We start from the raw sequence: 70,943 nt of genomic DNA, 5'->3' as shown, positions 1-70,943 counted from the left end.
TAAGATGCTTAGTGTCTTCCTCAGGGGTTTATTGCCAGCCTTCCTACTGACTACAGACACTCAAGTCGCTTCCTCTCTGTGCTTTATTGTCGAACTGAATTTTTTTTCTGTCTGGGGAAAGGCTCTCTCTCCCTGCTCCTGCTGCTTCCTTGCACAGAGCTCCAGGGGGCAGTGCACAACTGGCTGCCTTGCTCGTGCTGTTGGAACAAATTCCAGTTCACAGTCTGTTAGGGCCAGCACTTGGCAGCATTTGCAACAACACAAAATACATCTGTTAAGCTTTGTATGTTAATTTGCAAAGACTGATTGCTGGTGGCGTGGGAGGGGCAGGAAACCATTCACTTTTTTATGTTAACACAGATCAATCTGTTGGAATGTCTGCCTTGGACCACTGCCTCGCTCCCTATGCAATGCATGTCAGATACTTCATAAATACAATATTAAGGTAATCCATTATTTCCTAGCAGACAATCTCATTCCTGAGATTACTACTTACTCTGACTGGCTTGTGCTTCATTCCTCCAAGCAGAGCTGTGAAAAAATTGAGAAAACAGTATCAATAGTGCTTTGAGGAAAAAAAAAAAAAAAAAAAAAAAGAGGTAAGCATTTAGCATGGCTTATCCCTGACAGAAAGGGCAGCAGCAGTAAACAGGAGACAGAGACTGCCTGTGCTACTGAGTGCCATGGAAAGGCTGGGACTGGTTGGTAATGGCAGGCAAACTGGTGACCAGCTATGGGTTCTTCTGGAAGGACAGCTCGTTTAAAGCCCACACCTTCCTCCCTAGTTTTATCAAAGCAATGGGCTCCAAGCACTGAGATGTGCAAGCAGAACTGCCCTCCTCTGCCACCACCTCATGTATGCTCTATCACACACAGTGCTGCTTCACCTGAGCCATGGTGACAAGTGGATGGATATCCGGATACTAGCCAGACCTTCTAGAGCTGAAATCCAGCTTTCTAAGTTTTATCATCAACAGTAGCATTTTTTCACCACACAGCTGTTAAAATAAAAGGGGCTTTGCATCGGGAATGTGGCCCACATCCATTTCAGAAGTCATGAGAAAACTCTGTGTGCCCATGGCTGTGTTTCCTTGGCCATTTAAAGAAACAAGACTCATGTTGTCAACTATTCACATATCAAACCACGTACACAGGCTTTAAATCTTCAGCTGAAAGCAAATGGCAGGTGGATAGCACTTACATATTCTCCAAGATTATCTTGGTCAGGAGGTTTTTCAGATTTTGGTGGAAGTTTTCTGGGAAGAGACAGAGGATGTCTTCTGCGCTGGTCAAGCCGCGGTACACCACGTGCCTGGTGAGCTTGTGCAAAGCAGACACCAGCTGTCAGGAGGCAAGAGAAGGGGCTGGGTTGAAAAGGATCACATACAGTATAGGACGGGCCTTCTTAGCCAGGAGACAAAGGTTATGCTGCGAGACTCACACTGGACAGCCTTAGCAGGACGGGGCTGAGCTCCCCAGCGCGCCCCGGTTCGCAGCCTCAGCCCGTTCCTTTCTGCCGCGGGCTCGGGTCCTTGAAGCAGCGGCCGCGGAGCCCCGCACCCTCCCGAGGCTGCCACCCCCGTGCCGGCCCGGCCCGGCCCCGCTCGTTCCCGGCCCGGCCCGGCCCCGCTCGTTCCCGGCCCGGCCCGGCCCCGCTCGTTCCCGGCCCGGCCCCGCTCGCTCCCGGCCCGGCCCGGCCCCGCTCGCTCCCGGCCCGGCCCGGCCCCGCTCGCTCCCGGCCCGGCCCCGCTCGTTCCCGGCCCGGCCCCGCTCGTTCCCGGCCCGGCCCCGCTCGTTCCCGGCCCGGCCCGGCCCCGCTCGTTCCCGGCCCGGCCCTGCTCGCTCCCGGCCCGGCCCGGCCCCGCTCGCTCCCGGCCCGGCCCGGCCCCGCTCGTGCCCGGCCCGGCCCGGCCCCGCTCGTTCCCGGCCCGGCCCGGCCCCGCTCGTTCCCGGCCCGGCCCTGCTCGCTCCCGGCCCGGCCCGGCCCCGCTCGCTCCCGGCCCGGCCCGGCCCCGCTCGTTCCCGGCCCGGCACGGCCCCGCTCGTTCCCGGCCCGGCCCCGCTCGTTCCCTGCTCGTTCCCCGCCCGGCCCTACCTGCTCCGCTTCCTCGGCGCTGACGGCGAGCCCGGGGCAGGCGCGCTGCGCCAGCGGGCCGAGCGCGGCGGGCGCGCTGGAGAAGCACTCCTGGCACAGCTGCCGCACGGCGTCCTTGGACGGCGCCTGGCGGGAGCAAAGCGGGGCGCTCAGCCCGGCCCGGCAGCGGCGGCCCCGCGCCCCGCGGCCCGGCCCCGCTCACCTTCAGCAGGATCTGCAGCGCCGCGAAGTCGCCGTCCCGCAGCGCCGCCATCTTGGCGCCACAGCGCCGCCGCGCCCCGCCCGCCGCCATCACGGGCCCGTCAGCGGGGCGGGGCGCGGACCGGGACCGGGACAGGGACCGGCACTGGCACAGGGAAGCCCTCTGTGTGTGGTGCTGCCCCTGCCTCTCCACCCGGGGCGTTTTCTGCTCTCAGTGCAAAACTGCTTCGGAAATTTGCTGTAAACGCGCTGCTTTCAGCCTGCGGGAACGGGAAGTGAAGGATCTAGCGTGGCACTACCGCAGCGATACGGACCGTTGCCTTTGCAAGCTGTCTTTCACTTTTAAAGGGATTTAAATAAGTCCTCTTTCTAAGAGAGAACGTCTTCTCTTTGCCTTGTGTGGCTGCCAGCACATCTGGATCCGGGGCATCACTAATCTATGGTCTTTCCCCATCACTGCCTCTGTCACACCCCATCCTTATTTCCATCTCCCTTGGTTTGTAAGCAGGATATTGCACAGTGAAAAATGCCAACATTTAAAAGCTTCTTCCACTGGGCTTCAGAAGCCTGACAGGGAACAGGGTTTACTTTTGTAGAGGAACAGATTCCATGCTACATACTAGGATAGAACAGAAACTGAAGGGAAGGATAGTAATTTTTGGTTTCTGGAATGAAAGGTTTGCAGCTAGTGGGTGCAATAGCACCCCACTGGGGAAAAAGCATGGGGTAGTGGTTAGAGGTGGGGTTTAAGAGCTAGGAAACCAGAATCACATTCTCTTGACCCTGCTTCAGTCTTTAGATGAATCAAGGTAGGTCAGTTTTGTCATGAGTGCCAATAAGGTAATGGAACTCTGTATAATATATAACATCCTGCAGTAGTAAGTATGGGCATTTATTAACATCAGTAGTAAGTGTGGAGGTTGTGAAAGGATAAACAGAATGAAGGCACTGTGAAAAAAACAGCACTGTGTTCCAATCCGAGGAAGTATGCCTGAAGGAAACAGGTATTGTTCACAGGATATACTTGTCCTTGCGTCATTGACCTCTTATAATCTGCCTGCTTGTCTTGCTTCCAAACCAATAAGGCTAACTTTTTCTAAGAGGTAAGCAGAATTTTTCTAAGCAGCAACACTTCTGAAATGCCATATCTAACTGGGGAGAGGGACACATTTTTTCAAAGTCTTTCTGAAGCAAAGACTTTACAAGACTTCAATAAAATCAGCTTGATCCATGCCTAGTGTATTAGGTTTCTGTGGCAAGGTTCTTGCAGTGGGAGGCTACAGGGGTGGCTTCTTTGGCAAGTTGTTCGAAACTTCCCCCATCTCCAACAGAGCCTGAGCCAACTGGCTCCAAGATGGACCTGCCACTGGCCAAGCCTATCAGTGATGGTGGGCTAAGAAGCAAAAAAAAATATTTATTGTACAGAAGTAATTGTGAATAAAGAATGGAGTTAAGTCCAGGTAGCAGGGAGGGGTGGGGGGAAGGTGTTTTAGGATTTTTTTTTCCTTATCCAGCTCTGATTTCAACTGGTAATAAGTTCAGTTAAATTCTCTGAATCAAGGCTGTTCTGCCCACGATGGTAATGTGAGTGATCTGTCCCTGTCTTTAATTCATGAGCCTTTTGTTACATTTTCTCTTCCCTCTCTAGTTGAGGAAGGGGGTCATAGAGTGGCTTTGGTGGGCACTGGGCATCCTGCCGAGGTCAAACCACCACACCTGTGCTAAGGACTGAATAACTGAGTAACTTTGTCAGCCAGGTAGGTGGAGAGATGCAAAGGATGGGAGGGTGTAGGGTGGGGAGAGTCGATAACTGTCACTGCCAGATCCCACGGGATTGTGTGGCAAGAGAACATTTACCTGTGAGTCACATAATCAGAGCAAAGATGCAGCAAGAACAGCTGGCATTCTACTGAATTTGTTGTCCAGCCCACCTCCTATTGCTGCCATTTCCTCACTCTGGGAGCCTTATAATTATGGGGAAATAATGACAGGTTTGATTTAATATCAAAATTGAAATGCTCTTTGTTTAATATCAAATTTGAAACAGCTGAAGCCAACAGAAATGCTTAGTAAAATGCTTTATTTGGTTTGATATTTTCTTTCTTTTATTTTCTTCTTCCCTCCCTTCCTTCCCCTCCTCCTTCCTTCCCTTCTTCTTTCCCTCTTTCCTTCCTCTTTCTTCAAGGTCAAGGCCTCCAAAATGAAATTATCAGGGATGAAGTGAGAGACTGCATCCTGTAAAGAAGGCTGGCCCTGTGATCAGTGTGATTATCAGGAAGGTTTGAGAAACACCAGTTCAATAATCTGCTGTGCCAGAGGCTGAGTTTGAAAAAAGAAACCCACTTAGGGGAGTGAGATGGTTTGGATGACCTCCAGATGTGTTTTCTCACAGCCCTTTTTTTACCATGATTTCATGTCTGTATCACCCAAGGGGACTCAGCTGTGAGTCTGAGCCTGCAGATGAGTCACAGCACCATGTGCAAGAATTGGGTTGGATCTCATGAACCAAATTGTCTAGTCGTTGAGACTGAAAATTAAATTCTGCCTCTCAGCTGGCAAGTTTGCCTGCACCCAGGCCTGGGTAATACAGCTGGAGTACTGACTGATGTGACTCTCCCTTGGTTGAGCCAGCCTAGGGTATCTGCAAATGGTTCTCCCTAAAGGAGTGTAAGTATTTTTTTTCCTCCTTGAGAAGTGAAAACAAGAAATACCAAATTAACTTGCCTACAATTCTTACCTGGAGAACTGTAATTTTTTTACACTCCAGGGAAAGAACCAAACAGTTCTAGCTTACTTTATCCATTCAAGGGTCCCTAGGAGAGAAGTCCTTGGGATATTAAGGATTTGATGAGAAGAAGTATTAGTTTTTTCCCCACAGCATAGCCTGTATTCACTGGAGCATGTGTAGCAGAGGAGTGGTCTCTTCTTTAAGGGCTTCCAGCTGCAAGGCAAGGCTCTGCTCTGTAACTGCTCCCTGCTGGGTGGGTGCAATTTTAGTAAGAAAGTTGCCTATCCTTTTCCAAATTAAAAATGCAGGATTTAGCTCCAAGAAAATGCATTAGAGAGATGAAGTCAAGTGTGTTCATGGGCCTGGATGTAGACTGTGTGAGAGAGGAAAGCTCTGTGTCCCAGCCAGTCTGTAGCTAAGCCCTGCAGCGCTTCGGAGAACAGGATTTCCAAACAGTCACCCATAATTAGTATTTTGACATGTTACTTTTTGCTGGAATTCAGAAAGACTGATTGGTCTGTGTAATTGGAGAAAGTTTCTGAATTGATCACTGCACTTGACAGGTAATCCTTGCTTTAACAGACTTAGGCAAGTCAGGTTCTTTTCATCTTACAGTTTCCTACATTTATTTATGTTGGTGAAACCCATTAACTATGTGATAGTGAGGATAGGCTAGAAGCACTGGGGATACACTATGGGCATGATGAGCAGTGCTGGCCTGGCTCTGCATGGCTGTGCACCCTGTTCATTGCCACTCTGTTGCCTCTTGCAGTGGCCCAACAAAGTTAATGTAATATAGAATGATCACCCTTCCTATTTGGCCCCATCTTTACTCACTAAGGACTCAGCATCTTGACAGGCTTTTATTGTTAGGGTTTTTTAAGAAATGGAGCCAAACCACATTGTTAACATTCGGGTTTGTACTCTTCCGTGTCAGTTTTCAATCACCTTTCAGATGACAGTATTCCTTCCTCCCTGGCCTCTCAGCTGAAACAGCTGAGCTGCCTTTTCAGTTTGGATTGCTGATACTTGATACTCTTCAAATGGGACTGCAAATTGGAGGGTAAGACCACTGCTGACAGATGTGATCCATAAGGCTCGTGCCAACAGATACTCTGTGTGCTCTGGAAGTCTGTGGACAGTTGCCTGCATTACAGCTGGAAAGTGAGCAGCCTCACACTGCTGTAAATCTGTATTAAAACTGGAAAGTGAGCAGCCTAACACTTGTAAAGAACATATTGCACATTAACAGCTAATCTAAGGTAATTTTCTTTGTCCCCTGCTGCAAGACAATCTCTATAAAATTTGATGGGCAGCTCAGACTGTTCATGAGATTATGAAAATCTGTTCAAACTGCAAAGCATCACTGGGACAAAAAGAAGCTTTCTGAGTGTTTTCCAGCTGAGTGTATTTGTCCTAAGCATCATACCAAGCTTTTACCATTGTCTTTATTCAAGGTCTCATTCAGATTTAACAACCATTCATTGATGCTTACAAAACTCCTGGGAAAAAATTCTGTAGAAGAATCAATGGAACTGCATCTGGTTTTGTTAAGCAAATTAAAGCATGCAACAAAACATTTTCCATGAGGTATTTGCAGCCCCAGTGGCATAAAAGAGTCAGCTCTGACAAGACAGGAGGAGTAAGCCATCACAAACAAAAGCAAGACATTTAATAGCTCTTATAAAAGCAAAAAAGTAAACAAGCTTTTCCTCCCCACTCTCCTTTTGAATGTCAGTGTCCCTCAGCATGACGTGGTCATGCTGAAGCTGAACAAGTAGGCAGAGGCCAGCACCAGCATGGGCTCCCAGCTCTCCCTTTTGGCTGCTGGAGGTGATCACCTCTCTGTGCAAGCAACTCTGCAAATACGGAGAGGAAGGCAGCAAGGGAAAGTTCAAACATGCTGGAGCTCACTGGTAAACTGGTCGACAGCAGCTGCCAGAAATGTGTCCTGTGAGACAAGGTACATAAGACAGCACGCCTCAAATGTGCCTGCTTGAGTTGCACGGCTTCTTTCTTCCAGCAGAGGCAGTTACCTTCCGTAGCAAGTCGATGAGATCTGTTAGTGGGAAGCATTGCTGGCAGGAGAGCAGTTCCTGCACATCTGTGGGGCCTCAGGCCACCTTGATGACTGGTGGCAGTTTAGCCTTTAGAGTGAGACACCGAGGACAGCTCTGGAGCTGAAGTGATGCTAAGTATCAACAAACCAGCTGTAGGCTAATTTCACCACTTTAATGTTCTGTACTCATTACAAAGTCTCACTAGACCCCAGTCTGCCATGTTGCTGTGACACAACCTATAAACTCTGCCTAACCATTCTCAGTCTGCTACTTTGTCTTGCTTCCCTTCCACTTTTCCACAGCCTAATCCTACTCAGTCCTCTGCACTGCCTGCTTTCAACCACTGGGTGCCAGGTTCCCAGCAGGGAGGCCGCTCACACACTGGCTCGTTCTCCTGCACCAGGAGGAGAAGCAGCAGCCTTGAACCACTTCACCCAGCTGTGCATGTGCTCAGTTTGCATTTGTGGTCAGGGCAGGTGTGTGAAACTGCCAGTGGCAGATCAAGGCAGCCTCGGTCACCTAGGGACTTCAAGGAATTGCATTTTCTCTGCTCCTGCAGCTCAGGCTGCCTGCAGAGAGGGAGGTAAGGAGAGCTGCAAGATCGTGGCTGTTACCTAAAAGTGCAACAAGAGCCCCATCAGTTCATTTCATATGAGAATAGCTCACAGAGAGAGAAAAGTCACCATTAGTTTAACTCGCATCTCAGTAAGGCAAAAGGATTCATATCCCATTATCAAGGAAATACTGGAGTCATTCAGGCCCCTTTTGTTGTGATTGCTGCCTTTTATTGGTTTGAAATTACACTTTTGGAGGGCTTATTTCTGCCTTACTAGCTATGATTGCCTTTTCATTCTGTGTTAATCTGTGTTAATATACTGGCTAGCTCAAAGAGCTCCAGATTAAAGTGCTAAGAATAGCAATAAAATCATAAAGTCAAAGTTTATTTAAACAATGCCTTGATCACACATATAATTGCAACGGTAAATGGTTTCAATAGCAGTTTTCAACAAAAAGCAGTTTCTTTCTCTATTTTATATGGCTTAAAACTCAGAAAAGAGGAGGTATAACACAAACACTCAGAAAAGCCTCTGTTAATGCCTCAAAACAGAAGAGCAGAATTTTAAAAACTAAATAACTGGAATATAAATTTCTCTTTCTCTAGAAAGCTAAAGCTCTACCTCTCCACAACGACATGCTTAAATTACCAAGTCATCATAAGGGTAAATGTCAAGATAAATACTTTGAAAATGTCCTTCCCTATATTATTAACATCACTGTGGACTCTTAAAATTAAAAGGCTCTTTAAAGCGTAATTGACTTTTTCATTATTTATCTGCTGCTGCCACTGTTCTCTTCCATGTGTGTAAGCAGTAAATCCCCAGAGGGATGTTTCATGTCTGTATAAATGTATATTAAATGCTTTGCCTCTGGCATTTTAGAAATAGCACAAATGCAGCTGCGTTTGTGCATCTATAATTTCAGGACATGAGCCAGTCTCTCAAAGAAGTTCCACTTGGCAGCTTATATTGTCTTCTCTGGAGTTTCATAAAATATCCAGTATTAGTAAAAGGGTGTGTGAGACGACGTCAGAACAGTAGAATTTATCTAATTACATTAAGGCTTCAGACTATGTTTATGTGAAATATTATGCCACAAGTAAATTGAATCCAGCTAGTTGTCTGCTGGGCTCTTACCAATAGCATATGAATGATATGCAAAATAGTACAAATTAATTACTTTCTTTTAAGGGATGCTCTTTAAGCAGATTATGTAAAATACACCAAAACAGAATTCATCCCCAATGCCTATCATTTATTACATAGTAAATGCAGCATGTCTAACAGAAGTTAATACTTTAGAAAAAATACCTTTAACCATTTTGTGTGCATTCATCATAACTCAAAGGGGGAAGCATGAGAGAGGTGATGTTTGGAGGTGAAAACAAACAAAAAATTGCAGTTCTGCAGGTCATGCAGTCATGCTGTGTGCTGTGCCCAGTAGCTCTGTGTCTCCAAGGGATGCAGAGCAGCAGCTGTGACCCTGTGAGCACACGAGGTGCAAAGCAAGCTGTGGTGTGGCAGGAGGGAGCTGTCAGTGGTGTGACTCTCACGCTCAGCGTGTGAGCTTTGGCAGCTCTGGTTTGTCAAAGATGGGAACTGTGTACTGGTCGCTTACTTCTGAAAGCAGAAAGTTCTGGCGTTTATGTAGTGCATGTCCCGTTGGCTGGAACTAATTTCATGAGGGTTTGTTTTCTTAATTCAGAATAGTTTATGGCTGTGGTGTTTTATGTTTCTTTTCTCTCAGTGAACTGCAGAATGGAGGCTGCAAAACCTCCAGCCTCTTAGGACACACTGTGTTTAATCCTGCCATCCCAAGGTATGTAATTTGATGAGTTAGCTGAGTCTTTTGCTATGCTGAAAAGAGTACCTAAGCTTTGGTGTGCTTGTTGCTCTGTTTCCTCCTGACTGATACATCCTGCAAACAATCCAACTTTATTCCTTGTTCCCACAATGAGAGCATTGTACAGCACAACAGATCAGCATCAACTGATGTGTGATGCACGGTGCCTCATCGTACCACAGACTGAATCAAAGGGCTACTGAAGAGTGCCAGAGCTTTAAAAAAATGGTGTAGCTGAATCTAGAATTTGTTTTGTTTTGATAGCTGTTGTTTAAACCAGGCTCCCCAGTATATTTTCTGTTAAAAACCTCTTTTGATGTGTCTGTAAAATTACCTTAGTTGAAGTGTAAACCAAATGATCACGACTCAAACATCAACCCTATGAAGCAATTTCCTGGCTAATAACTACAGATGCTGCCCTGTCACTGGGTTGTTTTACCCAGGCTGTGCATCCCCACTCTGACAGGTTGTATCAGCAGAAGAGCCACTGCCTGGGGAACCAGAGCTCAGGGGAGACAGCTGTAGACATGGTTTTACTGGTACAGTGTTCCTGTGACAACAATATGTTTGCTGAGGATTTGTGTCAGCTCAGGAAGAGAATCTGTGCATGCAACAGAAAGGCTGGACTTTGGTACCTGACTTTATAATTTCAGTGTGTCCACATATGATACAGACCTGTGATTATAAAATGCATAGAGTATATAAAATGTAAATACAGTGGTGTAAACCAGGCCTTAAAGGTTTCTCTAGTCTCGCCTGTAACTCTGTGCCAGTGCTACATGGGAGCACTGCTGTCTGAATCCTCCTTGCAGCATCTTGGCAATGCACAGTGATGTTATGCAACTTCATTATGCAGTGACACAAATACCATGGAGCTGAAGCACTGCTTTCAAGAAAAATTTCTTCCAGCAGTAAAAACAATGTTTAAATCAACACAAACGCACGGTTTTGGTAATAAGGCAATTGTGGGTCACCAACTGTTCTGAATCAGTGTGTCTTGAAATGAAGCAGAATGAATTCTCATACCTTCAGATACAAAATGTCAGTTTAGAGAAGTGTAGATGCTTTACACCTCAGGAAGTATGCCTAAAAGTAGGACCTTGTATACCAGTTTGGAAATAGAACCATGTGTCAGGCTGTTGTGCCTTTGCATTGTGGCTCTGGTGTGCAGTGAAGTGACAAAAGCGTGGGACAGAGCACGGCCATTGCAGCAGTTCTGCCAGCAATGCTTGTGATGTGGCTCCACTGGTGTTTTAGTTTGGATCAGGACTGTATTTTTGATGCAAATCTCCTGAACAGCTTTATTGCCTGAGCATCATTTGGCATCAGGGACTGATTTGGAGTGCAGGGGTTAGGTTCTGTTGAGTGAAATTAAACTGAAAAATGTTCTCCAGAAGTGTACCCAACATGCTCAGACCTCATTAGGCATTCACTCCAGGGGATCCTAATGAAGGTGATTTGAATTGAAAACAAACTGGAATATGTATAGTGTGCATGTCAGATCTTAGCAGCAGCTGTCTGTGTAGATCATCTATTTTACATATTCTTGGTCTGCTTGACCTTACCAGGCAGATGGGACTTGATCTGAGTTTTAAAAGTAGTTGAGAGAACCTACTGAAAATTTGGCTCCTAATTTTTAATTTCATTTTCCCCATAAATGAAATTGACCATGTAAAAATTTTACTCCTCTGTAGACTACAATCATTAGTGAATTACATAATATTACTGAAAGTGATTTGTCATTTCTGTAAATGTGCTGGTAATGGTGAGGAAAATCGCTAGTTTATTCTATAATATTCTCTAATATTTCACAACTTATACAAATGGTAAATATTTCAGTTGTTGAGGAAAATAGACTCCCTTCAAGAGTGGAATGTTCCAGCTGAATCAGCACACAAAATTACAATGTAACTATAGGAAGTTGGGGGGTAAAAAGGGAAATTGCAATAAGAATCCCATGTCCTAGGTAAAAATCAGCATATTGCAACCTAAATTGGTTTTGGACTAGCATTTGCCTCTGCTTTTATTGTAAGAATCAATGTGATTTTTAAGTAGTCAGGATCCTATCAGCAACATTTTATTGGGAAACAGTCTGGAAATGCTCTAATTCCATAAACTGAGGCAGAAGTCCTAGAGAAAACATGTTTTCTACGGTAGAACATAAAGAGTATTCACAGCACCCTTGAGAATTTTCCTGAGTGTTTCTTAAAGGAAAGGCATTTGAGATACTGTTTAATGTAAGGACTTAAATTGATAAGTAAATGTTAGACAGTGTTTGGAGAAAGTTGGATGATAATTAGTTACAGCTGCATTTTCAACAGTTCGTACTGGGACTTTTTCTTAAGCAGAAGCAAACAGGAAGCATAACTCTTTCAGTATCATGACTGATTCAAATTTGATTGAACTAGGAAAGAGAAGTCTATAGTAACAAAAATTTAAAACTCTATTTCCTTCCTGGAACAGGAAATGTAAAAATAGGAATAGTCCACTTCCAAATACTGCTAAAAGAGGTGAAAATGTCTCACTCATTTCCATAAAAAAAGCACTTTACAGTGATTTTGAAAAGCAAGTACAGTGACCTGACCAGCTTCATATATGAATATATAACATATTAAAAGAACTGACAGAAAACACAAAAGTACATAGAAACCTTAGCTACCTTGGTTTTCAACATCACTATTACAAGCTCCAAACCAGTGTCAATCAATTTAATCTCTGTGAACTATGAACCATTATTGATCCATAAAATGTAAGAGTCCAGACAATGGAATACTTGCTGATTTCTGACTGTTGGAAGAGAGCAATATCAGTATTCCACTCAAAATCCCAGTTAAAATGGCTCTGATTATAACATGTAATTTAATTTTTGTAAAATTACAACATTTTATTAATTGTTAGGTGCTTTATTTATTGAGCAAATTGGCAAACACTAATATGTAGAATGCTCCAGAGACTCCCACTTTTATTTTCCTTTTTTTTTTTTTTTCCCTCAAACACTATTTGGCTTGTTAATTACAAAATGTTGAGAAACAGTTTTCTTACAAGTCAGGTTTATCTTGTTTATCTGAGATAAACTTGTTTATTTGAGATATTAAATCTCAGCTGGAAACTTCCTGTCCCAATTCTCTCTTTGTCTCAGCTTAAACCCACAGTAAGCCCCAAATACTACACAGTTCCAACCCCAGTCATCTTGAAATGGGAGCCTCAGAGTCTAAAAATCTCCTTCTGCTGGAGTCATGAGAATCACTGTGTTTGAACAACCATTCCTATTTCTCAAGATAAGGAGGCAGGAGAGGAGCTTTAATGTTTCTGAGGTCTGCTGCATGGGCAGCTACTTCATTAAAGAGGCAGCCGTGTTTGGGGGTACTTGAACAGACAAAACTCTCAAAATGCTGAGGCCAACTCTCCACCCATCTTAGAGCAGGGAGGTTTCTTCCACTTTCTTGGGAGCACCCAGAAGCCTGCACTCACCTCCTTCTGCAAATACGATTTACATGATTAGCTGGAACCGAGTCAACTCCCCCAGACTGGGGCACAGGATACAGCAGGATTTTAGTATGAGTTGGGTTTCCTGGAGGGAAGTCCAGCTAAAGAGGAGTCTTGCATTCTCCTCAGTCTATTGTTCAGTCTGACTTGGACCCTGGTCTTTTCTGTTTATTTGCTGGGACAGCCCATCTCCCCGCATACCAATCTGTGTGTGTACAGTAAACACTGGAAGCTCATTGTAGTGGTAATAAGGCATTGCAACTACAAGAATCCAAATCTTCCTGGGTCAGCTGCTGACCTTGGATCTTTCTGCCCTCTTGTCCCTGCTGGCAGGCTCGTGCAAGAAGGTAGGTGCAGGCAGTGTGTATCCTGTGCATATCCTGAGCACTGCTGCATACCACAACTTTCATCAGATGAGAAAAATATCTGTATGTCAGCAAAATGCCTTTTTCAAGGCTTATGGAGGTGAAAGAAATTTTTTTGCTTAAACTCCTGTATTTATAAGAGAGGAAAACTTTTATTTGGTTAATTTTGTGACCACTGTATGTTGAGAAGGGGATATGGAATCACATTAAGACTGGTTCAAATTGGCTTCATTGACTTTGCAGCTCAGGCTGTGGCTGTGTATTTGGCAGCAACTCCTATTAGTACTGTTTTTTCTCTTTGCCTCCTATGCAACATATGCCATGGAGTTTTCTCCAGCAAGACACCTGTCCTTCACAGACTTTGGGAAACACAGACGTGAAAATAATTTCAAAGCTACCTGTAAAAGAAAAGTGATTGAACTGCAGGGAGCACTTCATGCTAGCTTCAACTTAGCTAATACACTTTAAAATAGTGGTGAAAATGACTGAGAGAAGTCATCTTTCCATATGCTTTTCCCGTTCCTATGGTCCACCTAAGACATCTGTGTTTGGCTACTGTCAGAGACAGAAAACTGAGCTAAAGGGACCCATTCTGGCCCTCAATATGTTACATTGCCTAATAACCAAATGCAAGCTGGCAGGGATCCCTGCTAGCCTACCTGAGCCAGATCTATGCAATCAGGCACGTTTCCTATTTCCAGTTGCTTGTAACCATTGTATAATTGGATAAGCAAGCCTCTCTTAGTGGTAGAACAACTAATTTTTAAACAGGCTGATAATTCATGGTGATAATGGATCTGTCAGATATCATGTAGGTGCCCTTGCTTTTGCAGCTCACTTCCAAATTCCCCTGCCTAGTCCTCAATATCACCTCTCCCTCCTTAGCAGCCCTGTGTGCTGGGTGTAGCCTAATGCAAAGTCCTTTAATGAAGCACATGCCCCAGCTGCAGAACACCACAGGCTGTCACTGTCACTCTGCATTTGTACCTGGCTGGGCAGACCTCCTGGCCCGGGAGGTGACACAGTGCCAGCCAGGCATTGCTTCACTGAGCTGTCACCAGAGCTGCTTGTCCACAGGTCAGGACTGTGCCTGTCCTTAGCCATGGCCTAGCAGATTCAGTGTTGCAAGGGAAGGATGGGAGAGAGTGCCTGCTCAGGGCATGGTGTGTGTAAATCCAGTGCATAATGATCCAGAGTAAATTACTGTTTCCTTGGAATGTTTTTACCATTTTGATTTCATATATTTCAACATATGTGAAGGTGTGAAAATAGTGGGAAAGGAAAGCAAGGGGGGAGGGAGAGAGGAAGTGAAGAGGCAAAATGCTTTATTTGCTGAATTTTTTTGGTTGCAAAGCCCAGGTGTTGTCCCTGTGTCTGTTCTAGTGAGTTGGCATCACATACACACACACACACACAAAATCTCGTATTTCCTTTAAATGGCTGAAATTCCAGTCTGACCTGGCAGAAGGGTAAATTCCACGTAAGGAGCAATATCCATAGAGAATTTTTGAAAATAAATCAAAAATCCGAGAGACTTAGAAAAATTCTTAAAACTGATGATGTGTCAAACTGATTTACCCAGCTTCATATTGGCACAGTTGGGTTATGACTGTCCCTCACAAAAATGCAGAGCTCTAGACACAGATTCCACACCTGGTGTTCAAAAACCTGTGTTAGCTCACTGGAGAAGTGTGTCTGTACACACAGCCATGTGGCCACCATAAAGTGTCACTCATAAGCCATATGAACATGTGCATATGGGATTCTTGAGTTAATTACATTTATTCTGGCAATAACAAGCTGAATTTCACAGGTGCACAAACCTTCTGGTTTGCAAAGACTATGCAGAAGGTTGATATACAATCTGCATCTTCCTTTATACAGTGCTTTTAGCATCTTATATCCTTTCTCCTGCTTTATGGTGTGTTCTGGGACAAAGGCTTTATGTGATAAAAATGGATAATTTGGGATCAGGGGCATCTGATCACGTGGTGGAATTCTATGAAGCTGTCCTTCATTTTACCATCCTCATACCTCCCAAAAGCTGTGCATATTATAGGTGTTTGCATCTTGCTCTGTGTATTGCAGTTCGCATTTCAAATGCGTATACTTGTTCTCCAAGCCTTCTCATCCTCCCTAGTTTAATCCTACACTCCAGCCTCACTGTACCCATCACTTCTATGCCAGAGGTCACTGACATTTCTCTGTGAGACAAGGGTTAGTCAAGAAAGAGGCATGGAGTTACTGAGTTGTGACTCACTCATTCTGCCAGGCCCTTTCTCTGTGCAGACAAACTCAGAATGGCCAAGGGTTTTCTTCTTCCCCCACACAGCCTCCAGCCACCTTCCCCACAGCACAGCCTCGTTCCTGGGCAGATAAAATAATATCCTTTAGCCAGTAAAGGCATCTTCCAGTGTGCTCAGCACTGCTACGTCTGGCAAAGATGACCTGGCAATTACAGTGGAAGTCAAGAGCAGATGAGTAAGTAAGCACCAAGGTGTAAATATGTACTTTCTGTCTGTGGCACCTGGCTGCATTCTATCATTCCTCCATTTATCAAGGAAGGCAGGGTCACCTCAGGGAGGTGAAGAAATGTTGTCAGAAGCTATGCCAAATCAACAACATAAGCCACAAAAGAACAAGTAAGAATCTTTCTCCTAGAGGAAAAGGCATATCTGCCCTCATCCCACCAACTGTGGAATGGCTGAGGCTTCAAGTTTCTCCCACATTCTCTCTGAATATAAATATAGGCAGAGCTGCTCTGCCTTTTGGTACAGCACATGATTTCCTCATGGCCCTTGACTAAACTGATTTTTGTGCCAGTCAGCTCAGGAGGTGAACATGTCCTTCTGCTTTGCACACGGATTGGTTTTCAGCTGTCTCTGAGAGCTACATCAAAGTGACAGTTCCAAATGCATTTAGGAGTTTTAAGGAGGAAAGCCTGTTTTTTTCTCACTAAGAGAAATCTACCCCCAGTAGTGACTTTCACTGTTTCGGAGTGCTTATGTCCTGCAGAGCATAGCATGGTCTGCAAATGAGGTGTAGATAGTGAAAAAAAGACAGATTGAAAACCAAGAGATGAATCACTCAAGTCAAGAATGAGTAAAGGAAGACACCTTAGAAACCTCCTGTAATTAGAACAGTGTGCTTTGGTATTCATTCACCAGTGTTCACTCTTTTCACCTTAACAACGATGCTGGCTTTCAAAGACAATATGACCCAAAGCTGGTGCCAGCAGACAGCTGATATATGAAATACCAGACCTCTCTGCAGCTGCTAACTGAGCCATTGGCCAGCCTGCCGGAATTACCCAAATTACCCCCTGTGGTGAGATCTTCACTGGCACAGCCTACAGAACATAAATGGCCATGAAGTTGGCTCACAGCAAGGCAGCATACATGGCAGAAAAGCTTGCAACTCTACTTCCAGGCCTGTCCTTACACTGAGAGAGCACAGTGAGGTTCTCCTGGACTCTTAGGCTGGTATCATGGTGGGACTGACACAACACTGGATCCAACAGCACAAAGTCAGATCAAGCTCCCTGCGAGCAGTGAAGCCGTCTCATCTTTGTAACCCAGCTCATCTTCCTGGTCCAATTTGCTGTGCAGTCACTGAGATATTGATGGCACAAGGGAGGGGCAGGGCTGGCCAGAGCTAACAGCCAAAGCCAGTGTGAGATTGCTTTTTTCAGTGGCAATCACAGCTGACTTTGGTGCAACTAAGATATAAGAAACTGCAGTAACATGAAGACAGGAGAGGAACTGTGGTGACAAGTAGAGAAAGACAGGCCAGGAGAGGGAAGAAAGTAAAAGGTATTGTTTTCAATGTGAGATCTGAGTGCAATGATATTTGTAGCACTATTCTTTGGAAGTATGAGTGATTATATTTTTGAAAGATGGAGGAAAAGATATCACCGTAATCTTGGTATGAAGTGACTAAGGTCAGGGTGGGATATATTGCTCTGTAGGTAAGAAAGGACATTATTTGAAAGAAGACACCTAGAAAATATCTGGAAAATTTAGACATTGCCTGAAAATGAGAACCTAGAGAAAGAATAGTCTGACTTAAAAACAATGCCCAAATAAATGTGTGTGTGTGTATTTATAGTTAGTATAGTAAGCTCAAAAAGGAAGAGAAGGGACTGAAGCAGAAAAGGTAACCATGCACCGGTAATTTAATTGGTCTCTGTGTGTGAAATTACCTGCAGTCAAGATGAAAAATAGAAGTGACCAAAAGAAAAAAAACCCTCCCTGAGGAAGCCAAAGGATGATACACTAATGAAGCAATTAAGGAGGAAAAGGAAACAGTAAGATGGAAAATGAAAGACAAAAGTACTGCCATGTGTTTCAAAGATTGCTGACATGTCAAAGATGCAAACTGCTCTGAGGATTAACTGAGTCATGGTAGTTAGAAAACTCCTCTGATGCAGGAGGCATAGAAACCACGTTGGAGGGGGTTTAGGTGGATGTGTAAGATTCCAAGTAATGAATTTAAAGATTCAATTAGTAAATTGACATCAGAGATGAAAGGCAAAAGGGAGATGGAACAGATGGAGATGCTGGAGAGACAAATGAAGTCAGGAGTGGGATGGGAAGACTTAAAGCAGGAGGATGGAAAGAACAGTGTGTTATGCTTGACCTTTGGAAATTTATATTATGGTTTCTAGCAGGGGTTAGTGGAAGGAATACTGGTTGCTACTGCCTTTGCCTGGCTCTGATTTGGGGTGTGACTGTAAAGCATCAAACACAAACATACTTCAGTTATTTTCTCCATTTAGATCTCTGCCCGTGGGTTATTTTGTTTGTCTTCTCGTCGAGGTTTGCCACTGGCGTGACAAACAGTGCTCTACAGAGGAGGAAGCTTTAGAAACACAGAAATTAAAGATGGAAAATTCCTCTGTAAAAGATCAACTAGCCCACTGTGTTTGGTAGGCCAAGGGATAAACACTGTGGGGTGCTTATTTAAAATACCACAAGAAGTCTTCCACAGCAGCTGCTCCACCAGGCAGTGGATCTTACAGCCATGCCATTGTGACAGTACTCATCCTAATCTTTTTGCCTTGTCTCATCCTAGTTTTTCCCTCCTCACGATAAAAATGCTTTCACTTCTGTTAACCAAAATAGTTGTTCTCCCACAACTGCATTTATTTTTTTGTAGTGTTGTGTCCTACACACCGTGCACAGCTGTATTTAGTTATTTCAATTCACATGACAGGGTCTCTAAATCAAACCTCATCACTTCTGCTTTTCAAAAAATAATTAATTTATGTTTACTGATGTGTTTTTGATGAGAAGATAGTAAGGACTGAATGCAGTATTCCGAAGAGTTTCCACTACACTACCAGCAAGAGAGGCTTTTGTTACAGTTTCTGTTTATGAACTCTACTATCCCATTGTTTTCTTGTTTCTGTTTTTTTTTCCCTCCCATCATCTCAAATTATGGGCCTATCTAATTTACTGTCTGGGTCTCCTACTATTTTAGGACTCTCTCAGCACTACAGCTTCTGAGACTTCGTCTTCTCAATGAATATCTGTGACTTGAAATATTTTTTGACAGATGTAGTAGTATAGCTGCATGTTTCCCTGTGAAACTATATTTTGTTTCTTGGATATAATTTGTGCCAGAGCTTTGACTTGTAAAATTAATAGAATAGTGTACCCTCAACCCCAACAGTTTAGAGGTGTTTCCTTCCCTTCTCCTTCCATCCCCAAGCTTGAAATAATAAAAATGAACACTTAACTGCAACTAGAGAAAATATAATTTTTTTATTATCTTTAAAAGAGTTGTTTAAGATTCATGGCATTGCTGATATATGAAATTTTCTCACTATACTCCCAAAAGAAGGATGAATTGCTTTGTTAAATAATTTCCAGTGTCACTGAGGATTACCAGATGTGTCCTCCCTGTCTGAGATGTGATAGGAGGTTGCTGCTCCCAGCTTCTTCCCATTTATCTGCCCCATACTCCTTGCTACAATCTGCAAGGCATCTTCCAATGTAGCTATTGCCTAATCCTTTGTTGCCAAAATCATCTACTTTAGTTTAAGTTTTTTGGGTTTTTTTGCTGGCCCCTCCTTCCCACCACACATTGGACAGATGCAGTAAATACTTGCTATCCTTGCAGATGGAAAGGGCAAGAGATGCTTGTGGATAGGGTAAGAATAAAATGTAGGTTGGTGACTTCTTAGCCTGTTTTAGCTGCAACCTTCAGCTATTTGAAATTAGTGCCAGAACTGGTAATGCTCCTCATAAAGGATGACTGTCCTCACTGCCCTCCTCACAGACTACACCGTGGGTCTTTTCCCAGGACTCGTTTCTGGGAAGCACATGATGCTGAAGACCTGTTGGATCACACAGCCAAAGCGAAGGCGATGCATTGTGGGTTCATCCCATCATCAAGTGCATTAGAAGCAAACTAATAAAAGGTCACATCTGTTAGTCACAACTCTTGTGGTTAGGCTCTTATTGAGCAGCAGGCTGTGTGTGAGCAGGGCGTGTGTGCGCTCAGTCTGGCTATAGAGCGTGCTACAGAGAGGATGTGTGGTATTAAGGCAGAGTGGCAAAAACAAAATTAAGGCTGTAGCTATATTCTACATGGCTGTTCATAGTAGAAATGTCTCTGACAACATTGTTGATGTTGTCAGTTTGCCTCCTATTCAGTTCTCTGAGACATGCTGTAGGACAAGGCCATAGAAGAGCCCGTTCCTCTCACAGAAAGCAACAGGAATGCATCTGCACCACACATTGTTTTTGGGGCAGAGAACAAACACCTGAGAATCATCACTTGTCTATGTAAGGCAAAGAGTTTTCTTTGAAAACCATGTTCTCTTCTTGCTCAAACCACAGCTAAAAGGGGAAAAGCAGCAATTCAAGGTATTTTTTTCTCATCTGTCAAACTGAACACAAGTCTTTTCAGATCCCTTTCACTGCTGCCTTATTCCACTTGGACAAGCTGTAGGGCAGGATTTACCTTATCTAACTTTGAAAGCTTGGTGTGTTTTTCATGGACTCAGATAGCTAAAGTTAAGTAAAATGAATCCCACCTAAGTCTTTTATCTGTTTCTGCTGGGCTAATATTTCTAGTTGTCTTTCTTGTCTGCCCTTGCCATATATTAAAGTCTTCCCAGTGCCTATGGCCCTGCATAACACAACTGGAGGCCCTCACCCTCAGAGACAAAAACTATTTTCTTTCCACAGAATCCTCACTTCTTCCTAATGAGGAAATTAAAGAGGACCTCCCCTTTCCTTCTGGTGTGGTGGCAGGGGTCTTTTCAGCTCTTTCCTTCCTCTTCTCCCACAAGTGGAAGTCCAGCCCAGCCCCTGTGACATCAGGATGGTCACAGTAAGTCTGTACTGTGGCAGTGATGTCTCTCAGTGGTAGTCCTGAAGCTAGAACCACATGGGTATGACAACCACCTTTTCCTTCAAAAACCTTATGCAGGAATTTGTCCCACACCTGAAATCTCTTGTCAAATTTTGATTCATAAATATATGAGTTAAATTTTGGGGAAAGTTGCCAGCTTGTGGGATGGTGTTTTGGTTTTTTTTAGAAAACCTGGGAATTTCTCTTAAATGGAGCATGCCACCTGAACAAATATGTCAGACCACCAGACTCTTCACCTGAGAATTCCTTAGGATTTTTGCTGGCCCATGGAGAACAGTTCAAAGTACAGGAAGTCACATCCTTGCTTTGCAGCCAATCTATTTGCAGTGATGGTCACTTCCCAGCTATGCCTTGAGTCACAGATTGGGATCACCACTCAAACTCCACTTCAGCAATGCTGTCCCTGAAAAATAAGTAACTGTTGACTTGAAAAACAGGTGCAGAATGAATAGCAATATGCACTTTTAATTATTAGTAGATTAACTGATTTTATATTCTGGGTAGGTATCAACTCTCATCATGTGACACATGAGTCTGGGACGGGAAATATGTTTTTGCATGTGTCCATACAGCTTGCAGTAAAGTCTTGTCTGCAATCCCTAGGTAAGATTTTGTGTTCATAACAGTAAACCCGAACTAGCAGAAGCAATGGACAGCAGGTAAGGTTCACAGTACCTCAGTGAGTCTTTGTTTTAAACATCTGGAGACAGAAAAAAAGAGACATGAGAATACATCTCCTACAAACACATATGGCAGCTGTTCTTACCTAAGCTTACTATAGATATCGACACAACTTAAAAGCGTTAAAGATCCCAGCATGAGCTAATGGGTTTACATACTGGTTTCAGAGTAGCATTAGCTTTTTTCATTCTGAGACAGCTGTAAAGTTACAATTTGAATTCTCTTAACAAGGAGTGCGTCAGGTTACCAAGGTTCACCAGTATTGTGCATAATTCACAAAAGGCTCTTCAACAGTTCGAAAAAATCATACTATTTTACCAATTTGGTTTGTCTCCTTTAAGCACTTAAAGTCTCAAGGATTTTCAATTAATGAGTAGCTCTCCAAAAGGTAACTATTTGACTTACATGTTCCATGGGATTGCTCCCTGATTGGAACTAATTGCGGCTTTTAATCTCTTTAAGGACCCCGAATTACAAGTGGTTTTTTTCAGCAGTTTCCTGTCTGATACCTGCTGTAGGCTGTGACAGCAGAACAGAGCAAACTGCACAGCGGCGCAGCTGCCAGAGGAACCTTGAAGCATGAGATCAAAATAAAATAAACCCTAACTTTAAACGGCACATCCCTTCCCCCGTGCTGCACGACCCGTTGTCTGGCTGGGTGCGCCCCGAGCCGCGCCAGCGAGAAGCCGCCGCAGGTCCAGCATCTCCCGGCCGAGCCGGCGAGACCCGGGACCGGCAGCGCCCCGCGGGACCCGGGCCGGCCGCCCTTCCCCGGCAGGGGCCTCCCGAGCTCCTCCATCCTTTCCATTCCCTTTCTTTCGCTTGAGGTCAGAAGAATTTAAACTTCCTGACTCCGACGGGACGGGAACCCGCAGGCGGAGCGGGCTGGGAGCCGGGGAAGGCAGGCGCGGCTGGCCCCGCTCCGCCCGGCCCGGCCCGGCCCGGCCCGGCCGGCTCTTGTCTCGGCGGGGAGGAGCCAGCCCGGGGCAGGCTGTAGCAGCAAGGGCTGGCCGGCCGCCAGGAAGTGTAAAATCCTGGCCGGTGGGTGGCAAATTTCGCCAGATCGCGGCGAGGAGGCAGCGCGTCCGTCCGTCCGTCCGTGCGTGCGTGCGGCGGGCGCGGAGCGGCAGCCCCGCGGCCCCGCGGCCCCGCAGCCGGCCCGGGTGAGTGCGAGCCGCGACCTCGGCCGGCCCCGCTCGGCCGGGGGCTCGGGCAGCCCGGGCCGGCACGGCGGGCCGGCGGCGATGCCGCTGGCGGCGCCGAGGGGATGTGATCTGTACCGGGGGGCGGCTGCGGAAGGGAGCGGGCCGGGCCGGCTCCCCGCGCTCCGCGGTGCCTCTGGAGCGCAGTGCGGGCGTGAGACCTGGGTAAGTTCTCCATTTAAAAATATTAAAAATAGACCCTCCGGCTCCATAGCGCTGCCGAGTGAGTCATTTCCAAACTAAATGTCTCGGTCTAACCCTTCCCCCCAGGAGATGCAATAATTCTGAAACCGGGGCGGAGGGAAAGAGATTCTTCTCCCGTTTCTCTCTATATAAATTGAATTAGCACGTAGAGGAGACAAAAGCCATAAGAGTAGTTGGCCACCTGTTTAACAAAGTGAAGCGTAGCTCCATCCCTTTCTTTATTCCCTTGTACCTCTCCCATGCTGTCGCCGCCCATCTTTCCCCAACGTGCAGTCGGAACCTCTCTGTCCTAGGAATATTTACAGTGCTTTCCAATTTCCTGGGCATAATCGAGTTTCCACTTCCTTCCACTGCCAAACACATTCACTGCCACCGTCTTCTCCGTGGGACATCAGCCACAGCCACACGTCATTCCAGCAGTCTCCCCGGTCAATGCAGCTCCTGGCTGTCTATGCTGAAAAGAGTGGTCCAAAGCACAGCTCTTTTTTTCCACCTTTTCCAGTCATATGATGATTTGTTCATGTAAGTGAGCTGTCTTGACTAGAGGGATACTTCATTTGTCAAAAACAAGTGCTGAGCATATTTATAGGCAATGCTGCAATTTTGTGGTGTGAAAGACCTCGGTTATGCAGAACTCTGTACCTGGATCAGCGTGCAAGACCTGTTTACATCTTGCATATAGCGCTCTTTGTGTGTGTGTGTGTGTGTGTGTGTGTGTGTGCATATTTCATGTATATACCCATAGATCATATTTCATGGTGAGGCAGCGTGCACAAAACACAGGAACTGATACATAATTTACGTATTTCTTTTTCTTAAACAGTCCAACTGTGCAGTAGCCCCTGACAGTATTCCTCTAAATCAGAGGAGTGGTCTACTAATGAACTGACTTTCCTGAAAGCCCCCTAGCTGCAAGTAAAATCCTCTCCTCTTACCTGTGTGAAGAACTTCGTTAGCAAAAATTTTGGCATCAAAAAATGACCTATAGTTGAAAATCTGTGCAGTAAATTATGTCAGCTGTTTTACAGCCATGACGAGGATGTTAGATTTGAGAACATGATCTGTGGTAGCAACCCAAAACTTAATGGCCTGTCTGTGTAGGTAAGTGAAGAATTGTATTGTAAAAGACTGGCATTCTTTTTTTGCTGCTTAGATTAAACTTCTCCTATTAGAGCTATGTGTACTTTTTACAGCCAAGAGAGACCATTGTGATTGATTGACCTGTCACACAGAGTGAAGAGTGCTAAGAAATTCCTGCAGAAGGCATGCAATTTTTCTTTTAGCTGTAACATAGAAGAAATTCATGAACTTAGGGGTGCTACCAAAAAATGAAAAGGTTATTCTCTTTTGTTCCAAAACACAAGAAAAAGTGGACTTCAAATCCTAAGTAAATGCAAATTTCACAGTAATCTAGGCTGAGGTATGCTCTTGGTGCACAATTCATTATCATTCAGAATGGCATTCTTGCTGAGATACAACATCTGAGGGAGCAAAGTTCTTGGGCTTGGGTCAAAAAACATGTGCATTATGATGATGTTAGGAAGAAACTTTTCCAGAGGTGGTTCATTCTTGGTTGTCTGTGAGGGGGATGTCCTAAATCTCTGGCTGAAGTAGCTGTCATGTCAGATATGGGATGTTGCACTGGGCTCTGCACACATGGCAGTGACAAGGGTGGGCAGGGAAGTCCAAGTGCACTCAGGCCCTTTTTGGGAGTCTTTTTTGATATGTCAGCTTAATAGTAATATCTCCTTTTGGCAGTTTTACAGTACAGTTAAGGTGACAGTTTTGCATTGGTCTTCCGCCTTCAAGGTAAAACTCTTTGTAATAATTTCATGCAGTGTGTTTATGGGTTGTCTGATATCACCTGAAACTCTGATAAGACTTTCAACGTTCGCTTTCAAAGTTCAGCTGGAACACAGGTAGTGTTTACTGAGTCCTTACTCCCTCTTGGAAGAATTTCAATTCCTTAAATTTCCAGCAACCAATGACAGAATAGGTGAGATATTTAACTTTTTCTTTGATGTATCTTTCATTCCTATGGTAAGCGTGGAGGAACTTGCATGTATCAGCATGTATCAGCAAGGATTTAAAAGTAGCACACAGATAAGTACTAGAATTTTATCCTTTTTGTAACTCATATTCAGCGAGTTCAGTTTTCATGTGACTTTTTTAGGCAACTGTAGTATTTGTGGATTTTTTTGCCCATAATGTCTGGCCTTTTATACTCATTGTTTCTGCTGATGTGAGTTCAAGCATAAATATATACTGACTAAATATGTGCTGGGTTCCAGGGCCTATTCAGTAGGGCATAACAGCCTGTTTTTACTGCACAAGTTGTGTTTTAGTGCAGCTCAGAAGATGGACTGAGGATTTTAGCAAAACCCCATTTACACTACAGCTGGCTGAGGATGGGCTGTGATGTATAAGCAGCTACTTAACTGCCATGTTTTGTAGCCCCAGGGTTGAAAATGTAGGGCATATTTAGATTTTTAATAACAACAACAGGAATGTGAAAACAAAAATCAAAGAAAAAGGAATAAGAATGAAGTGCAAGAAAGCACAAAAAACAATAGATTGTCATTCTAATTGCAGTACAGATAGTTCTTAAATAATTTTGGTTGCTGACTTACTGTTTGATTTTGATAAAGTATATCTTGCATGCTGTCTGATAAACATTCCTAGAAAATTAAACACGTCATTACCTTTAGACTGATAATGACCTTTTTGCTTCTGAAATGACATTTTTCTCTCACTCCATGCTTTTGCTTGGCATTCAATCATAGAAATATAGAATGTTTTGGATAAGAAGGGACCTTAAAGATCATCTAGTTCCAAGCCTCAGGCATGGGCAAAGACACCTTCCAGTAGACCAGGTTGCTCAGAGCACTATGCAACCTGGCCTTGAACAATTCCAGTTTCTCTAGGCAACCTGTTCAGTGTTTCATCACCCTCACAGTACAAAGTTTCTTCCTAATGTCTAATCTAAACCTATTTTCTTTAAAGCCATTCCCTCTTCACCTATCACTGCATGCCCTTGAACACAGCTTCTCTCCAGCTCTCTTGTAAGGCCCCCTTTAAGTTCTGGAAAGTGCTCTAGGTCTCCCTGAAGCTGTCTCTTCCCCAGGCAGAACACCCCCAACTCTCCCACCCTGGTATTCCCTCCACTCCTCTGATCATCTTCATGGCCCTCCTCTGGACTCCTTCCAATAGGTCCATGTCCTTATTGTGCTGGGGGCTCCAGAGCTGGATGCAGCACTCCAGGTGGGGTCTCAGGAGAACAGAGTGGAGGGGGAGAATCAGCCCCATTAACCTGCTGGCCACACTGCTTTGGGTGCAGCCCAGGACATGGTTGTCTTTCTGAGCTGCAACTGCACATTGCTGGGTCCTGTCAAGCTGCCTGTTCACCAGCACCCCCAAGTCCTTCTCTTCAGGGCTGCTCTTAATCTATTCTTGGCCCAGCCTGTATTTGTACCTGGGATTGCTTTGACCCAAGTGCAGAGCTCTGCACTTTGCCTTGTTAGCTTCATGTTCAGGCCCACAAACCTGTCTAGGTCCCCCTGGATGGCATCCCTTCCCTCCAGTGTGTTGATTGCACCACACAGCTTGGTGTCATCAGTGAACTTGCTGAGGATGTGCTCAGTGCCACTGTCCTTGTCACTAACAAAGATGTTATATGGTGCCTATCCCAGAAATGACCACTGCTCTCCACTTGGATAAGGAGCCATTCACTGTAACTCCTTGTGTGACCACCTTTAAGAAAGCAAACTGTGGCTTGTCTGTTCCTCTCTTGTGAATTCCTTTAGGAATTTGTCTAAAAGGTCAACTGGTCTAAATGGTCAAAGTTTCTCTGATATTTGTGAAAATATTTTTAGAGCCCATGCTGAAGGGACGGTTCTTTGTGGGTGTTATCACTTCCCACATGGGTGAAATTCAGAAGGGAAAACAATGCTAAGTTACTTTCTGGGTAAGAAAACATATTTGTCAACTCAGTCCAAAGACCTTTTCTACAGAAAGAGTTTGATAGCTTACTCATACTTGTGTCATTCAAGTGATACATTCTTGGGCTGTTTTTCTCTGGTAGGGGTACATTTATTAGGGCATCTGTTGAATGTAGGAATACTGCCAGTGGACAGAAATAACTCAGTGTATTTCATATTCTTTGTTTTCATGTGTGTTCCCATTTAGCTGTATTTCTTGAAAATCACTGCTAATCAAGTGAATTTAAGACTGATAGGTCTGGTAACAACAAGAGCTACAGACCTGGAGGCCTGAGATCCCTGGAGTACTGCTTTGCTATTAAATCAGCTGTGGTTTTTCCAGTGTTATCTGCTTGAATAAAGCCTTGCTATAGAATTGGAGACAAAGCAGTGGTGATTTTACATCTGCTAAGTGTTGGTGGGTGAAACTCAAAAAACAGATGCAGGTAAGTTTGGTACTATGGATTACGATACCACCACACTGATCCATTTTGAAAGGATGGTTGCTGCACCTGTTATGGATGCAACTCTATGGAATGCCTAAAATATCCTAAAGCTTTCAGTTAATCAGAAAATGGGGATAGATCTTATTTTCTCCCCTTCATATCTATTCCTCCTCTCTATTGGATTGGTTTTTTATTGTACCAAAAAGGTGAGTGTGTTTTTTCATTCTCAAACCACTCCATCAGTTTTATTTTTCTGAGCCTGTGTGACATTTTTGCTTTTTACCTTTTATAGCTGGGTTTTGGTATGGTAATTGCTTATTGGGGGATACAATTTATTTCAACCAGATTAAATAATCTGCTCGTGCATCTAATTTAAATTTGTCTCTACCATCATTCTGGTCAGGTAAGGGATTATAATGAGCTCTTCTCTTATTCTCACCCAGGCACATCAGAGTGTTTTGCAACCATATAATGTCTTTCAATAGCGATAAAAATTTTCTCCATTTTTTTGAATGATGTGAGTTCTAGGAATTAAAAATTTTGTTCGAAATAACATAGAACATCCATGGTGGAAAACAAAATAACTTTTTTGTCTTAGATGCTGTTCCTATATAAGAAGATATTTATTTATCTATGTGTTCTTTACTATGAGAGGATCTCTTTAGTTCACACTGAACTGGTTTGCTCTGTGTTATTATTGATTTCTTACATTTTTAAATGAGTAGTTGTACTATCATGTATATAGATGTGAAGTAGCAGTCTTACTTTGAACTGGCTGTAAACTCCAAGGGGTCTCTCAGCTACAGAGAAGGTTCTCAGACCATGGTGGGATATACACAAAGGTTTTTTCCCCTCTTTGTATATTTAGTCTCACTCCTAAGCAGAGTTTCACTTTGAGTTTCAGGTTTATCTCAGAAACTCAGAGCACAGCTGAGTGGATACCACTGAATTTCTTTATAAATGGTTCTGTTATCAAAGTCAAGTTAGATCTGTTTGTGAAGCTGTTTGAGATGTGTGGTGAATAAAGGCATGATGTGGGTCAAACTGGAAGAGGGAATATGCAAAAGATGGGGATGGAAAACAGGGATGCTTTTGTCCCTGTTGTGTAGATGGGTGTGTACTAGGAAGATAAGGAAGGTGAGATCTTGTTTTGGGTAGCCAGTGTTTTGTGGAAGTAAAATTGTTGATTGTATGATTGCATACCAGAGTGTGAGCTTTGTATCAAGAGGGCTGTTTTTCCCTATTCTATTGATGTCACTTTGATAGCAAATTTAAGCTCAATATTTAAAGTCTATCCATTTTAATTACAGATATGTGAAGCCAGTAGATCACCTCAGGACTATTTATGGGACATCAAGTTACTACCTTTGTGGTGTTTAAGCAGGAAAAAAAAAAGACACCTTTTGGTATTGAATTAGCTTAGGAGGGGGGAGGTAAGGAGAGGTAGATCATATTGATCCCTTTCTCTCCAGCCCTGTCAAATAATTTGAGAAGTTCATTAAAACCGCTTAGAGGGATATTTTTGTTTGATGAATAGGACGATGGCTTGCAAGGTTGAAGACCAGGCTAAGTCACTTCACTGGCTTAGCAACTTTTATTTCCTCAGCCAGAAAATTGAGCTAATTATTTTTACTCTTATTAGTATGCCTCCAAGAACGCTTGATGAAAGGAGTGATTTGCAGGACTGAGTGGCCCATCTGCCTGGGGCTGAGCCTCCCTGGGATCCCTCAGGGCTTTCCCATGGTGCAGGGCAGGGTGGGCAGGCTGCAGACCTGGGGCAGGCAGAGGGCAGCCCTGGCAGCAGCTGGCAGTGCATGGGGTGGCAGGAGGTGAGTGATGGGGTTGCAGGTAATGGGCTTTGGCTGGCTGAAGTCCTGCATTCCCCAGCTGGCATGAACCTGCACGATGAGCTTGGGGAATTGTCTTGTGTTCCCCCATGGAACAGCACCTAGGGCACAGCACTTCATTTGGCTGTGCCCAGTGGAAGTGGAGCATTGTCCTGCTTCCATGTGGATCCTGCCTTTGTGCTGAGGAGCAGGGGCATGGCCCCTGAGCCTGCCTATGGTGTATGATCCCTCATCACAGCCTCACTACAGTTTCCCATTGCAAAATTTCTGAGATGATTTTTGGGATTCAGAAACGAATGCTATTAATGTATGGGTGGAAGAAGCTGTCTTTTAAAGCTTGTGACTTGAATCAATCCTACTGATAAGACTGAAAGACCTGAAGGCTGGTCTTGCACTCTTCCACTTACCTTCCTGAACTGGGAATGTCTCCTGCAGTGCTCCTGGTGCTGGCATGAGCACACCTAGGGATAAACTTTTCCTTATGGGAGGAGTTGCTCACAAGACAAAGTGTCACCACTTTTCCATGCTGCTTTAGGAATTGATTTAAACCATATTAAGATCAATATTTAGTTCAGTTCATGTTGTTTTTATGCGTTGTAGATTAAGCACTAAACTTTAATGGGTCAGATAGCCAAAGGTGTGAAGGCATGGAAGGATGAGAGTGTAGGAAGGAGAATGCCTTGAAATTGGACCCTAGACTGCTTAAACAATTTTGAAACTCTTGCTTTCAATAGCTTCTGAGGTGTATCTAAGACACAGCTTCTGATCATTGTTGACCAAAAATAACCTCTGTTAGTTATTGAGTGAATCTCAATTTTATCATCTTCTCTCCTGAAAAGTAGGGGAGATGATGATCAAACCTTGTTTCATTTTAAGAAACTGAGCAATTGGGAGCTATAAGAGGAACAAGACTCCAAGTTACAGGTTGTGAGCTGCTTTTCCACTTCTCAGTGGGCTGCATAGCAGGTAAATGAGGGATTTTTGTCAGAAGTAGTGTTTTCATATCTTGTCAGTTGAACTCTCATCAAGGGTTTTGCCAATCACATACTTCGTTAAAGATTTATTGGGCTGGAAGAAGAATGAGTTAACAAGAATCTGGTTAGCTCTGTGCATACTTTTTGTGTGTGAGGCAGGATGGGACTGCTCATTAAGCATTGGAGGCTTAGTACAGTGGGGCATTTTTCTAAAGATTACACTTCTTCTACACTCAAAATGATTACAAAATACTCAGGTGCATGTTGCAGTGTCCAATTTGTATATTTTATGGTCACAGGTCATCAGTGCCACAATTGCATGAAGCATATAAAAGACAAATATAAGCAAGTGTATATTTTTCTTCATTAAGGGGCTATTTTTAACACTAAAAATAATTAAATGGCAAAACATCAGTTATGTCAGGATAACCCATCATTCTCTGTTGCTCTGTTTCATTCTCCACTATTTCTTTCCTTCCTGTTTTAAAGTTACTTTTGGACTTGTGGCTTTTTGGCCTGAATTTGTTGTGAAGTAATGTTGATGAAAGTTTTCTTCTAAGAAGCAAAAACAGTTGTAGGTTTTTCTTCCATGTCATTTCTGTTAGCAGCTGTTAGAGTTTTGCAGAGAAGACATCAGAGGAATTTTAAAAAGTCTGTTCTGTTAAATCTCAGTTACCATGGGCCTTTTGTTTGTTTGGCCCCAGATTATAATGAAGATTCATAATTTGGAGACCTTGCTGCCAATTTTCAATTTGGGTTATTCTTTCTTTAGTAGAGAGAGATGTTGAAGTAGGGGTGGCTCCTGATCATGCTTTTCTTCCAGACAGTCAGATGTATTGTGGTCTGTTGGGAGGGAAAGGCCGATTCATGAAATCATTTTATAATGATTTCTCTGTTGTTTTTCATGGCTAACAGAAAACAAATAATAAAAGTTTCCTAGCTTCATGACTGTAATGTTTTTATAAATGTCTGTATCTATGTGTGCTGGAAAAGGATTTGTCTTGATGCTCAATTATTTTCTTTGAAGATTCATATTAATCCTAAAAGTGTTTACTCAGATGTGATGAATTACGCGTGGATGAAATTACATTTTTGTGAGATTGACTCATGGTCCTGCTGTGCTGCCTCAGTTGGGGACATTGACTTTCCTCTTTGCAGAGTTAGCTCCCCTGAAGACCTGAGTTTTACACAGATGACAAATCATCCTTGTTAGAGGTCTAGAGAGTTTTGGTAGCTGGACTTCAAGATGATAATTGGAGATAAGGAAAACAAAAGGACCAGGGGGTAGGACATCTGGAAGAGAAGGGAGAGCAGTACCTATCTCTCTGACTTAGTCGTGACAAGTGCCTTGCCAAAAAAGGTGTGCAGGGTCACTAAGCAAGATGTGGGGAATGTTTTAGGATATATCAGCTGGCAAACAGTTTGAAATCCCCTGATGCCATGTAAAACATTATCCCAGCAGCTGAACCACATGGCAGTGAAAAATTATCTGGTGTGGCTGTCACTGCACTTCAGTCTCTGACTCTTAATATCTTTTAGAATTGATGGAGAGAATGTTGTTTGGTTCCTGGAACATGCTGCATCCTGGTGTCTTCCATCATTCTGTGTTAAAGGGGAAAAGTAACTGCTTCTCTGTAAAGCTTTTTCAAGTTCTGTGATTGCTAATAGGATTGTGATTATTAGAAGTTAAATTTTATTTTGTAGCCTTCTGAACAACTTTAAACCTGGCAAGAGGAAACTACAGATGTGAAGGAGTTTATACTGAAAGCCTCTAGGAGAACAGTGTCTGTTTCTGAACATTTCTGCATAATTCTGTGAAAGTTTTCACAGCAAGATGAAAATTGTCCCTTGCTCAGCATTTTGCTAAATGCTGTTTGTTCCCAATAGCCTGAATACCATGAGGGCTTCTTACTAACCTATAACTATGTTAATGCCTTTCTTGCCACAGGGGTAGCTTCTCCCAGTAAAAAGCCAAAAAATTGCACACTGCAGAATGCACACCACAGATATTGCCAAGAAACTGCTGCTGCAGCTTCCCTGTGAAAATTAAGCATTATTTACATGGCTTCCTTGCTTTGGGGAAAACTTTCAGTGGAAGCTAGTTGCTGTGAAAGGAAAATCTGGTGCGATGGAAGTGTTTGATTTGGTTCTGGTGCTTTGCTGTACCTTCAGGTAGGTGCACAGGATCTGCAGAGTACACATTACAGAAGTCAGTTTTTTAGTAAAAGATCTGTTACTTTGAGCTTTATGGAACTCTGAAAACAGTTTAAATGGGCTGTGGGCATGGGGAGAGAATGGTCTTTCTCACAGGCTGGCATTTCCAGTTCTGGTAACATGCGGGTCACTTATGCTTGGATACCATTTAGGGTTAGGCTGCCTTCACTGTAAGAGTTTGATGTTCCTGCCATTTAATAGTTCCTGGGTTTAGATAAGATAGGAGAGATTTGTGTCTCTGAGTCCTGAAGAAATGAGACTGTGGTCAGGTCCTAAAGCTGAAGATCTTGCTTTAAATTCCTAATGAGATTCTAAAGTAAGGTTGACTTGACAGTAGCATACATTGCAGGCTGGGTTGGGGAAGGAAGAGGGGTGTCTTATCTGCTTTTTCCAGGCAAAGCTTGTTTTTATCCCCTGGTGACTTTTAACAGAGATTAAAGAAAACAGCATGTATGTTTCAATGAGCCTAAGCACATTCCCTAGGTAAGAAGTGCTCAGGAAATTCATTCTGGAGCCCATTATAATGCCATGGTTCTGCTGTATGGAATGAATTTTGTAAATCCATAGCCCAAGCTCAGAAGAGACTTTCCTGGTTGTGGTGTTTTACTGTTTGCACAGAACAGGCCAAAGAATTTCCTACCCATACTTAAATTTATATATGTTAAGGCACAGATGTTGTTATATTGTTTTACATTTCTGAATTTATGTTTTCCCCTTGCAACTTAATATAATTCAAATGAATATGAATGCACCCTATAAAATAATTTCATTGTTGGGGAGAAAGGTGCTTGCATGCCTTTGTGGCACCTGGAGTAGTGGTAGGAGGAGGCTTGTGGGTTAGCACATCTTAACCACTTCTTTCTAGCCCTGCTAAGTGCCTGCTAGAAATAATACTTATATTGCATTTTATACCTCTGAAAGTGAAAGGTGTCTCTGCCTGTGGCAGGGGGGCTGGAACCAGATGGTCTCTAAGGTCTCTTCAAACCCAAATAATTTTGTGTTTCTATGTGTAAAGATTGTTAAGTGAGAAATTTTACATTGCTGCTGGGAGAAGTGAGCTGTCACTCAGCTCCTCATGCTGTCAGCTTTGGAACTTTTAGACAAACACTGGCACAAGCTCTTGTTTTGCAACAGAAGCAGCCTCTATACTTGGGCTTTGCCTTGTGGCCACCCTTTGGTCTGCTATGAAAAGAACCTGTCTCAGCTCTCCAAGGTGCTGTAGCTTTTTCCTCTGGTGATTCTCACGTGGTTACAGTTGTCAATGGAGAAATTGCTGGCAGATTGAAAATGTGTGAGCAATGTCAGATGAACTGGTCCTGCAAAATGCACACAAAAGATCCTGCTGATGTGTTTGTACTAGTTTACATTTAATCTTAATGTCAGAAAGTTATGATCTTGTTTTTATTTTAATTGTAACAGAGCAGCCAAACAATCAACAGATTGCTGCCCTTTCAAGCAACAACAGTTAAGGCTAAGCTTATGTCACAAAAGACTGTCTGGGCTTTGTCATCTCTGAAGACAGTCAGGAGTTGCCTAAAGGCAGGAAAAAGTTGCACTTGTAGCCTTGTTCCAGTTCCACAGAGATCTCTGCAAACTGTACTTAGCTTGTGAGGGTACAACAACCATATTTATTTCCTGACTAGCACCAAGAATGATAGTACTGTGTGTTTCAGTGTCTAAAAAGTGGAGTGTTTTTCTCCATTAACTTCCTCATTGGCAGGGCACGTGGTGTCCATGGCACAGCAAGGGCCTTCCAAAGGCTTCATGGTGATTGATCAGAATCTGCCAAGGCTGTGCAGAATTGGGGTAACAAAGTGAGCTCAGCATGAAATGGGGCTGGCTAGGTGAGGAGAAAGCTGTTTTCTTACATGTAAGAGTTAATTATAGTTTGGGCAGTGGAAAGATTTTCACGGGGCTGAACACCAGACAAATTAGTGCAGACACATAGCATTGTTTTTGTCTGACCATCTCTCTTTTCACCTTGTGCTGAAGATGTAGTAGAAAAGACATGTTGCTTTACATCTTTCATGTGCAGTTCAGTTACACAACTTTTTTGTTTGTTTCTTTTCTCCTCTGCTCTCCTGTGTCCCACATCTCATTCTCAAAACTGCCAACTGCATCTATTCCTTGTATTCTTCTAAAGTGGGAGGATTTCAAAGTACAGAAGCTTTGCCAGAGTTTTTTTGTGGCTTTTATTCAAGCTCACTTCTTCTATTTCTGTGGTTTACTTGGGGCTACATAGTCATCTACATGGAGATGATGATCAGAGTGGAAAATACGGGCATTTCGTAACTGGCCTAGCAATTACTTCTCATGCTGTAGAAAAACCAGAAACATAAAAGCCCTGCTCATGCTCAAAATATCTGGATGTTCGAACTCTTTTGAAGAAGCTCCTTATTATATTCTTTTTGTAGTGAACTGATAGCAAGTGGGTTTATTCCCTTGCACAACACTTCTCAAAAAAAAAAAAGTACTGTGTTAATCTATTCATCTTTTTTTTCCATTGTTCATATTTTGTACCTCTCTAGTTGGAATTGTTTTCTCTTTCTCCAGTTACTACTGTTTTATATACAAACTGAGTGGCTAACTCTATTTAAAGGTATTTGTAAGGGCCTCTGACAGAAGAGTTGAGGCATCTCTGTTCTTGCATCTCTGCTAATTGAAGTCAGAGATGTGTCAATCACATTTCTCTCCCTCTCAGGATTTTTCATAGAGGTGCACAGAAAGAAATGAAAGAGAAAACAATTTCTATTTCTGCTCCTTGTTTTTTCTATGTGGAATGTGTTTAGAGAATTGTTTACCTGGAGTGAGTGCTTGATTAGATTCTGGTGAGGAATGTTTGAGCCTGATGGCCAATCCAATCCACCTGTGGCTGGACTCTTGAGAGAGGGTCACGAGTTGAGTTAAAGTTAGAGATAGGGTCAGAGAAAATAATATGTAGTTTTAGTATCCTCCTTTTATATAGTATATTGTATTTTAACATAGTTATAATAAAGAAATAATTCAGCCTTCTGAATTGAGTCAGACATAATAATTTCTTCCCATTGGGTTCGCCTGCATTTACAATAAGAGAGATCATGCTTGCATTTCTGACTGCTCTGTTGGGTCATTGTTTAAGGGGCAAGATGAGAAATGGGGCTGTTGAAGAACTCTGGAATTCCAGAGTCTTCCCAAAGCTGCTGTGAATGGCACAGGGTGTTTTCATCCCTCCCTTCTCTTCCTTACTCTTTTCCTTTCTCTTTGCGTTGCAGGACTGCTTCAGTTCCTTCGTCATGCAGCACATGCCACAACCCGACGGGACGGGGAATCGCTAGTCCAGGGCTGACTCTGGTTTTTACTGAGCCCTTGGGCTTGAAGACTCATGGACATTGCTGAGACTGATGCTTAAACCTTCGAGAGAAGAGCCTTTCTGATGGTTCTGCTCCCCTCCACCTGACCCTATGAAAGGAGGGTTCACCATAGCTGTGTCCTTTGCGCTGCAGTTCCACAAGATGGGCTCGTTCAGGAGGCCTCGGCCTCGCTTCATGAGCTCCCCTGTGCTCAGTGATCTGCCCCGCTTCCAGGCAGCCCGGCAGGCCATGCAGCTCAGCTCCAACTCTGCCTGGAACAGGTCAGCAGGACCCCCTGGCTGCACTCCTGCCCACAGCAGCTCCCAATGAGGGCCACGTGTATAAAACATATCCCTCGTGTTTCATTACCCTTGTGTTTCACACCATCTCTGCTCATCTGTTTATAAGCATGCACGAATTTTTGGCATGTCCAGGCTTTGCAGGCATTGAAAGCATCTCTGGAGTGGAAAGATTTAGACCTACTAGTGCTCGGTTGGTTTTGGCCAATGTTTTTCAGCCATAATCTCTTGAGAAACAGAATTATTTTTTGTTAACAGTTGCATTTTTAAGCGCCATTTAGGAAAACACATTCATAGTACTGTAATAAATGGCAGTGTATTAATTCACAAAGGCATGTATTTGCATATTATGAAGCTTTTATCACAGTCAAGTTCCTCTGACAACTACTAAGCTTGTGGCTTCAACCAGCATTTCCTATTGATAGCTAAATCTTGTCCGCTGTGTGTGTCATGCAGCAATGGCAACTGGAAAAACAATGTGAAAAGTAAAGGGTGAGATGTCCTGCGTCTTGATGTGATGCAATAGTCTGCTGCCACCTTCCCTCCTGCCACATGGCTCCAGCTCTGCACTCTGCAGAATGTTCTTGCTTGCTGACCTAGCTCAGTTTACCAATGTCACACAAAAGTAGCCTGGCAAAAACATTGCAGTTTTGTGCCATGATAGTGAGCTGAGGTCTGTGAAGCATGCAGATGCCATAACTGGCCCACAGAAGGGAATGTCTATTTAGGGAATGACACATGTCCTTGTTAGACATGTCAACCTTTAGACCTGCTAAACCTTCTTGTCTCTTGTCACTTTATGACTTCCTCTGTGCTGGTGAGAGAATTTGAAAATACTCCAAGAGCATCTTACAAGCATTAACAGGGCTTAAACTCAGATCTGAGGTGATGGCTGGCTGCAGAACATCTTCCAGCATGGCCAGGGTTTTGCCAGATGCTGCAGAGTGGGTAGTTTATGGTAGGATCACTGGATAATGCAGCATGATGTGTTTAGCAGATATTACAAAAAAAAATCTATGTTTCCTCATAGCAACTAGCCTACAGCATGCAGCAAAAAAGCCCCAAACTGCTGTGTTCAAGACACATCCGGCACCAGGAGTATCCCTATGACAACTTTCCCTTGCTTACCCCAGGCAGAATTTGAAGTTGGTTCTACTCTGTCTCCCAGGGGAGATGTAGGTAATTAAGAGTAACAATTTCAAGGTGAGAAGGAGTGGAACTAGTTAAGGGCAATTAACTTCACCTGGTTGTAATCTCATTGCTTTTGGTGCCTTGCTCATGTTGTGCTCTGTGGTAAATCACGCTGTTATTCATGGATGTTGTCCTGTCTTATTTCTTTTTTTGGCAGCGTACAAACAGCAGTGATAAATGTGTTCAAAGGGGGAGGCTTGCAGAACAATGAACTTTACACCCTCAATGAAAATATCAGGTAGGTTGCTAAAATGCATGAAAATGGACTTTTGTTGCTGCTTGTTTGGTATTTGCTGGGATCTGTTGCCTTCAGAACCACAGTTCAAAGATATTGGTGGGAGGAGAAGGGATGAAAGCAAATTTAGGCACAGCTTTGGGGTTTCTGGCTAAATTACTTCTTTCTTGCTATTGAGTGACATGAATGGCACAGGGTATTTGGATAACTTTTCTTCAACTTATGTAGCTTTGATAAGGATGGGTTGTGTATTGGCTAGGATTGTAAGGCTTTTGTTCCTTTCTAGGAGCTGTGCCTATTTTGGATATGTTTTATACATAATAATATTGACATCTCTTTTCTGAAACCAAGCTTCTCAGAACTGTGGACTGTTTAAAGCAAACCACAGCATTTCGTTTAAAAGCTTAATCTTCACATGATAATTTTAGAGCAAAACCTGAAAATATGAACGGTAAAGATAAAAATACTAAAAACCTAGCTAACATTTTTGTCACTGATGCTAGTGATAGTTAGAAGTATCATTTTCTTTTAAAAGCAGGTTTCATGATTATCTGTGGTTTCATTCTGATTAGTTGGAAACTTTGATTAGCAATAGATAGGACTGTAGAGTAGATAAAGAACTATTTATTCTTGCCTTGGTTCCAAGTGCTGCTGAGAGGAGTGTTGTCAGAGCTAATGGTCTAGGTTCCTCCTTCTCTTTTTACCACTGCATCCATATTAATTCATCAAGAGTGCTGTCACACATGTTGCTTCCTCTTCTTTTATATGGCCTCCTCTCATTCCTATTGCATTTTTTTGAGCTCCAAAAGACTCAAATGGCAATTTGGGCTAAGTATGTGCTAAAGAGCAGTCTAAACTACCCCTTTCCCCACTTTCAAAATAAATGCAGCTATCAGGGCAGGAGACTCTGTCCAATTTGGTCTAGTCCCAAACCCAAAAAGTTTAATATAATTCCTTTTGAGAGTTGAGCAAGGGCAGCATCTTGCACTTTAATGATATTTTAGTGTGTCCAGGTCAGAAGTCTTCAAGTTAGGTTTAAGTACTTGGAGCAGTCTTAATTCTCCATGGGATGAGTATTTGTGGACTTGAAAATAAAAACAGATGTCATAAAGCTTGGGAAATACCTAAAGGCCCAGCTGGTTAGCAGACTTGGGGGTGGCTTTGGGCTTTGTGACTTTCCTGTGGCAGTGGCTACATCCTGCTTTTCGCCTGAAGCAGGAGCTCCTTCCCACCCTTCCAGGGAGGCAGAACTGCTGTGCGGTCTGGGCTTGGCCCCAGAGGCTGGACCATGCTGGTTGCTGAAGTGAATGCAATCTGGTGAAAACCAGGCAAAGAACAGGAAATTCTTTATGAACTGTGTATGCTTTGAGAACAGTGCTGATGGTGGGAGGGGAAATGCCCTTTTCCATATTCATGTACTGCCAGGCTGCACTTGGAAGCACTCACCTTGAATTACATGATTAATGTTCCTACAGGTGCCCTGAGCATTGGTTACATCTCCAAATGTCACTCTTTAAATAGACCATTTCACATCCAAGTAGCTCATTAATACCCATCTAAGGAGCAAAGGACAGGCCTCTGCATGTGTGTCAGGATGAACACCTGCAGCCTCTCACCTATGGCTCTTGATGGAGCTCCCAGCATGGGCTGAGCTCTGTGCACAAGGTGAATCTCTAGCTTGACACTGGAGAAAAGCCAAACCTCTGAGACAACCCTTGTGTGCCATGAAGTTGAGCTGGTGCATTTTCCTTGCCTTGCCTATAGTTGTCCACTCAGCTCCAGGGTTGTGGTTTGCAAATGCAGTAAGAGGTTCTCAGGTTCTGCACAATGCTTCATCATTTGGCAGAGGAAAACATGGGACAGTTTTAAATGAGGGTGATAATGACAGGACCAGAAGATGAGCAGGTGGTAACATTTTGTTCTGGGTTGCTGCCACCTAGTTTTTATCTTGCTGTGATTTGATACATTTCATTAGCTATTTTTTTTTTTACCACTCTGAAAGTCAGTTGTCAGGGCAAGAGGAAATGTAAGAAATGCTTTTGGTAAATGGAATTTCTGTAAGTGGGAAGTGACCTGGCCATCCTTAGGAAGAGACCCCTCTCTTGATTTTTTTCTAAGCCTCTGGTTCCTGGTCTTACCTGCATGAAGCCAAATCCTGCTAGGCTTGTCAGTCAGCTGGTGGAGAGCCTGCTGGATTTGGCTGAAGCCAATGGAAAAGCTTCTGACAAATTGATGCCTAAAGACTTACCTGGTTTATTGATCTCACCGACACAGACATGGGCTTTGATTTGGGTGGGTGAATATAAACACTCAGAGACAGAAAGAGTAAAGGCATGTTGGCATGCAAATAAGTGTAGAAGCATTGTAAAATGGTTAGAGAGGAAGGCTATCAAATTTGACTTTGAGCAGAGATGAGGTAAAGTGGCATAGTTTGGCAGTAAAAATCCAGCCTAAGAACTGGACAGTTGCTGATTCAAATGCTATTTTCAAGCACTCATGACTATACTTCACATTGGTAAAAAGCAAAACTCTTAGAACAGAAAGAAAAAAAATGCACAGTGTTTGGCATTGGAAAGTGTTGGGCAACCTTTAAATTTATGCAGAATTTACTGCTACAGAATTTATTCTCAATTACTGGAAGCTTAATGTGCAAATGCACTGAACTTCCTAACTTGTTTTTCAGTGCTGCCTCTGATGTAAAACAATCCTGATTTTTATATATTTTTTTGAAATATGAATGTGTATTAGAGTTTAAAACTTTTATCACAGCATGATTTAAAAGCCAACAATTTTCATCAGAAATACTTCTTTAGAGTGACTTTTGCCTGCCTGTATGTATTAAAACACCTCTTGTTAAATTTCTAGAATTTATTCCTTGGAAAATACGGCTTCTTTTTTATTGTTTGAAATGTGGTAGTTAAAATGTGGGTGTGGCTTCTGCTTCATTTCTCCTCTCCTTATCCTTACCTTCTACTTCCAAAAGAAAAGGAAGTACAACATTGGGGAGATATGCTGTCTTCAGTGACATGAAAGACATCATTGTTTAAACAGAAAACCAGAAAAAATGGTGGATTTCATTCTAAATAACTACAGCGTTCTGTTCATTCAGGGGGGGTAATTTCTTTTGTTTTGCTTGTTCTAGGTGTATGGTTTATAATTAGAAGACTTCAGAGAAACTGTTTAATTTCTTTAGAATTTGAGAATAGCCTTTGTAAAATACATATGTAACTGTAAGAGAAATCTAACTGTGACCAAAAGCACCCATTCCCATACATTCCTGTATCTTTGGTATGACTGGTAGTAAAGTGCAGATATAGCTGTAAGAAATGACAGCAGTGGCTGCTACTTCATGGCTCCATTCCTTCTGTCTACAGACGGCTCCTGAAGAGTGAACTTGGATCCTTCATCACAGATTACTTTCAGGTATTGCATGACTTGCTTGCTTTATTTTGAGGTTTGCTCCCTTCAGCTTTTTAGTCTATAACAAAATTAGGATCCTTTTTACGCGCGTGTAGCCCACAAGTTTTTCTTTTGTTTTATTGTGGAAGATGATGGATGTACTGAACTTTTTAAATGTGGGCCATATATAGCCCTGGGAGTAATTATTTTTATTGATGTGAGTGCAGAATTAAGGATAATCTTCCTTTGCACTTAAGAAAGGCTGCTAGTAGCATGCCAAGATCAACAAAGAATTCACTTGAAGTTTTTAAAGAAGATGGGATGCCTTTTCTTGAGTGTAGAAAATTCAAAAGGTTTTCTGCAACAGGGGCCAGCAAAGGGAAAGAGGGGAGATAATGACGACTGCTTGGAGGCAGGAGGGGGCAAAGAGAAGGAAGTTTCTATCAGCAGGAAATCAACCTGGGTGCTATTTGCCTTTTAGTCCTGCAAATACAAATGCAGTTTATGAAAAAGGAAAATGTGCAAGATGAAGTAAGACTTGAACAATCACAAATGTGAATACATGTTGCTGTGTTTTATTGTTACTGGCCAGATAGAGGTTCACGTGTAACTGCTCGAGAGTGGGTTGGATGATTTTTAGAAGGCACTGATGTCTTTCAGTGTCTTATTTGTTTAGTTTAATTTGTTGATTAAAAAAACCAAGAAGGGCTGCTGGAATCAAGGGGGTTTTCTTCCCTTTGAGTAAGAGAGAGAAATTTCTGTACTTTCTGAAGCGGCTGATGCTGCTGTGTGCGTGCTAACAGCTTAAAAGAGGAAAAAGAAGACCAGTGTTTTTTCCTATCAGATTACATGATTTATTAGATTACATGACTTTAAAAAATCCCCCTGCTGTGCTATCAAGTGAGAAGAAAACTCCTGCCCCAGGGGTAGTTATGTTTCACTTCCTCAGCCCCTCTCTGCACAAGTTGTTTACTGCGGAGGCAGCTGTTGGCAGTACAAGGCAGGATGTTTCCTAGACCCTGAGTGAGGTGGCAGCCACCAGCACTCACATTTAATTTCTGGAGTATTTTTACTCAGTGTCAAAAGGAGCAACTTGGCATCTGTCAGACATAGCCTGAGGTAAAATTTTTGGTGCAAGCAAGTTGTGAGAGAAACTATGAGATAAAGGCTATTGTTGGAAGTGAGATTTTTCCCTCTGTGAGCTAAGATGCAGACTTATTTCCAATTCTAGACTAACAGCATATGGCCATGATAAGTTACCACTCCCTCCTGAATGTCTTTCCTCAAAACTCCTAGGGCCATGGAGTGGGGAAATACTGTTCTTGTGCCAAAGAATGGCTGACAACATTATTTCATTTGTCTGTGGGTTCTGTTTCACTGCTGATGCCAGCTGAATTATGGCAGTACTGCTGCCACCAAAATGAGCAGAGTTGAATCAAGCTGCTGATTTGGCTGAAAAATAACCTTGAAAGAAAAAACCCAAAGTTTCCAACTACTTCCTTTGACGTGTTGTGGTCATCACCTCTGACATGGGGGAGGTGCTGGGAGTGGGTCACCAGGATGCAGAGTGGAAGTGCATCTTTTTGGCACTGACTTCCTCTGACATCTGTTAAAGCCCACTGAAAGATATTCCAAGAAGCAAGTTTTCTGTCCTCTTGCATTGAAATGGACCTAGTTTTGTGTAGCCAGGCAGTTTTAAATATCCTAGCAGCAATCAGAGCAACTAACTGGATCACGTAATATTTAGATGTGATGAACTGACTTGAATATTTTCTATTTCTTATGCCATGACACTTACAGCTGGAGCCACTAAGAGGAACTTTAAAATCACATTTGTTTTAAGTGTTGGGGAATTTATATTATGTAAATTTTAAACACACATGCACATTTTTTATAAGCATTGAATATTTGAGTATAAATGGAACAGAGCTTTTATAGTAAGACAAAGCTACCTTTGTGATCAACTTGACTTAATTACAAGTCCTTTTCATCAGCACTCGTGCAAATTAACAGTTATTAGCTCCTGAAATTGCTAAAGGAATGTTTAGGAAATGGTTGGAGTTTATGCAGTCTTTTTCTGCTACCAAGTCATCATCATATCAGAGTTAATGAATCTGTGTTGTCTTCAAAAGAGAAATATAATTCCTGTAAGGGCTGCAGTGCAAACTCAGATGTTTCATTCTGAAGGAAAGTTGTGTTTATAAATCTGCCGCTTTAGCAATCCTACTGTATAAATAAACTCCTTGGATTGAAGCCTGAGTGAAAATGCCAGATAGTTGAGACTTGCAGCATTTACTGGAGGTCTACCTTAAAGCAGTGCTTCATGCTCCAGGTTTTTCAGTACTGACTTTGCCCATGAAATGATTTGAGAATTTCCTGAAAAGGGGCATTTGTACCTACCTCTCTGCTCAATAACCCAACAGGGCACCCACCATTTGCTCTCACTGTTGGATTAGTTTGCTGGTGGTCAGCTGAACTGCAATAGGTGGAAATCCTATGACTATGGAAGGTAAGAGGCAGGATTTGGAGGAGCAGGGTGTACCAGGAAGTGGGACTTCTCTGGTGCAGCTGTGTGATTTTTCAGATAAGCTCTCTTCATTTTCCTACTGTCTGGCCCTCATGTTGGTGGAGAAAAAAATTTAAACATAAAATTAGCAAGTGGTGATAAATTGATGCACTATCTGCCCAACTCTGCAACAGCCTGAAACAAAACCTTTGGAAGGGAAGAACTGACTTTTCACTCTGTGTGGGCTTGTTAATCTTGAAACTTGTGGGGGGCAAAATGGAAATGCATTTATGTATATTAATTCCAAACTGTCTCCTCCCAAGGCAGAGAGACCTGATTCCCTTCCCAGGCACTGTAACCTCTCCCAGAACCCATAGGCTGCAAATGCAGAAAGTCAAATGCCCAGAGCTGATGCCTGATGTCCACTCCCCGCACTGGCAGAGCTGGTAGGTGAGGAATGGCAAGTGGACTGTGTTTCCTCATCTAATCCAATGAGATCTTTGATGTCTCAAAACCAGAGGCAAGCTGTTACATAATTTCCAGCCTGCTGCAGTGGAGAGCCACCGGAGGTGGCAAGTCCTGACTCAGAATTAGCTGCAGCTTTCTGTTTGTGCACCGAGCTGCAGCGTGCGAGAGCACGCATTGCTGAGGTGTCAGGCAGAGTCCAAGCAGCAAGATGACAATAAATAGCTGAAAAGTAAGCGGTGTCGGCAATGAGGCGAGCCTGGGTCCAAACCAGAGCTGATTTTATCTTCTGCCTTTGAAGCAGTCAGTAGTGGTGCTGGTGAACCTTCCTGTGGTCAGAGTTCCTCTCGCTGTAGGCTCCCCAGTTGTGCAAGTTGGCTGCGGTGACAGGGGGAAACCTGCTCTCCTCCCTCTCTTGTGGCACCATGAAGCTTTTGTTTAGGTCCCCACTGCATGTTTTCCTGGAACTCCAGCCTGGAGAGATGACTCCAGCATCTCTCATGATGTTTGCTCACTCCTTTGAAAGGCTGCTTTGTAAAGCCTAGCTAACAGCATGTGGCTGCTTAGCCAAAGAGAAAAATACAGGGTATGTGATGCATCCTTTCTTGATGCCAGGTTTTTGTCTACCTGTTTCACAGCAAGCAAGGAAATAATTGTGTAGGCCATTGCAGTGATGGTTACTGCTGGATACAGGCAGCACCAGCTTCTCTCTGGCCAAGTGCTGTCTTGTGCATGCTGTCAGGGGCTGCAGCAGCTCGGCTGCTGCACAAGGAACAGAGTTCACACTTGTGTGATTTGCAGAGCTCAGCTCTGTGCCTGCAATACTCTTTTGGGTCAAGCTGCTCTTTATTATTGTATTTGTCTTCTCATAGGCTGGGAACCTCTGTTCATGCAGGTCGGCTAATTATTTCTACTTCATCTGCCCCTTTCCAGAGCAGCTTTCATGGAGCAGCTCCAGAGGCTCCATAGCAACTGCCCAGATTTGTGATCATGGATGGAGTCCCCTGGCAGCTCAGCACTGCTGTCAAGCAGAGGACCTAGTCCTGGGTGGCAGCAGGGACACCTCCTTTCAGACCCTGCTCTCGTGGAGTCTCTAGATGTGTGCGAATCCTTCCCAAGGGAGCCAGGTTGCTCCCACTCAAACCATGGTCAGGGTGCCATGGCTGGCTGAGCAGGATCCCCCCTGGAGCAGTGACAGTCAGGGGCCCTGACTGTGGGATTTTCCCAGAGCTGCTGCCTGGTCTAGATTGTAGCAGTGCTGCCTACTTGGTCTGCTCTCCTTCTTACTCTCCCTGCCTCACTTTCATCTCTTCAAGTGGGCTTTCTCTTTTATCTGTTATGAACATAACCGCCTATAGGAAGAGTCATTTTAGGATGTGATTTCATATTTATCTTGCAGTTTCTCCTCTATGTGGGATCGAAGTGATCTCTCTACTTCTGTCAGTATTTCCCCTCTTGTTAAAAAAAAAAAGGATGGGGGTGGGAGGGTGCTCTAGATATGAGATGCTGCAGCTCACACAAATTTGTGTTTTGTGAAACACTGCCAAGAATTAGGTAGGTGTTTGTGTGCAGCTGGCAATGACTTTGTAGAAAGTACTTGCCAAGTAAGTTTGAGTGATGCTTTTTTCCTCAAATTAACATCAGATTATCCACAAAGCGATGGCTATGTGCTTGTAGAGCCTGTAGAAGTGTGGTTTAGCAATAGAGCACAAAGCCTCAGCTGACTATAAAAGGAGCGGCATTTAAGAAATGCTGTAGTGTTCTGTAGAATTCTTTTTCTTTTTGCACCCAGCAAAATGAGGTTAATTATTTTGAGTATGTTCTGGATCAGCGTACTTGTGTTTCAAGCTTATGATGTTTGATGAACTCATTAATTTGGATTTGAAGGTGGCTTTTAAAAGGCATGCTGGCCATGTTTGGCTTGAAGGCATGAAGGGAAGAATCTATCCATAATTAAATGGATACTTGTGTAAACCTTTTTTCCCCTCAAAGATAATGACTTATTTGTCATTAGCAGGAGAATTCATTTGTACCTTTCTGTACTGCAGACATGGCTTTCAGGCAAGATGTGAAGTTGCTTGTGATGGCTTGAGCCTCCTTGATGTTTTCTGTGGAGTTGCAGCCAAAGCTACTCGGCTGCTTTTCGCCAGCCTCCTGCTTGCATGTAGCACTCACAGCAGAGCAAGTGGTGGCTATCACCCCAAAATCCTTCCTGTTGGCTCTGTGTGGAGGCTGGCACCACACCCATGTTGCTGACTGAGTGCCTCTGACAGGCAGCATCTGCTTTGCCTCGGGCACAGTCCGATGGGTACCGTTTTGCCCAGGGGCTACTGGGGGCATGCACAGAAAGGGCCCCACTGGGAATGCCCAGCCCCTGCAATGGGAGAGAGGGAAGGGGAAGGTGCTGGGCACTGCAGGCACTGCTGGTTTGAGAGAGGAGTCCCAGCTGTTGTGCCTGGGACAGCTTTCACCTTCTGGGAAGATGGTGGGACTGGTATTACTCCATTGGGCACACATGGAGAAATTTGCCTCAATTTCTCTAACAGGGAAGGGAAAGAGGAGAATATCTGTGCCAGAAAAAAGGAAAGTGTGTTTTATAAGGTGGTGTCTGACTGCCTTCAAATTTTTTTTTATTCCAAATGATTTGAATATGAGTTACTTTAAAGAGTAGCAAACACAGACATGTTGTGAAAGGGTCTTTACTGAGGAGCAAATGCAAAGTGATTCTTTTCACTTTGAATACTGTCTTTAAGAACTTGGGGCATTTAAAAATTTACTTAAGAGCTTTCTTTTAGCTGCCGTTCTTACTGGTGTATCTGAGTCAGCTATTTTGGTTTTCTGCTTTGAGAAAAGGGGTCAGCCTGTGAGATTTCACAAGATCACTTCTATCTGCTGCAAAACATCTTTCTCCAGATTTCTCAACTGCACATACATATTTTGAAGTTGGGACTTTGCTTCTCTGCACAGCAGAGCAGCAAAGAGTAAAGGCAGGTTTGCACCTCCCACAATGAGCATAGAGCATCCCGTGGTGTCCCAAGAGCAGGGAGAGGAAACCACCCTGGGGAACCAGGAGAAGCTCATTTGGGGAGGGAAGGCAATCCCTGCTTCCTCAGGCTCCCATCCCTGTTCAGCTGTAACTGCAAAGAGATGGAAGGTGGCAGCTAAACTTTTTCAAATAAATGTACCTTTCAAGCTCACTTGGTATGAGTCTTTATCTGCTCTTGCTTTAAATAGAATTTTTTTTTTCCTCTTAGCTCTGTGCTTCTGGCAAGTAGGGATGCAGCAGCAAAATGAGACTTGTAATCTAGACAAGGTCTGATACAGACCTCCACTGCAGCTGCATTGAGTAGCTTGTATTGATTTGTCAGCAGAGCCTGTAGGGTTTGTTAATGACAATTTGTCTGTCTGGCTTGCTCTGAGGGATTAATGTTTGGATTTAATCAATTCCTAAGCCTGTGACTTCTTGCAGAAAAGATGGAGAAGTAATGTTTCCAGATATTTCTAGGATGGGGAGAAGGGAAATGAAGTGTAGTTGATTTACTTAGGTTTTTTTTAAGTATCTTCCACAAGAAAAGGAAAAATCTGAGAGGATAAGTGAAAAGTCTGCAGTAACTACAGTAACTATATAGCCCTAATCTCTTTTTTTAAGGAAACCTTTAGAGTGAGATTATGCAATCTCTTTAGCACATGGAATTTATAGGAGCATTATAAATTTGCTACCATGGGGTAATGATTAAAATATCTATTTTGCAATAGATAGAGCTGTGCTGTCCATTAACATGTATAAATGTGTTCTTTGGTTGCTGACATAGCTGCAAAAGAAAAAAACCAAAAAAATTCTGGAAGTAAAAAAATCAATAATATTTACTTTTAGGCAAAGTATCAGGAAAATTGTATCCAGAGTGGGAAATGTACGTAAAATGAAATCTAACATTCTATGGCAGATAGAGAAGGATTTCATATTTCCTGAGAGAAGCACAAGAAAATAAGCATCACATCCTCATATGTGTGTGTGTATATATATATACACAGACCTTTATATTACCAAGTAGTTTAAAATAATACAGTATTAAAGACGAGCTGTAAATTTCCCCTGCAGTATATGAGAATTGCCTTGAGCTACAGGTTGAAAAATAAATAAATTAAGTACTTTTATTAATGAACTGAAAGGATTTGGAAGGATTCAAGTGCCATATCACTCCAACATTATCTATTGTTCAAGCAGAAAAATATTTATAGTGTGAGTTTCACTTTTTTCCCCTTATGGTTTTCTTCATTACAGATTTCTTTCTCTCTATTTTTTCACACTGTTGGTTTTCCCTGGCAAGTTTTTTTGTTGTTGTCCAGAGCATGATATGTGTAGCCATTTATTTCTGTTGAACAAATCTAAAACTTGAATGGACATCCTGACAACTTAATATTTCCCTCCAAAGCCCATATTTCTGCTAGAGTATCTTCATAAAACTGTCACCTTCCACTCATTGCTAACATTTGGAAATGCTGTAGTTTTTTTTCATTGTGTGAACGTATTTATCCAGCTTGCTAAATCCTGTTGTCATTGCCCAGGTGTAAAATATCTCCCAGCCTGAGAATGCCACAGAGCAATCTTTCCTCCTTTTTATGCCCAGCTTTGTGTTAGCTTTTTGAAGGGAAGACGCAGAGGTGTGCCGCTCTCTTGGCTTGGGGTGCTTCCACAGGTGCGTGTCCCTGCGTCAGGGCTGAGCTGGGCTGGTGTGTGGCTCCTGGAGGCAGGTTACGGTGCAGAGCAGGAGCACCTGGGCAGGATGCACTGTGCAGCACTGTGGCAGCTCATCAGGAGGCTGTGGTGGTGCTGTGGGGAGAGAAAGAGGTGTGCTGTAGAGCTGTGTTTGCACTGTATATGCCCTCATAATGCTTTGTCCCTCCATATCCCCTCTTTGTACCTGTTTGGTCCATCCCAGCTTTCCCATCAGTACCTGTATGTCCATCAAACCTCAACCCACCCCCTGTCTCCTCCCAGGGGATGTGTCCATCACCTGGTGACCCTTCCCCTTTGTCCAGATCCTTCTCCCAGGGTCACCAGGTAACTGGACCCTGGCTGGGACTCCTCCCTGACCCCCTCCTCAGTGGTCACTCTGAGGCCTTGCCCCCCGAGAGCTGCTCTCATGTCCTTCCCCCATTGCCTGCTTGCGTTTCCCCGCCCCTCTATACCTGGCTGCTCCGGGCTGGGAGACCCTCTCTTGCTCTGGATGCCCTTCGAGGTCAGGTATGGCCAGGGATCTCTCCAGGCCCTCATTAAACTTTGGAACTAATCCTGAGGGAAGCGCCTCTTTCCTTTGCTTGTGGGACCAGCTCGTCTTTGGACTCACGTGGGAGCTTCTCCCAGCCCCCCGGGATCCAAGGAGAAGTTCCTTCCCTCTGCCCGCCTCGCCCCACTGCCCAGCTGGCCGGGCTCCACAGGGGATCTGTCCCCGTGGATTCGAGGGGGAGACGCAGCAGTATGCCTTGCTCCTTGGCTGATGGAAGGTTCAAAAGTGCAACTTTGACCTGAATCCCCATTAAAAACAGAAACAAAACAGTGGGGGAATCATCTCTGACTGTTGTGGGCTACCCTGATACTGAATCCTTTCAGAGGGGCAGAAGGCCTACATTCTCTCAGTATGATTGCTATATCTTTTTTAGGGTGCAGTAATTGTGTGTTATGTGTGATTGCAGTGCCTTTCTCTGGCATTCTCAAAGCTTTTCAGAATAACTGACTCACCTGGTGCTATCAGGAGAACAAAAAGATGCAAAAAAGTTGTTTTTGCATCATTCTTAAGTTTGGAGAAGTGGGAAGAAAAAGTTTATCAGGTATTTGGATGTCCTGAACTGCAAACAGGCATATTGATGTCTTAATCTGTCTGGTCCATGAGAGTTGAGTTTATCTAGAAAGACCAGGTCCTGCCAGTTCTTCTGCAGCTTGACACTGCATACTGAGATGATCCAACTTCTCAGTACAAAAAGAAAGGCCTCATGGAAAGACAATAGGTAGGAATAGAGAAGTAGATGTTAGGGAGCTGAACTTGGCCCACTGTGCAGTTAGACAAGCAATGAGCAAGTTCAAAAAGGAGAAGAGAGTGGGACATTTTCATAGCATTTGACTCTTTGATCACCATCATGTAATTGAGTTATAGCATATGTAGGTGCACCATTATGGTAAGAACTATTTTATTTTCTTGACTCCCTCCCTGTGACCCTTCCCATTCATGGGAGACTTTTCAGTCTTTTTAGCTGTGTCTGTTGCATTCTCATGTCTAGCTGAACAAGAGTGGGTTAAGGAATGTCTAGCACTCACACTGAGACCAGTGCTGGAAGAAGGTACTACAACATGGCTAATTTTAAGATTAATGCATGCAAAGTGGGTAATATCTGACAAAAATGCATTCTTCTATGTTGATTATAAATAAATAAAAGGCAAATGCATGTCTTTTCTCTTGGCAGAACCAGCTCCTTGCGAAAGGCTTGCTGTTTATGGAGGAGAAGGTCAAGCTGTCTGAAGGTAAGTGTAGCAGGAAACCTGTTTTGGAAGGGAGTTGTGCTTTGATGTTTGGTCAGATGAGATGATTTGCATGTCTGAAAAGTGTACAGCCCTGTCTGGTGCTGTCCTGGGGTGCCACACAGCCCCTCGGGAGCCCTTGCGAGGCTGAAGGGTGGGCTGAGGGTGGGCTGTGTGAATAGCCACAGAGACACGGTGCTCCCACCAGCCATAACTCACCTCAGGAGCAGCAGTGTGGGTCCCGTGTGGCAGCTGAACCTGGGCTCATGGCAGTTCTGCTCTGGACATGGATCCTCTTGCAAAACTCCTTGGAGCTGCCTTCTGCCTTTCATTTCTCAACATGATTTGCAGCTTGATGTAAGCATAATTTTGGTTTCTCTGTCACGCTTTTGGGAGCTGAACTATCATGCTTTGTGTAAAGAATGGTCCTTCTGGTGGGAATGAAACCCTTCAGGAATGAAGCTGATCACACATGGAGTTGTGTTCAAACTGCTGCTGCAGAGCTGTGGGCCAAGGCAAGTGTGGTGTGGCCACTCAGTGCTGGATGTGGGAAGCTGCTCCCATTTAGTAACTGCTCAAGCAAAACCAGCACAACTTCATTCAAAACCAAGCTGCTGTTTTGTTTGACCCAGTTTTCTAGCCTGCAGGGAAGATCTCTTGCTAAACACCAGTGTGTTGTATGTGGGTCATTAAATGCCAATAGATGCTTTTGATCTCACACCGTTTGCTGGGCCTGGATTCCTCTGCCCCATACTTCACCAAGTGACTTCACCCAGTTGGCAGGCTGTAGGATTTGGGCCCCAAAGGAGTTATGGGGTTGCCAGCCTCATGCTTGGGGTGTGTTTCTTCAGAATTGGCCCTGTGAGGGAGGAAAAAAGGCAGACTCCTGTATTTTCCAAGATGTGGGAACCTGCCTTGCCACTACCAGCTCTTCAGAATGAATGTTGTACAGCTTACCAGAGACTTTGGTTTCTGTATTCATATAAAACTATTCTAGGATCTGCTTTAGCATTATGAAAATTGAGTTTGAGTTTCTAATATACTGAGAGCTGCCCAAGAGAATCTTGCAGATGTTCAGGTAGTTTGGGTCAGATGAAGTTTCCCAAACAGACAGCAAAACACCTTCTATGCCTTATTTTTCTGTCCCCAGCTTGAAGTGACACTGAAGGAACCACTTAGCTGAGCAGGCTGGCATCACTGCAGGGGATGACTCTTGAGCACCTTTCTTTTATAATGTGTGGGCTTGTTGCAGGTCTTGTGGTCACAGCAGTGAGGATTTCTTGTACACACTTCTTGGTTAGTTCTGTCTTTCTGGAAAACTTACACTGCCCCTGCACCCAGACAGAAGTGGCTGCAGGGCATGGCAATGTTTTATCTGTGTCTATTTTTCAATCACACCTCTTTAACATGATTTTTCTTTATACAGTCTGTCAGAATCTCTTTCAATGCATGCAGGATTTACAATTTCTTGAAGAAACAAACCATCCCTGTTTCCACTTCAGAAGGGGAAGTGATCTCTGATGTTTCATTGTGTTTCCAGACAGCAAAGCATTGTAGTCCTGAGTAGGAGGCAGAGGAGGGAAAAATTTGAACATTCAATTGATCTGTTTCCTGCTGTTTTTTTTTCACTTGCACTAGGCTGTTGTGGGAGTGTTGGGTAGTTTCTTGTCTGCCTGCAATTCCAACTTTGAAGCCATAGTCATACCTGACACAGTGAAGCATCTCTTTCAAATTTTCTGTGGTTGCTGGTGAGCTGGCTCTCTGCTCAAAGGGAAATGTTTGCAGGATCTAGTCCTGCTGGCTCTCTTCTTTCTGGCCGTGTCCTAAGCAGCACAACCCATGGGCAAGCACAGTAAAAATCTGTGTGGGTCTGGAGATGAGGAAAGCACTTCAGTGCAGAGTGATAAGATTCCTTTGAGTTACAATTTTGCATGTATTCCAGTTCCTCATTTAGGGCCTTTAGTGACCTTGAGGATGAGCCTTCAAACCTGTCTTGAGTGACCATCTTAAATTACTGCTCCTTGAGTCTAAATTGCTTCTGAGCCCCAGCTGAGACTTTGTGGGAGGTATCCTGGAAAATTCTTTTGTCATAAACTTGTGGTTTTAACTCTGAGTCTATTTGCACCTGAGATTTCCAGAGATGTATCTAAAACTTGAATTAAACATTGCAAACCTTTAACTTAAAAATTTGGAGGCTTTGGGCCCAGATGCTGAGGAGTGCACAGCTCTGTAAGTCAAACCTATGAACATAATTTGATCACAATTGTATTCCTGTTATGGGAATCCCAAGATTCATAGCTTAGTCTGCCTTGGTTTTAAGTACCCAGTTACATTTGGGGATATTTGTTTGAATTAGAGTCATACAAGCGTTGGCTACAAGTGGATTTTGTCTGGGAACCTTCACAAGTGCCTCATTTGTCATTAGTGCCTTTGCTGGGATTCCTGACAGGTACCTGGCTGCTGCTTGGTACTGAGAGGATGCTGGAGGGGGCTCAGCTCCTCTAAAAGCTCTCCCTGACTCAGTTGCAGGGTGATGTTGCCTGTGACCTGCTGGTTCTCAGATTCAGCTGTTTTGTGCTAGTGAGCATGTTAACTGTGAGCTGTACAATTGCACAATCCTGTGCTGTGGAGTTAAAGCCTCTGGTTCAAGAGGGGCTTCACTCTTGTTGGAACTAGTCTCATGTTTTGCACAGAACAAACAGTGGTCACAGCCTTGTGTTGCTGTCTGTTAAGGGGAAGCTTAGCTGAGTGATGTCCAGTTTTGGGCAGAAACTGCAGAAATGAAGTCTGTTGCTTGGGGAATTAGAGAGTACTTGGAAAATCCAACCTGATTTTAGTGTCCCCCGTCACTAAAGCTCTTGCTCCAATTTCTGTTTCCATAGGTGAGGATCGCATTGATGTCCTGTCTGAAATCTGGGATCACTATTTTACAGAGACTCTTCCTACACTCCAGGCAATATTCTACCCAGTCCAGGTAATCCTAAGTACAGTTCAGTCAGGTGAAGCAATGAACTGCAATGCCTGCTAATGGCAAGTGGTAACTGCTCTGTCAGCAGCACTGTTTGGCCAGTGGCTAAATACACATCAAAACCTTTAAACTAAATCTTGGAGGAAGTAGAGTTTATCCAAGCATTAACTGTAAAGAAGGACTGCTAAAATCTACTGGACAAGCACAGCGTTTTGGGCTGAATTTTTTCCCAGTTGTCTGCTCTCTGTGCTTAGCTAAGTTTGCACACTGAAACTGGTGGACTATACCTTGTCTAGACTGAAGCTCTGGGCTATTTGTATTTATAGTTCCTTCTCTTTTAAATAGCTGTGACTGTTGGTGCAGATGACAACACTGACAGCTTGTCTTAGAGGTGTAAATCTGAATACTAGATCAGGAGAAAACTCACCCTAATGACTTTTGAAGGACATATATCCCATTTGTGCCTTTGGAAAATCCTCAGTTGGATTTTTTGAAGCTTCAGTAATGGAACATATAAGTCTATGGGTAGAGGAAGGATGAACACTTTATGTAAAACCTTTTTACACTCTGTATTTTGAAGGCCAAGTATCCCATCAAAAGTATTGAGCTGTATCATTTTTTAATGTAGTTTTATCAGAGTTTCTATATGAGCAGTCTAATCACCTCCCCAGCCTATTTTGACTTTTCTGCCATCAGAGGAAAAGAAAACTGTACCTCATGTGGAGAATGACGTTCTTGGAAATGCTAGCCTCCTCCCCTTGACTTTTGCCTCTTCTGGAAGACATTATTCCCAGAGCCTTTTAAAATTATTTTTCCCTTGTATTGTTTGAAAGGCAGCAGGTACCGCTCAAAGCTTGCCCTTTTCCTCTAATCCTATTAAAGCTGGCATTTCTTAAAAGAGAAAGGACTTCTGCAAAGACAGACACTAACCTTTCTACTGTGTTTATTTTTGTTCTTTCCTTGCTTCAGATGCTTGAAGGTAGGTGTTTGACAGGTAAAACTGCAACTATAATACCCTCCCTTTCTCTCATTTTGCAGCTAACCCTCATTGAGGGAGTGACCTATTTAAGCAGGGGATTGTCTGCACTGCAGCTACCTGTGTACTGTGGAAACAGTTGAGTTGACTGTGTTACACCCACTGATGCTAATAATTCTGCCACTTCCCAGAAAGATCTACTGCCCTGCCATTAAATGTCTGGGATGAGAAATGGGCAGAAGTTTCTACACTGTGGGTACAGCTTTTTGGAAGTAACTTAGTCAGTGGTGAAAGAATGATTATAGGATGTTGAAATTCTTTGAAAGCATAATATTGTTTTGCTCTATTTGTCTTGTCACAATATCTGAGTCACTCAAAATATATCAGCAAAGCTGTAAAGTTTGGGGAGTATTGTCAGTTTCTGGATGAGGAACTGAAAGGTAAACAGGATATTTAAAGCTTTGTAGGCACCCAAGTACTACACTAATGTATGGATTATGCTGCCTAAATACATCCAAGAATTTAACTTGGAGTGAACTGCTCTAGGCTACCACAGAGAGAGCTGCTGGTGAAGCAAGAAATAAAAGTTGCTCTTATGCCAGGCCAGTGTCCTAATAACAAGATTGGGCTTTTCCTAGAAATAGGGAACTGTATGTAGCCACTTATGTGGTGTGTCACAACATGTAAGGAGAGCTCATCCAGTGAGTGCCTTCCATCATGCTGCAGTTCTTTGTACACTGCTCTGGTGGATGGGAAAGTCAGTTTGTTCCTGATTCCCTATGCTTTTCTGCAAATACCAGCAGGTTTATTTAGTTGTGCTCTTCTGTGATCCCAGCAATTACTCATTCAGAATGAAACTGAGTCAGCCACATGTGGGAGCATATGTTACCAAAGGTGGTAACTCACACCAGCCTCACATCTCAGCTAAGTTTAACCCCAAGGCTCATAGCTGTTGTGGAAATATGACCTTTAAGCAGCCAAGTTGGTTAAATTGCTGTACAGAGGGAAACTATGCAAACAGGTCACTCACTGGCTTTTGTATAGTTGCAGCTGTTGATGTGACTGTTGGTGTGGAAAAAAGAATAGCAAATCTTGTTTTGCTTGGCACAGAAAGGTATTTGCATTTTGAAATGGGGTATGAAGTTAATGGGACTAAACTGCATAATATAAATAAAAAGTTTGCAGCTGCTGAAATACAGTTTCAAGATATAGGTATTGGTCTTTCCTGCATGTTTTTTCCCTACACAGTGATGGTTTAAAACAGCAAACTGCTTTTATTGTGGCTGAGCTGCCCTCCATGCTATTGGTTTTAATTAATATTTGCATATTGATAATGCTGTTAATTATGACATGCAACCTGTTATGAATTAATGATTAACTGTTGTTAATTTATTCCAGCTAAATATTTGCTATGTTGAGTGTGTTATGGAGATCATAAAATGATTCCCAAGCAGACCATGAGGCAGAGATTAACATACTGAGAAGAACAAGGCAAACTTTACAGGCTGGAAAGTGTTGGGCAGGACTGAGAGGAAAACTTCTGCTGTTGAGTTGCAGTGGGGCAATTGAAAGTCTTGCAGATATTAAACATAGCAGAGGGGAGGTGGTAACACCAGAATGCCAAATGGAGTTAGACTGTGTTTAAAAATGCTGAGAAATATTATATCATCTGTTAAGTCTGCTCACTTGTGTTGTTGATGTAAAATAGGAATGTCTTGCAGAGGATATTAAAGCTGTTGCTTTTTAAAATTATATTTGGTTCAAGCAGTCTTGCTAGCTTCACTCCAGCCTAAATCCTAAAATCTGTAATAGACTAACTTGTAGATTTTTGTCATATCAGCAAGGTCTAAAGTGCAGACGTTGAGCAAAAAGAGGGTACAATATAGGTCAGAGGTAGGTTTAGTTAAGAAATATTCTGAGACTGAGAAATATTCTGAGACTGAGAAATATTCTGAGTTCAGAAATATTCTGAACTTCATTCCCTGGCAAACCTTCTCTGCTTTTTAAGCTCCAAGTGCCAGAAGCTACTGGGCTTTTTTGTGAACCAATTGGAGGGCAAGTGGGTTTTGTGAATACATACATAGTCATTTGGTGAACTGCAGGCCCATTCCTGGCTACACTCCAAACCTACTGGTGCCACAGATGAGCTGACGCCCACTTCAGAATTTGTGTGAGACTGAGAGGGAAGAAATTAAAGAGTAGCATGAATCCTCAACATGAGTGACTGGGGGGTCACTGGTTCTGCCACAGCAGCAATGGACAGAATAAACCCTCCTGTCTGTGTGCCTGTGTGCTGGTATGATGCTCACACGTGGATTTTGCCTTTGTGTTTTTAGGGTCAGGAATTGACTATCCGTCAGATTGCTCTTCTTGGCTTCAGAGACTTGGTCTTGCTAAAAGTTAAGTTGGAAGAAATCCTTCCGCTGGTCCAGACAAAAGTTCCAGCTTCCATTGTCCAGATGCTGTTAATTCTGCAGGTGGGGAACCTCTGCTCTTCTTTGTCTGACTCACTTGAGTTTCTTGACTTTGTTGAAATCATACAAACGCTGGAGGGAAAGTAGGGGTGTGATGAAGGGGGTATGATATGTGCTTATTTGGGAACAGTCAGTGTTAGAATGAGAGCTGAATTTGGATGCCCTGAGCTTCCCTGGGAACATGTAAAGATGTTACCTTGAAAGAGCTGTTTTCAAGGCAACCTCTCCTCCCCATCTAGAAATAGTGTCAGGACTCTTTTTTTCCACACAAATTTTCATCTGAATGCCTCTTTGTGCCCTAGTTTTCCTGATTTCTCAGCTTTGCAAGGACAGGGCAAGTCTCTACCATTAGAGGAGAAATACCTTTTGACAGCAGGCAAAATGAGGGGCCATCTTTCAAAGGCCTCTCCCAAAAGATCTAGACATCTGTGGTAACTATCCTCTTTATCCAGATCTCAACAGAATACTTTCCAAGCATGCCAAATATAGCTAGTTTTGGTTTTTTCTCATATTGCCCAGTCTGACAGTCCTGAAAAATGCCATCTTGCATGTTTGAGTTGATAGAATCATAGAATGGTTTGGGTTTGGAGGGGATCCTAAAGATCACCTAGTTCCAGCCTCCCTGCCGTGGGCAGGGACACCTTCCACTAGACCAGGCTGTTCAGAGCTCCATCCAGCCTTCCTCTGAACCATGTGCAGGACCTTTCATTTGACCTTGTTGATTATCATGAGGTTTGCACAGGCCCATATTTCGAGCCTTTCAAAGTCCCTCTTGGTGGCATCCCTTCCCTCCAACACACCACACAGCCTGGTGGCTTTTATTTCTTCTCCAGCGTAATGTGTGTCTGAGAATTAAACTTTATGAAGCACAACCAAAATTGCAAGGTGACTAAGCTGGTAGTTCTGTATGAGTTCTCACTGTCTGGATGTTCCAGTCACCCAGACTGGAACAGCAGGTGGTATTAAAGTGCTACCTCTTAACATTTCCCTGAAATGGTTTTTAATACAAGAATCTTGAAAGCAAAGAGGATCTTAAAGCAACACATTTGAGGAAAAAAGCTAATTGAGGCTTTGCAGGAAGTCTGAACGGTTTCTGAAATTGCTGTTAAATTGGTTGGTGTTATCTATCATCTTCACAGCTGTAAGCTGAACCACAGAGGGTGCTTTGCCTGCAGTCTTGCCTAGGGGAAGAGCAGTGTTTTGCCCAAGGCGTGTTAAGGCTTTTCTACAAAGAGGTGTTTTCTGGTAGAAGCACCCTGGCACAATTCCACTGCTGCAGTACGCTGTGCACATCCTCAGTGTGAGCACACCTCGTACCTTCCTGTCCCTTGCTCAGAAAAAAGAACTGTCTGCTCGATGTCCATAAGGCGTGGCTGTAACTTGGACAGAGAGATTGATTTGAAAGGCACCCAAACCTCCATCATCTCCAAAAGCTTTGCTGACACAGTTGGGATATTCCAGTACAGAGAGAATTGGCAGACCCCAGGCTTTATTCCAAAATCTTTTAGGGGTTATGTTGACTTTTTGTGTTTGATTTTCAGAGTGTCCATGAGCCTACTGGCCCCACTGAGGGCTACCTACAGCTAGAAGAGCTGGTGAAGCAGGTGGTATCACCATTCTTAGGTTTGTGTGAGGATCACAGCTCCTCTGGTAGCACCTACTTGCTTGGTAAGACATGCACATTGTACTGAAGCCATTATTGGGGCACACAGGTTGTGTAATGGGAGGCATTTGTGCTGGAAAAGGAAACAGTGCATGACTCCATGAGAGACAGAAAACAAAGGCTAAAACACCCTTGAGAAGGCCCTGATTAATGCTTCTGGATATAGATTTTTGTGACAGGCTTTTTCTTGTCCATGACCTAGTGAACTATTAGTGCCCCATCACTGCACACAGATCCCCACAAAGTCTCCTCTCTCTCTGGACACGGACTGAATTTTAAAACCCCTTTGTCCAGGCCTGGTGTACTGCTTTCACCACAGTGAGAGACTGTACCTGGTCCTTTGCTGCCTGCTTGCTAGCCTGCTTCAACTGCTGCATCAATCTGCTTTTGCAAACAGCAGAACTGTTGCATATTAATTCTGAGGGATGACAGGAATTTTCTTCCTTCCATCTGAGGATTCTGTTTAAAAAAAAAATTCCAAATTAAAATTCTGTGTTTAAAGTATGTACTAACATGTCTAGATGAGAGAATGGCACCTCTCTTAAGGAAGAGCATGATTATTCTGGGAAACTTCTTCACATGATGCAGGAGCTCTGCTTACATGTGTGGCCAGCCAGAAGAGATTGGCTAGCTAATGGGCATAGTGTTACTGATTTGATAGTCAAGAAGATTTAAATAGAACAAGTGAAGAAAACTCCAGTCTCCCTCTGTTTCACTAGCTTTAGCATTTGCTTCAATGCAAAATTGTAGCAAGCTGGAGATGCACAACCTGCCCTGTACTACACTTAGCAGCATATGAGGAGAGATGGTCTTGTGGTAGAAGAATTTATGGGAACTCAGAAAATCTGTGCCTGTAATAAACTCATGGCATTGCTTCAGGAAAACTGTGGCTCAGGATTTTTGTTCCTGTGGTTGCTGGTCAATCTTCTGTACGAGTGAACATGGCTGTACAGTTCAGTGTGAATTTGCAGATCTGATCCTAGGGCTCAGTCTAGACCAAAATCCCCTGTAAAAGTTGGACTTTGACAAATTTGATTGCTTTGCTGTTTATGGACATCTGCATGCTGCTGGGATGGATGAAAGGTAGCTGCCTGACCTGTGCTGAAGTTTCTAGCCATCCTGGATTTCTGCCAGCTGAACGAGGCATTTGTGCCATTAAAAAAAAAAACAAAAAAACTACATAAACTGGCCTTGTAAAGTTTATATGCCTTAAAATAATTGAACTTACTTCGATTTTAGCTGTCATTTGTTTGTGAATATTTCCAAGGTGGCCTTTTACCCTTGCTCCAGCCTCTGCTGAGCATGAGGAAAGAAGGAATTTCTGTTTACAGTACAAGACAGGGACTGCAAAACTTCACTTTTCTACAAATAATCTTGATATTTTTGAAGTGCTGCTAGGGAGGTGGCCTCTCTTCCTTAATTTTCACCTGTAATCAGACTTCTTTCTCTTCCCTCCCCCTCTTTCAGTCACCTTTTTGCTTTCTTAGAACCGGTTTCTTCTCTCACTAGGCAGTGAGAGAGGATACTGATATAAATGGCAAGCAATTCTAAAGCTTGTGACACAAAGAACCTATAAAAGAATTTGTTTCTCAGGATTTTCAAACAGCAGCACAGTTCATAACAATGAAGTAACTGCACTAAATAAAGTTGAAATTTAATAACCATCTCACACAGTCACTTAATTTATCAGTCATGGTCAGTTGATTTACTAACTATTTTACATGGTCCCCCATGATATCCTTCTCTCTAAATCAGAGAGAAATGAATTAGATGGGTGGAAATGATGGTGAAGCCCAGTAGGTTCCCCGCAGTAGATTTTGGGAAGGGTGCTGTTGGGCTCTGGGTGTGCTTGCATTCTACACAGCTGCTCTGGAGGCCAGACTGCCCTCTGGACTGGAGCCTTCAGGGTAAATGAGAATTGGGAAATGTGACTGAAGGTGTCTGCTCTCAGCTGTGAGTACACCTAAGGCTTTAACCTGCAAGGCTGCTGTATCTTAAGCTGATTTAAAGAAGAGATGTGTGAAAGGGACATTTTGATAAAAGAGAAGACTCTCAGGATGCTAAAGAGAGTCCCTTGGCTACACTGGTGACATTTTGACTCACTTCTCTTGCAGGCAGCAGCCCCTAGAGCAGGATGGGAGGTCTCTCCTCTCTGGGGCAGAGGCAGATCTCCTTTCCCAACACTTAGCAGTATGAGCTAGTGAGCTCCTGACTGTTTTCCAGTGGGAATGAAGTGGGGCGCTCTGTGGCTGAATTCTCTGCCACAGAGGCCAGCCCAGCAGTGTGAGCAGTGCTCTCTGTGTGTGCTGTCGACCATTCCTGCTTCCTCTTTCTCTTCCAGAGAGGCGCTACTCCAGGTCCTGCCCGAAGGCCCTGACCCCGCTGACAGAGCAGGAGGGCGAGGCTTACCTGGAGAAGTGCGGGAGCATCCGGCGCCACACGGTTGCCAACGCTCACTCGGATATCCAGCTCCTGGCCATGGCCTCCATGATGCACACGGGAATGGTGGTGGAGGAATCGGACCCTGCTGACAAATGCCTGCTGCTGCAGCCCAGCTGCTTCGGCCACAGGCAGTGCTCCAGCGAGCCCAGCATCGCCGACGGCCCCGAGGGAGCCGCGGCAGCGGCCAGCAGGCAGGAGCCTGCCGAGCTGAACTGCACCTCCGTCAGCTAGAAGGAGGCTGGCTGAGGAGTGGAGAACTCTGTGCACTAAGATGGACGAAGTGGTGTGTCATCCCTGCTGGGAAAGCAAAAGAAAAATAGGAATTTTGCTCGTGTCATTGAAATGGGCTCGAGGGTTCATATGGCTGAGAATGCCATCTAGATATGTTCTTTTACCAGTCTGGGATCATTGTTGATGGAGGTACCAGGCTGCTCCCTAATGACCACTGAGGGCTGCAAAGGTTTTGCTGTTGAACAGCACAGTCTGCCTTCTGTAAGCTTTCTCTCTCTATTAGTATAAGCTTTTTGGCATCAGGTTTCCTTCTTTTTCTTTGGTATGATACAAATTGAGTTCTTTCTGCTTTTCTCCATCTTTCCCAAATGTGCTTCTTTGTTCTTTGTCCCTGCAGTGGAGGCCTCTGTGCTCAGTGTTCTCTTTGCTTCTGGTGCTAGCATGGTGAATGCTGAGCACTTCCTTTCTCTTTTAAAGTTTAACTCAGGGATGAAGCCATTTGCATCCTGCAGAAAGATCTGCTGAGGTGGCTTGTTGAGAGGAGGAGATCCTTCATTTTGCTTCCCATAGGCATGGATGAAAAGTCTAAATCAGAATAATCAGACTGTTTTCCCAGACCCAAAGAGAACCGAGTATATGTGGAGTCTGAGCTGAGTACTTCATATGAAGTACTTTATTTGGTTCCAGTCATATCTTGGGGGTTCTGGTATAAATTGGGTGCAAAGGATGGCTAGGGGTATGTAAATTTGATGCAAAATATGCTGAGCATCCTGTCATTTAGCATCAATTTGCTCTCAAAATGCCACTGTTGATAAGGCTATGATGAAAGAGAAAATCAAATGGGTAGGAGATGCTGCACTTGTGTGGAAGGTGTAAAGGTGCTTCTCAGCACTGGGCCACCATGACTCCAGATCAGGAGGTGATCAGTGTTTCATCCTGGGCCTACCCTGGTACTTTTAGCACTTGTGGATTTTATAAGGCTGAGGATAATCAGCGGGGTGTGGAAAGGAGTCCTGTCTCAGTGTATTCATGAAGTGCTCCTGACCTCCAGTGGTATCTGACTCAGTGCAGTATAGCTTCTATGATAAAGTGAGGGCTCTTTGCAGTCTGTGGTTTTGTTTTTATTGTGAAGATTAGGAGTGGGTCTGGTCTGCAGGTGTCTGTGTTGGGCACTGCAGTCTGCAGTGTCTGTTTTGTAGCATCTCTTGGTACTCCAATGCTGCTTCTGTGGGGACAGATCCAATCTGCTTGACCTGTCCCTGGGATTCTCTGCTGATGTCTTGCTAAGCAGATTTGCAAGTGTCATTATAGGCTTAGAGGTAAACTGCAGTGCTGCCTTAAATGTCAAATCCCATTAAAAATATGGACACGACACAACTACCACTTGAATCTACTCCAAGTGGTACTTTATAAATAAATGTGTATTGACAAAGAAACAGAAGGTTAGGATGAGCCTTTGGGATGTTGTTTTGCATGCTGTGACATTAACTGTAGAATTATCCCTGCTTATGCTGGGCATTAAACATCTTCTGCTCCACTGGCTGCACTGGAGTACAGCTCTGACCTGCCAGGATTTGGCACATGCGGCAAAAGGAGAGCTGGTATTATTTGGTAACAAAGCGTCAGAAATACCAGCTATGAGCACAGGCCATGTTGCTTTGATAAATGAGGGTGTTGCTGTGACTGCCGTGGTTTGCAGTGTTGAGAGAGATACTTGGAAGAGCCTTCTTTTCCCTTCTGTCAGCAGAGCTCTTGGCATGTTTGGATCCCCAGCTGTGCTTTCCATGTCAGGAAAAGAGGTTCAGTTGTGCTGCCTCCTCCTCCTCCTCAGAGCACCCACAGTCCAGCAGAGGCCAGGAAGATGTGCCTTTAAGCAGCATTCCCTTCAGGTGGATTATAGGATAAATTGCTCTCCTGTTCATAAATTGGCCTGACCAGGCCAACTTACTGTCATCTGCCCCAGGGCAGCCATGGATTGTGCAGGAGCTTCAGAATCTCTGTGGTGGCAGCAACACCATGCTGGTCTCACCTTGGCACGGTCCCTCCAGCATGGTGGTGTCTGCTCACAGTTAATTTCTTTGGCCTCTTGCTGTGACTTAAAGTTTTCTCTTGGTCACATTGAGGTGTCGGGGGAGTGGTCACCCTACAGCATTTCAGTTCACTCTGAATGAATGAATGAATGAATGCTTTTCTTCTTTCTGTTTCTTCTGTAACCCATTTGCCTTCTGTAAATACCCAAACCATTTCATTTAGAGAGCAGCACCCTCTTTTATGGTGAAAACTAGAACAATGTATTTATTTCCTGACATATTCTTGGATCATCTCTAGGGCTGATAGGAATTAGTCCTGGTTTTAACTTGAATTTCTTTTGTTTTACATAAATGTATGATTTTAATTATTTTGGTTTTGTATCTGTTACTTTGCAAAAATTTGCACCAAACCCTCTGAATCATGCACTTCCCCCATTGTTTTGTTTTTATGGAGAATTAAAGCTGGTGGCTTTACTTTGTAAACTGAAGTAAACACAACCTGTTCTGTAAACCACACCGAGTGTATGGTCGTGACCACCACATTTACAGCCACGTGAGATTGCACAAACCTCTGCAAGCGCTTTTCTTTCACAGGCTGGATGAACCTGAAGGTGTCTGGAAAGCTGTGCCATGGTGGCAGTGTGAGGCTGGCCTGGGAGGGCCTGGGAACAGCTCTGAGGGGCAGTGCTGAGTGGCTGCTCTCTGCTGAGGAAGCTTCCAGTCCTCTGGAAGCAAAGACTCTGTCCCCATGCCAGAGCTGCAGCATGAGAAGCACATGCATTTTGGATGCAGGGTTCTGGTTTGGGGTTGGTATTTGCTGACTATGTCACATGGCTGTGACAGGGCCACAAGCTGGGTCTTTTCTACCCTCATGGTCACCAACTTGAGAAAACCTCCTGGAGGAGCTGTCAGAATGGGAAGAAGGAATTTCTCTCACCACCTCCTGAAGTCTATTACCTTCTGCTTCGATAATGACCTAGACTGAGTCACTTCTCATCACACTGAATCTGTCTTCCTTTTTTACTGTCTCCTTCTTAAGGTGAGTGATTTATTCTGTGTCCATGCAATTCTGTCATAAACTTATTGATGGGGCTATGCATAGTACCACTGACCTTTTTCCTGTTATTTCCCATAGCCAAGCACATGGTTTTATTGCCGGGAAGCAGAGCTGCTTCTGGTCCTAGCCACGTGGACAGCCACTTAGTTTATTTTTAAAATTTTTAATCAATCAGAGGACTTGTAGTATATCTTGCTGCTGGCACTGATGGCAGCAGGGTGAGCACTGCAGGGTTTGGGTTGCTTTTTCTTTTTAGGTCCAAATGGCAATGGGTTCACCTGGAAGGCCTTTGGCACTTGCCACTGAGTCAGCAGATGGAAAATATTTGGCTCTTAGAGGCAACCTGTGTCCCCCAGAGGAGAAACTGCAGGTCTAGCGAGAGACAAATTGTGGTATTTATGGTGTGCTTAGTTATGTAAACTTCTTAATTTTGCTGTAGTCTCAGAGTAGGAAACCTTCCTAACTAGATTCTCTGTTTCTTCCCAACCTGGCTCCTTCCCCATGCCAGCAGCAGGACTCCTGGGTCTGGCAGAGTGCACCTCCCTTGCCTTGAAGGAAAGTTGTGTCAGACAAAGCCACCAAATGGGTGTCTGAGCTCCTGAAAGAGGCCAGGCTGGCTGTGTTCCCTGGCTGCCCCTTCCCCACCTGGGACAGGTCCTGCACTCAGGAAAGCAGGTGAGAAAACAAGACCCACCCAGGCATGAATTCCCCACAGTGCCCAGGGAGTTTCCCGGGGTACCTGAGCTGGAAGTTCAGCCCACGGCCAACATTCTCTGTAGGAAAGTCACTGCAAATTTTCCTGTTAATTAAAAGTGTGAAGGGCAGGGTATTTGGTATTTCCCTGAGCAAAGAGAAGGTAATTAGTCATCCTGTTCATATTTCAGATATGGAAGGTGCATCTGGCAGGACAGAAATAGGTTAAATGGGATATCCTTGCTTGCCCACACATTTGGAGAGGAGTTTCTCTTCCCCCTGTTATTCCAACAGCTCCAGGTAAGGGCACCAGGCATTCAGCTACATAAACAAAAGCTTTACAACAGAGGTAGCATCTTTTAAAGCAATTTTCCAGCAAAGATACAGCTCATTCTCATCAATGTGGTGCTCAAAATGGCATGCTGTGAAATAACTGCCACTTGCCACCTGAAAATTGGCTGCTTTTTATTAATTACTTGCATCTGAAGGTACCTGGAGTACCCTTGTTAGTTATCTCCACCTGGGAGAGCAAGTGCTGTATCAGTTGTGCCAGTTTACACACCTCATCCCTTCCAGGGGACTAATCCTGCCCCAAGCACTTCTTCACGTCTTGTGAAAGCTGTCCTAAGTCCACAAGGAGTGGCAGCTTGATGTATGAGTAGTTTGGGTGCATTTCTCCAAACCAAGCGATGAAAAGAAGTGACAACCCCAGTGCATAAGTAAATGAATTGAAAACTGTCATTATTTATCAGCAGCTTGCTGTGCATGGCCAACACACTCTTGAGGCCACAAATACGGGCTTATGTGTAGGAGACTCACCTGTATGGGAGAGAGCAGTAAAGAACAGGTATATGCAGGTAAAAGAAATACCTGGCTAGATTAAGCTTCATCTGAATAATTGGTATAACAGATGGTAGAGGCTTTAATTATAAGTCACCAGACTTTGCAATGAGCAAAAGGAAAGCAAACTCCTTAAACAAAGACAATGACTTGAAGAGTCCTACCTACCCTAAAATGCCATGGCACGGAGCAGATTTTCAGTAGCTGTGAATTGCAAGAGCATTCAGGGAGTTACTGTTTGAAGTGTCTCTCATTTTGCTTCAAAGCTAATTCCCACTTATGCCAAGAGCTAGCTGATAATTCTTGCGCAATAATTATTATCGACCGTGCACTTAACAACCTCTGTTGCATTGGAAAATAGATTGGAGTCAGAGAATTTTTCTGACCTTGAAATTTATGAAGACACCTGCATTGGCTCACACACAGGCATTTTCTGTGGTTGAGTTTGGGTTTTTTTATTTTTAAAAATAATTTTTTTTTTTAACCTGAAATATTGAGTTCTGCTAGAATTGCTTGGGCTTCTCAAAGACAGACCAGTTACAAGATGTTCAGTCTTCAAGTCAGTACTGCAACAGGACTACACAGAAAGTGACAGAATTTATTTATATTGAATGTCAGTAAGAAATCACAGACTGTGGCACAAATGACCTGCCCTGCAGGCCTCTGAAACTGATTTACACCCATCACTGGTAAGCCAGCCCTCTTTTTCACAAGGGGTTTTTAATCCTCTTCACACTAAAGGCTTATTGACTAACATATCATATCAATTGTTCTTGGAGTAGAAACTTGTTCACCCTTGGTGCCTGTGTATCTATCTCATGGCTTCACTATGACAAGTGCTAAACCTGTCTTTCTTCAGGCACATCTCAGGTTGATGGATTGTGTATTTGCTCTGTGGTTGGGTATGAGATGAGAGGGTGGGAGAGGCTGTTCTGCAGGAGACAACTGACGGTATGTGTGAAAAGTGCCTCTTAAATGGTCTCTGCACCACATCTAAAAAAACCCTCTCTTCTAATACATTTTTTTTTTTTTGTGGGAATGGGAAAAACATTCTGATGTGCATTTAGAACTTTGAATCTCAGAGATTCAGAATCACTGTCCATTACAAGTTTGAGTGAATGCAGAGGATTTCTTGTTGCTTTTTGCAGGAGACAGAAGTGGATGATGATTACATGCTGAGCATTGCTGTGTTAGGTAGTGCAGATGGAGTTCCTCTGATCTCCTGCATTCAGCCTGTCACTGAATGTCATCAGTCTCTCTTCTGGCTCTTAAATGTTAACATCTCTCTTCCCTGAAAGCCCTGCAGCAGCTTGGAGAGCTGCTGCCCACTGGACCCACAGTCCTGGTTAACTTCAATGGCTCATCCTCAACAGCACTGTTTTAAGTAACCTTTCTGACCATCCAGGAGCTGCTCTGGCAGTCACACTCCCACCTTGTGAGCTGTGGGAAACCCAGAACTGAGCTGGTAAGGAAACCTTTTCTCTGACTGTGAGTGTGGGGTGTGCAGCAAGCCAAGAGGGGCACCCATGGGGTTACTGGAGGCACCCACTGTGAAGGGGCTTTGTTCCCAGCAGTGATAGTCTGCAGTGCTGGGAGTGTGACTGCCAGAGTGACTCCTGAATGGCCAGACAGGAACGTTTCCTTAACAACCTCAGGGAAAAGGAGCTGCCACCATCCAGTCGTTCCCCTGTCAGAGTGGCCTGTAGTTGTTAAAAAAGTCCTGCTCTTTGAAATCAAAGTAAATGCTGCAGTAAATGAGACCTGAGAGCATTTGACTCACAGAGCTGGTGATGCCTTCAGAGGGCAGCAGTAGCCTCTCTCCACTCCTTCTCTGGCTTGGCAGTGCTTACAAAGACTCAGCTCTACATGAAGTAGAGAGTGAGGGTCCATTCAGCAGCAGATACTGCTGTTTGTAGGGACTGTGGAGAGACCAGTGGAGCAGAACTAGGCCTTTGAGGGAGTGACTTTTTACTTTGCAGATGTGTTCTTCCCACATTGCTTGTTTGGGATTGCTCTTATTGGGGAAGCTTCCAATGGGCTTTTGAGAATCTTAGAGGAAAGAAAATCTCTTAACCCTCCAAGCCTGCCCTCCCTTCCCCAGGCTCTGCCTGGGACAGTGGCACTCCTCACCTCCATCGCTGCTGTGTGTACTGGGTGCTGTGGGGCCTCTGACCTGGGTTGTACCTGCAGAAAATATGGGTTTGGGAGGAGGAGGTCAGCAGAACCCATGGGCCAAGCTCTGACAGTCTTTTTTACAGTGAGGAGTCCAAAACTGAACACAGGATTAGAGATGTGGTTCAAAGGAGCTATGAGTAAGTACAATTCCATGGGAGAAAGGCTTTTACCCTTTCTCATTTTGGTTAAGGACATGTGGTGCTGTTGGATGCATAGTTCTGGCTCAAAAACCTGGGGACAGTTGGACTGGGGCAATTTTTATTAGAATTTATTTATCTTATCTTTGTACAGATACATTATTATGTATTATACATAATCTATTTATAGCATACATTTGTATATACATTTAATACAGTACATCAATATAATACTACATTTAATAATTTAAACATGTCTTTTTATGTGTATCTTTTTAATTTTTTGAGTTTTTGTAATCTTTATAATTATTTATCTGAGACTATTACAATTGGACTGAGAATATACAGGAACCAGAAATAGGCAGAGGTTAAAATATGGATCCTTTGCATTCACATCTTGGTTTCCACTGCTGTTTGAAAGCAGCCAAGGAACCAAGTAATCCACTGTGGCTGTTCATCACTGTCCTGGCTGTTTGGTGGTCTGACCTCCATTTTCCCAACAGTACTGACTTGCCTTTCAGGATAATTGTTTCTACCCATATAAAGTCTAAATCCCTTCTATTCCCATAGAATCCAAAAGCACACACTGTACAGATCACTGAGATGAATTTAAAATATGCAGTCCCTGCATTTTATCTAGAAGGATGTGTACAGGCATATGCCTCTATAAAGGACTTTTGCATTAAGAAACTCAAGCTCAGGGAGTTGTTTCTAGGAGGTGAATCACACTGGAGGCACTTGTTTAGGCAAGTCTGAACTCCATACTGTGAAGTTTATCACATCTGGGTGTGATACTGAAACTAGGAACACTTGTATGTGTCACTTTTCCCTGGCAGTACCTTCGCTCCTTAACTCTGTTAGCAAAGGCCAAGGTCATACCTGGCTGAAACTATTCCTTTATTAATGGCAGAAACAGAAACAAAGTTAAATCTTGGACAGAAACAAGTCCACGCAGGCAGGAATACCAGAATGGAAATACAAGTGCTAACTCAAGCATACTGTTGTAGGACTTAACAGGTCAAACTCCTGGACTTGACACCTTCACCTGACACCTGCTGTGTGAACACTCAGTGACAGCAGCAGCTGCTGCTCAAGACAGAAGGGGAAACCAGCAAGTTACTAATACTGGTCTGTAGCAGGAGTGAGGATTCTGCACATCAGGTGAGACAAGAAAAAATTTGTGTTGTTGCCATTTTTTCTTTTTTTTTTTTTTTTCTTCTCCTGTGTGTCAATTATCAGCTGAGTTCCATGGAAATCAGGTTCTGTCTGAGAGGACTAAGAAACTGAAACCTCACATTTTTGGACAGTTCATCACAGAGCTAGAAAGGTATCTGTCCTGTTTCTAATCAGCTAAGAGAATGGAGGAGGGGTCTTTTTGAAACTTGTCAGTACCAAACTACAAAAACACTGTTCTGTTTATGCATTGCTCCCTTCACTGTTGAGTAGGATAAGCCTCTGGCCAAAAGCCACTAGAAAACATAGCCTACAAATCCATTCTGCCCCAGGCCAACACCTGTCAAGTCTGGCCAAGTCAAGTCAAACTTGCTTGGTACCTCAGTGAGAAACTCTCAGCTGGAATCTTCAGGACCATGGGTAGACCAGGGCTTTCCCCCTGCTTCATCAGCAGGTGACTGGCTGCAATAACCATCCCCCTGGCGTGGCAGAGCAGGCAGCTCCTGGAGGCAACAAAGGAGCAGCATGAAATCACTGAACTCAGGAACACTCGGGCTGCATGGCCTCAGAGATCAGTCAGAGCACAAACCAAAAGGAAAAGAAAGCTCATTAGTTGAGGCTGGGAATGTAGCTCTTTATTAAAGAAATTATTTTCCTATTGCACAATCCCCTCCTCGCACACAGTTTCATGAAGTTTCCTATTCCATCGGAGAGGAAAACCCCCGGCCAAAATGCAACTTTCAGAGCTGTTAAATACAAGTGGTTGTTTCAGTGGAGCAAACATGTTCAAAGAACATGATCACCAGAAGAGCAGACAGAGAAGCAAGGCCCCAGCATTTGAGCAGAAAGATTATTTTCACAATCCTGTAGCTCAGTCTTTATTTGCTCTGCATTCAGCATACACTAGCAAGGTAAATTATTTTTTACAGTTTTTTTTTGAAACAGAAAGAATTGCAGTCTTTTAGAAGGGTTGAGAAGTGGTGGCAACAGGTCCACTTGGGATAAAATATGGATGAGGAGGGACTCAAGATATGATGACTACTTCGGAATCTTTCTGTTTCTGTGCAGACAAGAGGAAATGCAAAAAAGAGAGGACAGGAGAAACAAGGCCAGTTCTGGCTGGGGGTTGGATTTTTTAATGCTGTTGCAAACTGGAAAAGCTGACAAGCTTAACTTAAGCATGTATCTGCTTTTGTGTTCAGAGATGTATGTTTATCAAGGTGGTTAGGTTTAATTGTAAAAACTTAAAACCAGTAAAGGAAAAAGACCTGAAGGCCACAGCTCCTGCTGTCTGGTACTTCAAGGTCACTAAGACTGTCGGGTCCAGTGAGGGTGGTGATGGCACAAGGGTTGACTCAGTCCAGTGTAGTCAAGCTCTCCCAGATGGAGTGGACAGTGGTGGTAAATGACGAGGGTGAGACCAGTGCCAGGGAAGTGTTTCCTTTGGTAGGTTTTTGTGCTAGAGTAAAAATTTCCTATTTGAGTGATATGAGATTTTTGATTTTTGGTATTTTTTTTTTTTTTTAATCCAAGATGAGTAACAGGCAGAATTCATCAGCCCTCTTACTCATTTCATCCAGACAGGCTCCTCACCATTTTTGGTCGATTTACCTCCCCTCGTATTGCCTTCTATTTGCTGCATATTCCAATACCACACTCGACCTTTTTCAGGGCTAATTCAGGAAGTTTTGTTGGCTTCTGTAACTGTTGTTTTGGAACAGACTAAATAGTCACAGCTCTTAAATGAGAGACGGCACAGAAGAGCTGAAGTTTAGCACAGTGTAGCAAGGAATGGCACAGAGAATTTCTCTTTCAGCCAGAACAGCTGGAGTGCTGGTCTCCTGCTTTTTGGGGATGAGGAAGGTAGCAAAGCAACTGGTTTG

General features: G+C 43.6%; 2 protein-coding genes across 5 annotated transcripts in view; one reads left to right on the top strand and one right to left on the bottom strand.

Annotated features, from left to right (window-relative positions):
- COMMD9 (COMM domain containing 9) overlaps nucleotides 1-2,363 on the bottom strand; it is a 4,931-nt gene extending 2,568 nt beyond the window's left edge. The window contains exons 1-4 of one of the 2 annotated variants that reach the window (XM_077784231.1): nucleotides 2,298-2,363; nucleotides 2,096-2,221; nucleotides 1,202-1,341; nucleotides 497-531 (exon numbers count right to left, since the gene is read on the bottom strand). In XM_077784231.1, the coding sequence (XP_077640357.1) occupies nucleotides 497-531; nucleotides 1,202-1,341; nucleotides 2,096-2,221; nucleotides 2,298-2,348 (352 nt within the window). In that variant the 5' untranslated portion in view covers nucleotides 2,349-2,363. The remainder of the gene's footprint in view (nucleotides 1-496; nucleotides 532-1,201; nucleotides 1,342-2,095; nucleotides 2,222-2,297) is intronic. The other variant, XM_021555124.2, reaches the window with a different exon arrangement.
- A 19,996-nt stretch (nucleotides 2,364-22,359) lies between these two features.
- PRR5L (proline rich 5 like) lies at nucleotides 22,360-63,499 on the top strand. 3 transcript variants are annotated; one of them, XM_021555121.2, is made up of 9 exons: nucleotides 22,360-22,562; nucleotides 35,515-35,873; nucleotides 37,240-37,320; nucleotides 40,692-40,740; nucleotides 50,147-50,204; nucleotides 53,084-53,175; nucleotides 56,482-56,622; nucleotides 58,161-58,287; nucleotides 60,624-63,499. In XM_021555121.2, the coding sequence occupies exons 2-9, from the start codon at nucleotides 35,704-35,706 to the stop codon at nucleotides 60,953-60,955; spliced, it is 1,050 nt and encodes a 349-aa protein (XP_021410796.1). In that variant the 5' UTR covers nucleotides 22,360-22,562; nucleotides 35,515-35,703; the 3' UTR covers nucleotides 60,956-63,499. The 3 variants fall into 3 exon arrangements, with proteins under 3 accessions (XP_021410796.1, XP_021410794.1, XP_021410795.1); XM_021555119.2 differs by lacking the exon at nucleotides 22,360-22,562 and adding an exon at nucleotides 22,615-22,766; XM_021555120.2 differs by lacking the exon at nucleotides 22,360-22,562 and having other exon boundaries at nucleotides 34,425-35,873.
- The last annotated feature ends 7,444 nt before the right edge of the window (nucleotides 63,500-70,943 follow it).

The sequence above is a fragment of the Lonchura striata genome, chromosome 6, assembly GCF_046129695.1.
Source record: "Lonchura striata isolate bLonStr1 chromosome 6, bLonStr1.mat, whole genome shotgun sequence".
Lineage (NCBI taxonomy): Eukaryota > Metazoa > Chordata > Aves > Passeriformes > Estrildidae > Lonchura > Lonchura striata.
This window is presented reverse-complemented; position numbering and strand designations above follow the sequence as displayed.

Bases quoted from the DNA above. Each gene is read 5' to 3' on its own strand.
- PRR5L (XM_021555121.2), top strand. From the start codon at position 35,704: ATGAAAGGAGGGTTCACCATAGCTGTGTCCTTTGCGCTGCAGTTCCAC. The intron at 35,874-37,239 runs GTCAGCAGGACC...TTTTTTTGGCAG, and splicing joins TCCAACTCTGCCTGGAACAG to CGTACAAACAGCAGTGATAA. The intron at 37,321-40,691 runs GTAGGTTGCTAA...TTCTGTCTACAG, and splicing joins ACCCTCAATGAAAATATCAG to ACGGCTCCTGAAGAGTGAAC.